This window comes from Cryptomeria japonica, chromosome 10 (assembly GCF_030272615.1).
Source record: "Cryptomeria japonica chromosome 10, Sugi_1.0, whole genome shotgun sequence".
Taxonomy (NCBI): Eukaryota; Viridiplantae; Streptophyta; class Pinopsida; order Cupressales; family Cupressaceae; genus Cryptomeria; species Cryptomeria japonica.
In genome coordinates this window covers 538,932,619-539,004,707 of record NC_081414.1, presented here as the reverse complement: position 1 = coordinate 539,004,707, position 72,089 = coordinate 538,932,619, and the positions used below count along the sequence as shown (strand labels likewise).

The window sequence follows — 72,089 nt, the reverse complement described above, 5'->3', positions numbered from 1 at the left end:
CTTACTCATTACAAAATTTTCATGTAGCCATACAAAGAGCCTCCAGATACATACAGCTAGGCAGGGAGAAAGCTAACAACTGGTTGCCATTGATCTTTCAGCCTCCGATCCTTATGTGGCCACTTTTGGCATGCCAACCAACAGAACAGAATTATGATGGAGTTGTAGAAGAAACATCTAGATGGTCCAGGTTGGAGAAAATGAAAGGATTTTACTGGAATTTGCCTTCCAAGGGAACCGAACAGGACACTATTGGTGATTTCAGAGTTTCAGCAAAAATCAAAATTTTTCCTTTTGTTGCAGGAGCAGCAAACCCTTAAAGTTGGGGGGCATGATAAGTCGATGCTTTGACATGTTTTTTATCATGACTCTTAGGTTTTTTGGCATCTTTTGGGTTGCACTGTAATAGTAAAGTATTGTGAATTGACTATATGTAATCCATGTTTTAAAACTGAACTTAAGAAATCATGTTTGAACTTTGTCGGTTAATTCCTACAGCCATGCCAATTTATTCCCATAGCCAAATGATTTGTCCCTGTGATGTGCGGATTATTTAGGATAATGTCATATGTGAGTTAATGAATGTATTAATTGAGTAAGATACATATGCATGTCCTTGTATGTTGTTTTTGTTTTAGTGCAGATAATAATTGATGCTGCAGTGGATGATTTTCCTTCGCGCCTAAGGACTGGAGAATCACGTTCAGATAACTGGAGGTCAAACTGAAGGGGATTCGAGCAAGCACAATGTATGGCATAATCAGAGCAGTTATACTTCACCATGGGAGTTGAACTCTGGTGCATATTGAATTTGCAAAATATCGCTTTGGTGTACAAAGACTATGGTTCGGTTTCAGGATCCACGGTTCTTGCAGCCAAGCCCTTAGTTATCTCCTTCATCTGACAATAATCCACCTCTTCTTCTGGGCATAACTTGAGTTGTCCATTGTAGTTGATCTTTTCTTTATAATAAGCTCTTCCTTCTTTCTTTGAGTTAGACAAGATGGAAAGGAATTGAGCACAGTTTTGACAAGCATTCTGAATTTTTCTCTTTTAGAATATGTAATCATTTTCAGGAAGAAATGAATAAGAATATGTTGTTTTGATCTGTTAATAGTACTTTGTTGGGAGTTTGATATCACTCATCCAAGGGGGGCCACTTGGTGAGTGATCCTGTGTTTATGATCATTGAAGTTAGTTTTTACTTAGTTGCAGTAGAAGTTCATGACTGGATTGTTCCTGCAGCCACTGGAAATAGATCCGCTGACTATTCCAGCAGCCAAGACAAAACGGTGTGATTTCTGTTATTTTCATTAGATCATTTTAGCAGTTTTTTGTGAGCTTTCATGTAGCCTTTTATGATTTCCATTCATGCCTTTCCTTTCTGCATAATGTTAGTTACTGCAGTAATGCAGAATAATCATTTAAGGAGCTTAGTGCATATATATTGTAGACCCATTTCAAGTTTTACGTTCCTGGATTGATAACTAAATGAACACCAGCCATGAAAATAGTAAACTCTCCCATATGAATGTCCAAACTTCGGATTGAGATTTCAATTAGAGGTATTATTATTATCATTATAGTTGGGGTGGATAGTGGCGACAACTATCAAATAAAAGTCCCTAGAAAAGGTTGTTGCAGAATATGGTGTCGGGGGTACGGGGGGTGGGGACAGGCCCCCCCCAAAAAATAATATATATATTTTTTATTTTTTTCAATTTAATAAAAACTTTTACAAAAATAAAAAACTGTGAAAATTAACAAATAATTGAAAATTAAAAATTTTTGCAGAAAAAATAATTTAAAAAAAAAATTCTTTTAACAAAATCGTATTGTACAACCTTATAGGCTGAATTTTTCCTCCAAAGGCCAAAATCTGATTTTCACCAAATGTAGACAAATTTATACTCAAAATTCATGGAAATGGCCTCCTAAACGCAACAGTGAGGTCAAAATAGTCATAGGATGCTCCCAAAATGTGCAACTCCCCAGATCCGAAAAAGCAAAGCTCCAAAATCTCTTAATGAAGACTAAGCAATGAAACCCCAATGACTCTGATACAATGTAAGAATTTGTTGAAAATGGCCAAGATCAAGAGCACATTGAATAGCACAAAAGAGAGACAAATAGATTTGATAAGAACAAAGTGTATTCTAATCAAGAGCAAAATACCGATCAACTAAAACATCCAAAATTACATACAATGTAGATGAGCCTGCTTATAAAGGCAAGACCATATGGATATGTGAGCACACAATCATGATATGTGGCTCAATGAGAAACACGGGTAGGTAGGGTAGGTAGGAGTAGGTAGGAGAAATAATAAAATATTCCACATGAGGTGGATCACCCACCAAACATGGAATGTAACAAGAAGATAAGACCGCAAAAGGTGGAATTTCTCCTACATACATTATTCCTATGTGCACACTTCCTTAAGTGTCTCATATCCAAACTACTATGGAATGCATTATCCTAAGTCAACTTAAGTAGATGCATTATCATAAGTCAACTTAAGTAAAGAGTAATTATGAGACATAATTTACACCAACAGGTAGAAACATTAGTTTTCGGGAGGACAGTTGGCTGCAGGATAAACCTCTATTTTCCTTCCCTTCCTCAAAAGGATATATGGTACTGCCATTGAGTTTTTTGGTCAGTGGGTCTGTAACTACTTCTCCAACAACACCTGGAAGGATATTTTTGCTTGCTACCACAATAAACCCCATCTGTTGTCTGTTTCCTGAGAGTTATAGGACAAGCTTGGTATGATTAGATTACCACTCTTCCCAAGAGAGGACAAATTTATTTGGAAATGGAATCCTAGTGGGGACTTTTCTATTAGAACTGCTTATCATAGTCTTCTTAGGGATCCCAACTCTCAGGATTGGTGGAAAAAGGTCTGGAACCCCCACCTCATCCCCAAGATCAATTTCTTCTAGTGGATGACTCTTCATAACAAAATTCTCACCCAGGTTAATCTCTCCAAGAGAGGGTTTTTGTTCCCTAACATATGTGTCTTATGCAAGTCAGAAGAGGAAAACTCCCCCATGTCTTTCTTCATTGTGCCTTTTCCAAAGCCCTTCGAGGTATGGTCTATCAAAAAATTAACCTATGTTGGACTATGAATGAAAATATAACACATTTGTTACTACAGTTGGGGGGGCCTACTTCCAACCCTCTGGTACAACAACTCTAGAAGCAGATTCCTCTGCAACTCAGCTAGAGTATTTGGAAGGAGAGGATAACATGATCTTCAAGGATAAGGAAGCCTTTGTAGAAATTGTTTTCAATTATTTCCTCAAACTCATTCTGGAGGAAATATTTGTCTCCTTGGTCAAGAAGCTGCCTAATCCTCCTTCAACAAGAACTGGGAGGTTTCTCGCCTTTGGAACCTCCCTCGCTCCTTTGTTGCCTCTGACAAATCCAAGCATCTTTTCAGGAGGAATACCAGGTGGTCCCCTCTAAACCCTGGTTGTTTGAAACTCATCTTCGATGGCACTGCCAGACATGGGCTGACTACGAAGGGAAGTATTATAAGATCTCACAGTGGAGAACTAGTTGTTGCCTATGCTGGAAACCTTAATGGTTGCTCTAGTAATCAAGCTGAAGCTATGGCCTTGGCTTGGGGTATTCGTATTGCCCTCTCCATTGGGATGAGATCAATTGTCATTGAGGGGGACTCTAAAATTATCATCGATATTGAAGGTACTATTAGAGATATTCTCAGGCTTATCTTTGGGTTTGAGTCTTTTAGTATTAATCATGCCTACAAAGAAGGAAACAAGGTTGTGGATGCTCTTGCGGCCCTTGGGTTCTCAGATCAGTGTTTGAGATGTTGGAGGAATTCTAATTCCTTGCCTCTCAGTGCTACCTCACTCCTACATGGAGAGTGTACTAAAATTATCCCCCATGGATAAGCCCCCTACTAATTCTTCTTACCCTTCTATTTGGGCTCACAGGGATCGCTGGAAGAGAGAATTTTCAAATTTGAAAAACTTTAACCTTGTGTTGACTTGCATTAACAATCAAATGAAGTGGATTGCCAACAAGGCCATGAAGTGTGTTGTTTGCATCATCATCATCATCATTTGTTGGCATAGTTTCCTATTATATCTGCTAATTATGAAGTTGTCTTGTGTAATTACTCATGTGAATCCTATAGGAAGGTGTGTGTTCTCTGGACGTTTTAAGCAAAACGTGACACATGGATCCTGCATTAATGATTATTACTCATGTCCCAACTCCAAGATGACTTTCTTCATGTCCAAGATCATGTCAAAAGGTTTGAGTTACTTTTCACATGTTTTTTCTTGTCCAGAGGACAACTATGGCAATTATTTCGTCGAAGTTTTGTGTAGCGTCATAAAATTGTGACCTTGTAATTTTTGACTGCATTTGGGTCTTTGCATTGGTGGATGAATCCCTAAGCTTGATTGGAGACCCGATACATGCTTAAAATACCTAAAAATTGCACTCTGCACTACTTTTTGTCACTGCATGTCCTGAATTAGGGTAGGACAGGGGAGTGGCGCCTCTGTCACTGCCTTATTTTGGGCTTCCCTTGATCAAATTCTGCATTGGGCTTGTCAATTGTGAGCGAGAAAAAGTTTTCCTATGTTGGCCTAAGACAAAAAATCAGTTAATAACCCCTAATTAGCAAGTATATAAGGAGCATTTCCCCTCCTATTTGCATAGGTTCGAAAGCGAAGACAAGAAAAAATTAAGTTCATGAGCATAGCGATGATAAGCGACAACAAGTTGATCATAAAGCGCAACCAAACATTCAAGCATCCATTGAGCATTTCAAGTCTCCTGTCAAGGTTAGGTGTTGCATTCAAATCAAGGATTCCACCATTGAAGAGGAGATCCCTATCAATATTTAAGACATTCTATTCCACATCCTTTCAAGCAATTCTATTAACATTTCAATTGCATCCTCTCTTAAGGTGGATTCTAATTCAGACATTTCCTTTCATTTACTTGCAAGTATTTTCAATCACTTGGTTAATTCCAAAATGAGGTTTGACCTAAAGGCAAAACCTCAATCCCAACAACATTTCCTCTCTTTTTTGTGTGTAGGTTGCAGGTGTGTAACTGTAATTGCAGGTTTAGACTTCTTTCTGAGAAATGAAAAAACCCTTTTCTGCGCATGGATTTTTCAGAGGACCAAGTACACTTTCAACCCGGTCTCGATAATTTTTTCTTAAATTTGCAGGGGAGCTCTGTCTCGACATCTTACTGCTAATTCTAGGTGCACAACTTCATCCCGCATCTCTATCTAAAGATATAATCATTTCTTTGTCATATTTACACTTAGTCTCAATTCATTTAACTCAACTTGTCTATTTTAAAAGAGGGTTACTTTACTTTCCAAATTCATTGTCAATTTCCTACAATTCACTTAACATTCAATCTCTTTTCATTGGGATTGGATCTAGTGAATTCACCCCCCCCCCCTTTTTAAATTTAATGTGTGTGAGAAGTTGAAGGGAATCCCTTGTGAAACTTCCATTCCTCTTTTGAGGGGAGTAAAGATTTCCACTTGATCTCCCCTCATCACTTTTCACAACATTACATTTTGGTGACCCCGACGTCTTACATGCTTGACATTAAAAATGATTACATATTTTTCATTTACGAGTTTACTTTTCTTGCAAAACTTAGTGGTTAATTCAATCAAACCCTAGTTGTTAAAATTGAAATTGAACTTGTGTTTTGCAAACATTGTTATCTATTGTTTTAGATCTGAAAATTACATTGCTTATCAATTTCAATTCTTTCATTGTCTTGTTCAATTTGCAAAATCAAATTTGCAAAATTTTGTCAAAATCCTAATTTTCAAAAATCAACTTGAACTTGCGCAAAAATTGGATTCACATTCAATTTTCAGATTTAGGATTATTTTGAGACTTGTCTTCTTGCCTAAAATTCAAAATTTCAAAATTCAGTGGTTAGGCCCTAAAAACCTAATTTTCAAATTTACTTGGATTTTGTGCAAATATCAATCAATTTCAATTTTCTAAATATTATTCGAGGTGACCCTATCCATTAGGTTTGACCTTTTTCAAATTTGCAATTCAATTTCTTATCTTTTTCAAAACCCTAATAGGGTCCTATTTTGATGTTCAAACCTCAATTTTGCCTATCTAAAGTTCGTAAAATCAGCCAATTTTTTGGGGTTAGCTCTCACATCATCATAGTTTTCATCCTTGAAATTTTTTGAAAAAGTTGGGCGGACCAGGTACACTTTCAACCTGGTCCTTGGCTTTTTTTCAAAATTTTGGGAGACTATTATGACTGTATTTAATCGCTTGAATCCAAAAAATTGGCTGATTTTGTCGAATTTTGATCCCTCTAAAATAAAATATATTTCCCAATTTCAAGATCACAACTTTCAAGGAAACATTTAAAATTATGTGGTTGCTTATAATTTGCCCTAATTTTAAAATCTTAATTTTGTCAATTTTAATTAAGTGGTATCCCATTGGCCCTAATTTTAAATTTCAATCTCTTTTTATTCATCATAAATTTTCTTGGAGATTGTGTTATTCCTTCTTTCCACAAAGTTCAAAGCGTCTAATTAGAATTTTCTTGGATTTTTGCATTATTCAATTTTGCAAACTTTGTCCCCAAAATTCAAAATTCAAATTTTCCCTCTAATGCATTAGTTTTACAACTATTAGTCCTACCTATACTATCCCCATTAGACGAATCATTAGAATTAAGGCTTCCCAAGGTTTAATTCTCGAAGAGATGGAGTCTAATTTGGGTGACTTCTACAATGAGGATATTGATAATTCTTCCCATCCTAATAACATCCCTATCTACCCAATTGATGATTCCCATGATGAAGAAGAAGCTTTGACTAGAATTTCCATAGATCAGCTATCAAAATTGGACAATCAATTTGAAAACTTCCAACAATGGATGTCCCAAGAATATCCCAATAGTGAAGCTCTTCCATTAATTAAAGGTCTAAAACACATGATTCAAAGTGATAAGAATGAAATTGATATATTGCGTGGTATTTCTCACATTGTTGATTCTAATGTTATGTCTATGAAGAGTTGTGTTGAGAACTTAGGTTATTCACAACCTCATACACAAACCAATCATTCTATTCCTTTGACCACTTCAATGACTAGCATTCCTATTTTCACTTCAAACATCATGGCTACATCAACTCAAAATGTCATACCTACAACCATTAGTCGTGGGGGCAATACCTCTCCTTCATTAAATCCTCCATATTTATCTATGCCTTCAATGAGTATTCCTATTATCTCTCAACCAATCAATGTGACACGAGGGGGCAATTCATCCAATCATTCTCTCTCTCCTTTCAGTGTCCTATTTCCTACCCAATCATCACCTATGCTTAATTATCATAGTTTCCCACCACCTTATTCTCAATCAATGCCTTCTTTCAATAACATCACACCACCTTCTCAATTAAACATGTCTAACATAAATTCCTCAATCGAAGCAACCATTAATAACCTTGCTCAAATAGTGTCATCATTGCAACAACAAATCACTTCTATGAGTCAATCCAAGTTTAGTGTGCCCACATTTGATGTTGTGAGCCCACTTTCTCTTGATATTGTTAGAGTTGTCCCTCCTAAACATGTTGAAGTCCCTCAATTGGAACTCTATAATGGAAAAGGTGATCCTTTAACACATGTCAAAATATTCCAAACTTTGTGTATTGACTTTGCTTATGATCAAAGATTGATTGCCAAATTGTTTACTAGAACATTAAGAGATAAGGCTTTACAATGGTATTGCTCTTTGCCTTCCTATTCCATTACTTCTTTTCAACAATTAGCAAATGATTTTATTTAAGAATTTCAAAATAACAGGTCCTAAAATCACTTTGACTGATTTAATGCATTGTAAACAAGGTGTTAAATAAAAAGTGACTGATTTCATTGGTAGATATAAGCATTTGTGTTCTCAAATCTCTTTTCTAGTGCCTAATAATGATATTCAAAGAATTATCATTTCTAATTTGCAAAAAGACATTAGGGAAAAACTTCTCCTTTCTAAGTTTACTTCCTTTCTGTAGTTGTGTGCAACACTTTACAATTATCAACTGACTGTGAGTCAACTGGAGCAATCTACTCCTATGGATCCAAGTGATAAGGGTAAAAGTTCTCAACAACAGTTTGCGAAGTTCAAATAGAACAAAGGCATCATCAAATTAAATGATACCATCAACAACAACAACGTGAATGCTACAACAAGTGTGCCTCCTATTTCTAAATTTGCCAAAAGAGAAAGACAATTTACTCCTTTGAATGAATCTTTGCATAGCATCATGTCCCAGTTGTTACAAAAAAATGTTATCAAACTTCCTCCAATAAAACCAGTTGACCCTTCTAAGGCAACCTCACCTTACTTTGATAATAATTCTTTTTGTCAATTTCATCGCCAACCTGGTCATGATACTAAGAAATGTTTTGCATTAAAAAGTAAGATTCAAGACCTGATTGATAATAATACTATATCTGTGGTAGGTGTGAATGATAAGGGAAACAAATTAGTGGCTCCTCCTAATCAAAATCTTAAGATTTTCACTGATCCTTTACCCTCTCATACCTCTAATGTGATTGAGACTGAACATATCTCTTTCTCTTCCTTTGATCTCACTACCACGACTCCAAATTTGGTGAATATGGTAGAGAAACCAGAAACATATAAGGATCAATGTATCACATTTGACCCTAGTGAGACCATTAGAGCACCTGATGGCCCTTTATACATAGTTGTGAAGATCCAAGGCAAAACTTGTCGAGGTGTGCTTATTGATCCCTCTTGCATGGTTAATGTCATCACTGAAGAATATCTTTATACTTTACATTTGCATCAACCAATCTATGATGATACTAATGTGGTCGTTAAGTTATTTGATGGATTTTCTTGTCCTACTATTGGTTCTATCACACTCCCTATTGAGGTTCACACTAAATCTATAGATGTCAACTTTGTTATCATTCCTTCATCTGAACAAATTTCATATGAATTTAGGTTACCCTTGGCTATCTTCCATGAAGGCTATTGCCTCTCCAATCCATGTGTGTTTGAAATTTCCCCACAATGTAGAAATCATAACTGTTAACCATAGCTTATTTCGACCAACCAAAAGAAGCCCAGGTGTTCCTATTGATTACTTTTGGCCTCACCAATTTTAATCTCTTCCAACAAGAAGTGATGCTCTCTTTCAATCTTATAAAAACTGGAAGAAAGATATGATCTTATCCTTAAGCCAACCTAGAACTCCAACACTTGATATCCCCACTATTCTTGAAGATGAAGTTCTTCCTCTAATAGATAGAACTAATCTTCCTCCTAAGGAAGATTCTCAACCTATTCCTATGGATGAAACTATGCTTTCTACTAAGAAGAACAATGATATCCCTCTTAAGGTTAGACCTGTACCTCCTCCTCATGATGGACTTGGTCTCCTTCCTACACCAAACATTCCTCCTTTATATGGTGGAGTTCTACCTCCTTTCTCTTATAGAGAGAAGAGACTTGCCTCTCCTCTTGTCCAACCTAAAAGACCTCAACCTAAACCTCCAACTACCAAAGATGAGAACATTCCTCTTTCAACAAGTATTCCTCCTTCAACAAATATTCCTCCATCTTCTAAGCTTTCCACTAAGACTTGACATAATCATTGTGCGAGAGATCATTGACGAAAACATCGTACTCGAGCTTGTGAAGTTGTTCCTCAAACTATTCGATCTCCTAAAACACCAACAATTGACATGATTCCCTTTTCTCCTAAGCAAGATGTTGAACCTAAATCTCCAAATCATAAGTTGCAAAAACATGTGATGGTTTTACTTCTATTCATGTTAGAGCTCCTCTTTCTATAAATGTTGATGAAGAAATAGGTGAAAATGTTATTCATGATGGAAATACAACTCCCAATTCTTTTGATAGTGACTATGAATATGTTGATGTCGACAAACATTTATCTGCATAATTTTCAAAATCCTCGATCCTAGCTCCTCGAATCGAATAAAGTGACTTAGCACATGGGCCTAGTCCTTGTTTGGATCTTGTGATAGCTCCATTTGTTGTGCTCAATGTCACTCCTCTGGCGTGTTTCCCACCTTCCTGAAATAGTGATAAGCAAGATCGAGAGGTGGATGTCGTGCTAGACTAGTTGTATTAGCACCATAGATCCTCTACCTTTCTCCTTTCTTGCTCTTTTGTACCAATTCTTCTGTGTATCCATGTTCCTCTATTTGTTGTCCCTAGTGATGTCTACTTGAGGATGATGCAAAGCATTGAGATCTCTTTTGGTCTCTTTCATGTTTACTCAAAAGACACATGTGTTCCCTTTCTTCCAAGGTGGTTTCCTTTCTTTGGGGAATGAGGACTATTCTATGCATATATACATGATATACATGAGTTATCATACAACATATTGACCCCAACAAAAGTGAAGCCACCTCGTGCTTTGTGTTTTGTGTTCATTATCCTTGGGTTTATTCCTCGATTGGGGGCTAAATCCTTGTGATGACGTGCTCTCTCTCTCTCTCTCTCTCTCTCTCTCTCTCTCTCTCTCTTTGGTGTATCCTACCTTAAAGCAATCTCTCTCGATAAGGTGTGTGCGATAGCTTTAATGTGGGGGCATACACTCCACTCATATTTCCCTTTTGGATACGTTGAGTTACTTAGTGGATTTGGCTTTGCTTTGTAATTTTTGGTATCCTTGCTTTTCATGACTCATAGTGAGGGGAACCTTACTACTTGCAGTCATGGTTCTCTCCCTCTTGATCTTCCCTTTTACTTTGTCAATCAAAGTTGTAAGATCCTTAGTCCACTGGGGGCTTGGTGTATCTTGCCTCCTTGACATGGTAAAAGTCTTTCAATCTTGTTTCCTTGTACTTTACCGACAGTATTAGCATACGCTTATACTCCCGCTAAAGTGGGGGATAAATGTAGCATCATAAAATTGCGACCTTGCAATTTTCGACCACATTTGGGTCTTTTCATTGGTGGATGAATCACTAAGCCTGATTGGAGACCCGAGACATGCTCAAAACACCTGAAACTTGCACCCTGCATTGCTTTCTGTCATCGCATGTTCTGAATTAGGGCAGGATGGGAGCGTGGTGCCCCTATCCCCCCTAGGACAAGGGTGTGGTGTCCCTGTCCTCCTCCTAGGAAAGGAGCATGGCACCCCTATCCCTACCCTATTTTGGGCCTCCCTTGATCAAATCTTGCATTGGGCTTGTCAATTGTGAGCGGGAAAAAGTTTTCCTATGTCGGCCTAAGATGGAAAATCAGTTAAAAACCCCTAATTGGCAAATATATAAAGAGAATTTCCCCTCCTATTTTCATAGATTCGAAAGTGAAGTCAAGTAAAAATTAAGTTCATGAGTAGAGCGACGATAAGCGACAATAAGTTGATCATAAAGTGCAAGCAAACATTCAAGCATCCAAGCATCCATTGAGCATTTCAAGTCTCCTTTCAAGGCTAGGCGTTGCATTCAAATCAAGGATTCAACCATTGAAGAGGAGATCCCTATCAACATTCAAGACATTCTATTCCACATATCCTTTCAAGCAATTCTATCAATATTTCAATTGCATCCTCTCTTGAGGTGGATTCTACTTAAAACATTTCCTTTCATTTACTTGCAAGTATTTTCAATCACTTGGTTAATTCCAAAATGGGGTTTGACCTGAAGGCAAACCTGCAATCCCAACCTCTCTTTTTTGTGTGTAGGTTGTGGGTGCACAACTGTAATTGTAGGTTTAGGCTTCATTCTCATAGACGAAAAAACCCTTTTTGGCACGCGGATTTTTCGGAGGACCAAGTACACTTTCAATCCGGTCTCGATAACTTTTGCTCAAATTTGCAGGGGAGCTCCGTCTCGACATCTTACTGTTAATTCCAGGTGCACAATTTCATCCCACATCTCTATCTCAAGATATAATCATTTCTTTGTCATCTTTACATTTAGTCCCAATTCGTTTTACTCAACTTGTCTATTTTAAAAGTGGGTTACTTTACTTTCCAAATTCATTGTCAATTTCCTACAATTCACTTAGCATTCAATCTCTTTCAATTGGGATTGTATCTAGTGAATTCATCCCCCCTCTTTTAAATGTAATGTGCGTGAGAAGTTGAAGGGAATTCTTTGTGAAACTTTCATTCCTCTTTTGAGGGGAGTAAAGCTTTCCAATTGATCTCCCCTCATCACTTTTCATGACATTACAATTTGCATGATCACCAAATCTCCATCAAAATCTCCAACTTTTATGTTAAGTGTCATCCCATTTTGCTAAAACTCTGTCTTTTGGCTAAATTATCTACTTCTATGCATATATCTCAATCTCGTGAAAAATATTTAGCTGTCAACGTTTGTGATCCGGCCATGAGAGGTGACAAAGTTCGATACGAACCTGATAAATCCGACGATTTCAAGCATGATGTTGTGGTCTGGAACTATTGTGTCGAAGGAGGGGTGACATAATTCATGGAGAATCTGCATGATCATGATGAGTAGTTATCTATAAAGTTTATGGTTTCTTGGAATAACAAAAGGGTTATTATTGGAGGGATCTCTTTCAAAGTGACCGAGGAAACCATTGCTCAGGGGACTGGTCTTTCTCTGGACGGAAGAAGGTGGAAAAGGGCAAGACATGTTGCCAATAGCAAGGGCCTGAATAGATTTTTCAGAGGAAAGGAAGAACTAGTTAAATTGCAAGGCACGTTTGCTAGGGAGGAGCTCAAATACCCGTGGGGCATGATTTGTTTGATGATTATGAAGTATTTCACTCTCGAGGGCCACCACAAGGTATACTACTACTACCACTTGCTCTTGTTGAACTATTTCAGAAACAATGATTTGCTTTGTTTGCTCTTTTATCTTTTGCATTCCATGGAAAATTCTAGCAAGGAGGCCCTTGACCCAAAGAATGTTGATAAGCCTCCCATCGCCCTTCATCAAGGCCTAATTTACAGATACCACCTATCTCTTTACCCTCCCAAGAATATCATACTCATCCAACCGTCATTGCCTATCTCTCATCCTCTAGCGGCCTATGCTAGTGGCTTGACCCTCTCCAAACTATTTCAACTCGATAATAAAGCTTTCGTGTCCTTCTTGATTCCATCGTCCTTTATTTATATTGCTGAGCTGAGCCCTCCCACCTTCCCCTCCCCCTCCACTGGGAAGGATAAGAAAGCCATCTCCTACAAGGGAAAAGGAAAGTCCCCTAGGAAGTGTAAGAGAATTATCATTAATAATTCTTCCTTTGAGGAGGTGAAAGAGGAAAACCTTGATCCTGAAATAGAGGGTAGGAGAAGATATCATAAACTTGTCTCTAAGGGTTCTAGTGAAAAGAAGGGTAAACCCCAACCCGCTACAGATAGTAAAGATGATCTTGAGGAGGGCAAGGGTGATGGCAATTTGAATGAGTTGGTGGGAGAAGAGGTTGCCAATGCTTCTATGGACATGGCGAAAATGGACAAATTTGGGCCCCCTCTTGGTCCTGAGAACTTGAACCCAGACAATGAGGAACTTGTTGATATAATTGACCTTGTGGACTAGGACCAAATTATGAAAATGGTGGACCCTGTTATTTGTAGGGCTTCTAAGTCGGATATTGGGGCTCAGGCTGATATGAGGGTTACTATTGATGATGGGGCTAAAGACAAGATGATCGACAATGACAAAAATACAAAAGAAGGTGGGACAGGATTGCCCAAATAGGAGGAGCATAAGGATATGCCGAAGGAAGAGGAAGCGGTTCCCAAGGACAACCCAAGTATAAAGGAGCTACAAGCCCTTAACAATGAGGTTTGTGAGTTGCTGAACCACATTGACAACTTGGGGTCGGTTGTGGAAACTAAGAAGCTGAAATAGGAAATCAGTGAAATCAAATGTAGGTTGGATACTAGAGACAAATATATGGTCAACATTAACAAATTTTGCCTTGGGGTGCTTCACAGCTTTGCACTGACGCTCTCCCTCTCGTGCGAAAGGATTGCTGAGGACGAAGCTGATAAATAGGCGGCCATGGAACTCTACAGGTTCCTTTTTGATGATTGAAAAAAAGTCATAGACATGACTGGGGTTCGTAAATCGGCCCCTTAGGTCTTAGGCTGTTGGTCTTTGTTTTTTGCTCTGGCCTTGGGGTTTGGCCCTTTTGTTTTTGCTGTAGAACTCTCGTTGCTCTTTATGTTTTTGATATTTTGAAACTTTTTTAGTGCTATGTAAGTGTTGTTGATAGCTTATGGCTATGTTAAGGGTCAGCACCCTGGTTAATGCTTCTTTTTTAATCAAAAACATGTAATACACCAAAAATATTAACAAAGGTAAGACTCATAGATTTAACAATGTTTTGTGTATGATTAAAGACACTCCATCCAATCATTGAGATGCCTAAGTTAAAACATTTTCAGGAGTGTTGTCTTGTTCTACAATATTTTGCAAGTACTCTTTGTAATAATCATACAATTTGTATGTCCTCTTAAAGGACCAAATGACTCAAGGAACTGACTATGTAGTCATATAAATCGTCAACCATAAAAAGACACATTCCCCATAGATGTTTTTACTCTTATATGACTATATGACTGCATAACCACTTCCATAACTTAAAACTCTCTTTTAAATTAAAAAAAAGCTAAATATTTATTTGAGCGAAAATGAAATGTGTAAGGACAAAACATAAAAACTAAAATTCTAAAAATATAAACATAAAATTTTAAAAATGATTGGAATTTGGGCCAAGCATCTTAAACTAAATTTAAGACTGCCAATGCCATCTCGATCCAAAAAAATGAAATGCTATAAAAATGATTTGACCCAGATTCTGTAACTCAAAAAAAGATTTACTCGCGAGAGTACCTACCCACCTCGCACAAACAGGAAGGGCAAAGAGGATATCGAGGAATTTAATAGGATATCTCTTTTAACCTTTCACGTTCTAATCAACACTGATAAAGTTGGATTTTCATGGTCGGCATGGGATAAACATCCAAAATCAAAGCAATATAAAAAACATCGCACTATATTTTAAATAACTACGGGGGCAGACTCGGGAGCAAGTAAAATCTGTCTCCACCACCCTCCCTTGGATGGGAAGTCAAGAGATATTTCCATGTATTCATTTCATTTCCAATAAGTCCATAATTTTTAAAATTGCAGATACCCCAAAAGTCAAGCTAAATCCTGAATGGAAACTATTAAATGCCAATAATATTGTAGCTATCCAGATTCAGACAACAAATTCTAGAAAGAAAAATTCAAAGCAATATCAAATTAGTCGTCACTTACATGGGTTATTGAATTTGGTCGTATAGGATGGCTTCTAGGCACTCCGACTTGACTGTAAAAGGCAGTGGGAAACCGCTTGATGCAGAGGTGGTATTGTATGTTGTGATCAAAATCCTTGAAGAGTTTCTGCTTATTTGTACAGCAGTTGTGAATACGAGTGTCAATTAGTTAAGCGAGGATGGATAGGTCGACATGGACTCTGGTTTTGGTTAACCTGGCGGGAATAATGGAGAAGGCAGACGAGGCCTTGTTGCCTGGGGTGTACCGTGAGGTGGGGCTGGCATTACATACATCTCCAACAGGGCTTGGCTCTCTCACTCTATTGAGATCATTGACCCAGGCCGCTTGTTTTCCTGTGGCGGCATATCTTGCGGTTCATCACAACAGAGCCCATGTGATTGCTTTGGGGGCATTCTTGTGGGCATTTGCTACATTTCTGGTTGGGATATCCACTACTTTTCTTCAGGTACACATTAATAATTGCATCTTTCTGATTGACTGATTGATTTTTTTGAGGATTAGTAGTAAAATTCCAGCTGATCTACTGGTTGCTTGGTATGCGTTATTGATTCTAATAGGTAATTATCCAAATAGGCTAGATTGAATGGTTATTTTTGTCAATAGTTGTGCGTACTAGGAACTGTGTTGAAATATGGGGGAACGCAAGACTGCAGCAGATTTTACATCACAGGGCAAATTTCTTTTTCTTTTTCCTTTTTTTTTAAATTTTAATATGTAGTAAATGGAGAACAGAATATCAGGTGGAAAGCATATATAAATTGTTTTAAATATATAATGATCGTAGATCTATTGGCAAGGTTTGTTTTACAGGACGAAACCCACTAAGGTTAAACTTTGAGCAATATATAAGGTAAAGTCTGATGTTTGTTTGTTCCTAGAAGAGGTTGTCATATGACGGCCAGGTGTGTTGGCTTGGCTGTGATGTGATCTTTCTAATCTTACTCTACCTTATTCAGCACAGAGATGTTGATTATTGCAGTTACAACCTGGTGCACGAATTCCTAATCAAGACCATCAAAAAGAAGCTGGAGCATTTATTTTAAAACTGGACAACCCATACGGACAATCATGAAACCACAGATAAGTCCTACGGATTAATCTGGTCTGATCTGATCTCAGATGTGTTTGCATCAACGTAGCAATACATGGCCATAGATGGGGAAATAATATACTGCACTTTTATGCCCCTGAAAAGCACCCATCTCATCCACTGAGGCATACACAGTTTTCCTGCTAAGCGTTGCTCTTTAGTTATGTTGTCTGGCGGATCTGTTTCTAAATAACTTCGAAAAGAGGAGGGAAAAAAGGTGCTATTTAGTACAGTCATTGAAGTATTTATAACGGAGAACTCCTTTTCCACACTGAGAGGCATACATATCTTTATGCGGGCTACTTTTACCTCATGCACATGTGTGCCAAATATAGAAACTTGACAGCGTATAAATAAAAACTAAAGCACAGCTAATCTGAACACCAGGACTATAAAACTCTTTTATTCAGTCTGATGTTGAGGTGAAATTATCTGCTGCCAGAGTTTTTTCCAAAAACATTTCTACGTAACACAAAGTTGTCTTTTTGAGAACATTTATTGCAGCATCAACTACCATCTGTGCAGTCTCAGTTACCTCAAGGCTAGGGCTGTGGCCTTCAATACATCAAAGAAGCTCGTGCATTTATTCTTACATACAGGGCAACCTCTTAGATATATCTGGATGTTTCTTTCATGGTCTCACACATGAGCACGTGTCTTGCTGAGGAGGTGAGAATATAGAAGGGATATGCCCCACTTAATAGAAACACACTTCATATGCAAAGTTTCCAGCTTTTGTTCCAAAGTTACTGCGAAACTATGTCACATTGACACTTTAATGTCAAAAATAGTATTGTATGACTGTGAAGCTTGGGGTTGGTTCTGGACTTTCAAGCACGAGTTGAGCTTGTTGAGAGAGTTCTCATTTCATTGTTATCCAAAACTATATGTGTCAAATGGACAGTCCTACAAGCAATTACCTTAGGTGGGTTTGGAGTTTTGTTCCATTTTTATTTCCAAAATATTCCATTCGGTGATGCTACTTCATAGACTCAGATGTTTTGCAACTGGTGGATAGGATAGGTATAATGTCAAAGCTCTCCAATCATTCATGAATCAATTAGATCAAAGAAATCAAAGTAATTGGAATGCACTATGTGTGCCCATACTACAAAGTGCAGGCCTAGGCATCGACCAACTTGCTTCTGCCACCTTCTCCATCAATGGCCCACACACGTCAAAGAGGGATATCCATGGAGGGATCCGAGATGAAATATATATGGAATGTATAAATAATTTACTCCAAGTTGGTAAAAAACGTTAACCATTGCCTATGAAAATTCATCACTATCACTTTATAACTCCTAAATGTATCAGCCTTTTATTTGGGTTGAGGTTTCTTTTTGTCCAGTTATGTTTGTTCTTACAAGCTTCATGTGGTTGTTGACTGCTATATACCCTGGCGCAAGTATATCTGTAAAGTATGCAATAGAAAATCATAATCAGAAGAGCTCTTCATCCTCAGATACCCAGTCTACCAAGACATCCTGGGCAGAGATTATCTCTTCTGTAGAGTCACATGACCCATTACTGTCTGCCATCCACCATGAAGATCAGAAATGTTTGGTTTATTTTATCAGGCATACAATTCAACACAGAATAAATCTCTTTGCAACAAGCCTTATGGGTGGCCCTCATATCCAGTTGATGACATCTTTATTGCGGACAGTTCATTAGTGACAGGGTTGAGGTTTCTTTTTGTCCAATTATGTTTGTTCTCACAAGCTTCATGTGGTTGTTGACTGCTGTATACCCTGGCGCAAGTATATCTGTAAAGTATGCAATAGAAAATCATAATCAGAAGAGCTCTTCATCCTCAGATACCCAGTCTACCAAGACATCGTGGGCAGAGATTATCTCTTCTGTAGAGTCACATGACCCATTACTGTCTGCCATCCACCATGAAGATCAGAAATGTTTGGTTTATTTTATCAGGCATACAATTCAACACAGAATAAACCTCTTTGCAACAAGCCTTATGGGTGGTCCTCATATCCAGTTCATGACATCTTTATTGCGGACAGTTCATTAGTGACAGGGTCATAAACGAGTCTGCAATTCTACCTGGCAATCATGCTCTGTCTATTACTGTGCTGGTACTCAACACTGCAGCTGTGGAATCCTAGAGAATGCACAAAAGACCTAAGCTTGGGAATGTATTTTGACGGGGTACAAGGGTCAAAACTCATGATCAGACCACAGGTTGTTATTGACCAACTGACAGGAGTGGTTAACTCCTCTAAACTTTAGGCTTTGTGAGACCTAGGAGGGTGTTCCTAGAGGTCGTCAACAAGACAATTAAAGAGAAGTAATAACAATACAATTATGTCTTCAACAACCATACTTTGTGTATGTTAACTCCAACTATCTGTCACTAAGCATTCAAGCATATTGATTGCCGGCGACAAGACCTACAAGACCTCTATTAAGCAAATGGTACAACAGGTTGCACATGTAACTAATGATGGAAAATAATTGTATCCCTTATGATGTCTCCCCTTATCTTGCTCACGACATATGCAATTTGGAATCCACATAATTAGAATCCTCTGATTGTTTTCTGGTTTGAGTTCTCTGAAGATTTGGACAAAGAGTATAATTCTGAGTCATGCAAATGGGCAGGAGCTAATCTGCTTCTAAACTAAAAAGAGGAACAAGAGAGAGAGATGATTGAAATGAAGGATCAGCCATTTCACCAGTCTAGATCGGTGCCTATTCATTGGAAAACAAAATCAAATTTTGCAAGAGAAAAGGGATGCTTGCTTAAATCAACAATTAGAACTAGAAATGTGTAATGTCCCCTAATGGGATATTCCTATATTTTTGCCCAAGCACCTTGTAAATGCACAGGTCTGCCCTGCTGCCTATACTCAGATATATGTGTCTATCAGAATCTTTCTATTCCATCAGGTCTGATTCTCTGGTTATTGATTTAATGTTTCCTCTTCTTTTCCTTCGATGCCTGCTTGATTATTGATTGCAGATTTGTATTTGTGTTCTGACCTATTTGATAATGTTCATATTATTCTTGCAAATTTTCTTATAATTCTGATTTAGGTCTGCTCCTAAATCTGCTTTTAATGCTTCAGATATTTCATTCTATTCCATGGATCCTTCCTTTCTCAAATGAAAACTTCTCCCTTTTATATCTTCTAATGCGAGGGAGAGTCACACCTCTTCATAATGGTCACAACCTTTCACAATTACCACCATTCGAAAGAGTCACAACCTTTCATCATTGCTGACCCTTTGAAAGAGTCACTTCCTTATCTTTTTCCCATAAATGCTTCTTTAATTCCTTTGCTCCCTTCTTTCTTCCTTATCCCCTTTTTTCCCCAAATGGAGTTCTCTTCTCTCCCTTTTATATCTCATGTTTGAGGGAGTCACAACTTTTCATTTCATGCCTTTTGACCATTCATTAAACTTAACTAAATTTTAATTATATTAAATTTTATTTTTGTTCTTTTATATTTTAATTTATTATTATTATTATTTCTTAATAAATCCTATTTCAACAAGGGGACATTACAAAATGCACGCATGTACAAACAATAGATTCAAGAGACAGTTACACAAAGTGATCTACTTCAAATATTTATTTCTATGTCTAGTAAAAGTTGTCCCGTTTGCATTAAGGTAAAGAACATTACAAAGCCCTTTGCAATGGTTTTACACATGAACTAATCCTTAATAGTTAAGAAGACAAATCAGCAAATCTGATTTGAGAGACTTTGTGTCGCATACTCACAAGATCACCTGAAACAACTCAGCTAGCCATGGAGACATTCAAACTATGGTTAAGCTTTTGCTTTATCATAGCTTCCTGCTGGGTTAGGGAGAGAGAAAGAAATAATAAAGGGAAGGATGGACGAACAAACGAATGGAGGGAAGAAATAAAGAAAGGAAAGGAGGGAGGGAAGGAGGGGAGGTGTTGGATGAGGGGAGAATGTAGGAAGGGAGGGAGGAAGGAAGGAGGGGAGGAGTGAGCAAGGGAAGGGAGAGAGGATGGAGGGAAGGAAAGAAGGGAGGGATGGAAGAAAGGGTGAAGGTAGGGAGGAACAAAGGGAAGGCAGGAAGATGAAGGGAAGGGAAAGAGGGAGGGAGGGAGGGAGAAGGGAGGAGGGGAGGGAGTGAGGGAGGAAGGAAATGTCCACAAGTGACTAAATAGTGTCAATGGGATTCAACAAGTACATCGAATTATAATAGCATGTGGGGGCCTGAAAACGATGCTTCAAAGGCTACACTATAGAATTAACTAGAGTACAAAAATTTAACAACTTGGGTTAATCTTGGAAGGTGTACTGAATTCTTCATTGTTGATGTAACAACCAAGATCAACAATCTGCAAAACCAAGTAACCTTCACAAACAAGAGAGAAGCAACACAAAGAGATGCTATTCCACTCAATATCAAACTACAATATGAATGAAATGATCTAAATGATTGATATGTGAAATATGACTACATGACAAACACCTTGATTAAATAGGCAAGGTGTGATGAGGTATGAGAAACTACCCTAGAACAAATATTAAATACTAAGTGACAAAAAAGTTAATCATGAGACATGGCCCCATTATAAGGAACTTCTAGAATGCCACCTAGGATTAAGTAAACTTAAGTCATGTGAATGGGTTCTCATAATTAACTAGTTACGAACAAAACCACATTCACACTAACATTCATTGGAGACGAGAAATCCTAATCAATTCTTGATCACTAGGATCTTTTCATGACTAACATGGATTCTGGAACTCTTGTTAGGGCTAAACTTTTGTTGACTAGTGATGTTAGTAATTATGTACTATGATCAATGATGGCTTTAAAATATTGAAAACATGAAAAGTAAAGGTGTATGCCTAACAACTTTCCCCTATTTTTTGGGGCCTAAGCCAACAACTGCTACGAGGATTGGGTACTATCATGAAAAGGTAAGTGACATGTTAGATTTATGTGTAGTCTCCTACCACAGTCTATTGACACTTGTGATGTCTTATGCATTTTAATATTTCAACTAGAATAGGGGTATGCCAATGAAAGATTCATGATCCACAACTTTTTTATGTGTGATCTGGTTTTGGAGTTTTGCTTGTTGAGAATTTGTTTTTTTTCTTTCTTATGATTTGATATCGTTTTTCTTTATCCAATTTCATGCTTCTGAATTTTGAAAAGTTTTCTATTGAGTTTGAACAATTGTTTCCTTACCCAATGAATATTGCTCCCATTTCTTAGTGACTTGTATAAATGCATACCTATGCTTGTGCCAATCCCTTAGTCTTGGAAGATACATTAAAATGATATTAGTGTGGGGTGTTGATGTGACCTTTTCCACACATCGCCCCATTGCAAATGGGGACCCTCCCTTTTTCTTGCTTTCTAGGGTTTTTGTCAGAGCCTTGTGACCTTCCGACATCAATATTGCCGAGATTGTTAGTTTTGAATGGCCTGAGTTTTGAACATTATGAGTTAGTGTGTGCAAGCCATAGTTAGAACAGAGTCTAGACATTGTCAAAGTGCCTAGAAAGGCCAAAGGACGAAGAACGCAATTGATTTGAACGAATTCAGACAACTTTCTATTTTTGGAAAGTTCGCTTTTTTGCTTTTTCCTATTTTTTAGGAAGTTTCATTTTTGGCATTTTTAGCTCTATCCCTAGAATGGCTATTTCTAGAAAGTTTTCCCTATTTTTTAGGGATGTCTGCTTTTTGCTTTTTCGGAGTGGGGGCCTAGGGTTTGCACTGGTACCATTGACTTGCATCAATCGCAATCAACAATTTTCAAGTTTTGACCCAAAAAGCTAAAGTTCCTACATATTAGGGGTCATGGTGCTTGGGATGGGTTACTTGAGTATGGATGGCTAAAATTGAAGAAGGTATCAAATTTTGAAGTTTTCCAAGTATTTCTCTAAGTCTGGCTAATCATGTTTGGTGTCGAATGTTATGTCAGGAACTGCCAAAAGTCCGCCCCATGATGGAGAGGGAGATTCACAAAGTCCGCTATGTAGGAGAGATGGAAAAAGTCCGCCCAAGGTGCAAGTGCAATGGTACCTCAAGCTTCACAAAGTCTGCCCTACTTTTGATAGCATTGGAGCATGAGTGATAAAGTCTGCTCTACTCTTGATAGCATTGGAGCATGAGTGATAAAGTCCGCCCAAGGTGATAAGTCAAGTGGCATGAACTCAGCAAAGTCCGCCCAAGGGTATGAAGATGGTGCCTAAGTCAAGTGAAGTCCGCCCTTGATCAACATGAATGGTGCCCAAGTCAGACAAACTCCGCCCTCAAGAAATGAGCCATAAAGATGATGAAGTCTGCCCAAGAGAATAATCAAGGTGCACATCCATCACCAAGTCCGCCTAGAACACATTGAATGGTGCATCAAATCAGTGAAGTCCGCCCATTCTGCAAGGTAATGTGGTGCATGAAATCTGTAAAGTCCGCCCTGCTGCAAGTAAAGTTCACAATAATCAAACAAAGTCCGCCCTATGGTTAAGACCTCAAGCATAAGAAGATGGTGCCTAACTCTCAAAAAGTCCGCCCTACATCAACATTTGATGGTTCCCAACTCTCAAAAAGTCCACCCTCCAAAGGATCATACATCAAACAAAGTCCGCCTTGCTGGTTAGACCTCAAGACCCCTCCACGATGGCAAGATGAGATTGAAAGTTGATAAATTGATCAAACAAGACTAAGATAGGGGTTAGAATGATAAAATTTGAAGGTGAAATAATTAATTTGGAGGTGAGGTGGGTTATGACCTTAAAAAAAAGTCCGCCCTATCATGAAGAAGGAAGTGAGAAAGTCCGCCCTACCTTTGGTTGAAGAGGAACAAGTCAAGGAAAGTCCGCCCTAAGGTGAAGGTGGAGAATGGAGCCTGACGAGGAGCTAATGAGAAAGAGCGAGGAGAATTAGCGAGGGCCGGCAAACGCCCTAAAATTCTATGCGGGACTAATTTCTTATTAGTGATAAAGCTAATGCAATATCAACTACTATGCTCCGGATATCAATTAGTTTGCTCGCTCCTTCATTGTCAGTTGGATTGGCCTTGTCCATCCTTCGCCCCCTCTTTGGCCTTCCCGATCGAGGAGTAATGCCACCGCTGCTTCACCCCCGGTTGGGGGTTCATTTAGCTACACCGATAGGGCTGGATAAACAATCTCCGGAAGTAAGTAAGGAAGGATGGAAGGAAGGGAGTTCAAAAAAGTCAAATTAGTAAGGTAGTTCCGGCCATCCAGTTAGGCCCGATGGAACCCCCTGAGTTATCACTTGATAAAGGTTATGGCTCCCCGGGGGTGTTATCCATCCTTCACCCTCGGTAGACTGCATCACCCCCTGGTGAGTGGTGCATAGAATCACATAAAGTCCGCCCTCCTACAAAAGACCAAATACATAAGATGAATGAAGTCCGCCTTGGGATGTATGTGCTGCACAAAACTCCACAAAGTCCGCCTTCCTACTTGGGAAAGAAACTCACAAAGTCCGCCTTCCTACTTGGGAAAGAAACTCACAAAGTCCGCCCTTGATTGGATATGAAGCAAGAAAATGGTGCACAAACTTAATTAAGTCCGCCCTGCTCATTGGGAACACAATTGCTGAAGTCCGCCCAAGCTCAGAAATAGTGAGGAAAGAATCACATGAAGTCCGCTGGGCAAGAGGAAAGAATCACATGAAGTCCGCCCAGCTATCAAATATTGAAGTTCGAACGAAGAATTAATTTTAGAAAGTTCCAAAATTTGGAAAGACAAAGGGAAAGCATTTTTAGAAAGTTTTCAAATTGGAAGAAATTGAAGATTGAGGAAACTTTCTCAAGGAATTGAACTCAGACTAGAAACAAAATCAGAACTTTCCCCAAGTGACTGAGTTCAATTGAAATGGATGTAGAATCTTTCTCTTGCACTTTGAAGTAGAAACAAAATTCAAGAGGATCTTCTTTGTTTCTAAATGAAGAATTCAAACTCTATACAAATACTTCATTCATTTATTTCTTTCATTTCAACAGTTCGAGTTTGGAGAGCAAGATACTTGAAGAGAAGATTATTTCAGAGCTTCAGGAACAGTTCAAGGATTTTTCTAAGGCATTTACAAGAGGGAGAAGTGAAGATTTTCACACCAAGCATCCTTTCTACTCATTTCTTGTCTAGATTTTGAAGGTGACAGGGGTATTCAAGGCAGATTGGTTAAGTTTTTCAATCTGGTTTTCAAATTTTGATGAAGTTTTCATGGAAAATGGAGCTGGTTTTCACAATTTAGTTTATTTTCAGACATTTCCCTATATCCAAATCTGATTTTGACATTCATTTCATGAATTTTGGGACTGAGTAGTTCATTTTTTAGAGCAATCAAAGACAAATTTCACTCCCAAACCTTCAAGTCAGATTGAGTTTTCAAGGGTTTCTAAAATTTCTGAGTGTTCGCAGCCTTTTGAAAGCTAAAAGTTTTGAAGAAGTGGAGAATCAGAGCACACTTTGCCATCAAACCTTCAAAGTTTATGCTCAAAATGAGGATTCTAATTTATTTTCTTTTGGTTTTGTAGGTTTTGGATGATGGCTGAACGCGATGAGTGTCTGAAAAGATGAACTTTAGATCACATCAATTCATATTTGTAAGGAGCTATCCAGAGCTTTTTACCCTCCTGCGCAACATAAATTGGCAGTTGAAGGCGAGATCATCGTAGAAAACACGAATGGAGTTTCGAGCCAAATTCAGAATTGAAGACAAGTCCACAAGCAAGGTTCGTCCAAGCATAAAGATGGCCAAAATTTGGCTGTATGGGAAGAGCTATTATGATGAAGGCCCAGAGGAATTCTTCTCCGAATTCAAGGCACTTGAAAGAATCTCAAGGCATCAAGAAAGAAAAGTTCTCAGACTTGGTGAAGATATGGAAAAGTTAAATAAATTTCCAACTTCTTGAACGATTTCATCTCCTGAAGAAATTTTAAAGACAAGCTCCCAATCAGAATCAGATGGTGACAAGAAGAATCGAATTTCCATACTTAGACAATTTCTTCACACAAATTGGAGAATTCAGAAAAGACATCCCACACGTTGAGGTGGCGCCTTGTCATCTTCCAACCAATCAGATTGTTCCAAGTTAGCATGTCCAGGTTCAATGAACCTGACTTATCCAGAAGCTTCTAGAAGGGCACACTTCACAATGCAACAACCTTCTATTTTCATTGTTGGTTCATATTTAGCAAGAAGGACAAGTGTCCCCAAATGTAATTTTCTCATTGGTCGAGGGGTAGTTAGTTTTGGGAAACCCTAATTAGGGTTTTATCTTTCAATCTGGGCCCTTGATCATTGTTTGATCTCGGCCGTTCATTGTTTTTCTGGAAAACTATATAAGGCTACCTCCTCTCATTTGGAGGGTGTGTGAGGTTTTTGATATATTGTTGCGTGAAGGTCATTTTTCAAATAATACATTGCATGTGTGCTTTCTCTTAAGGCTTTGTAATCTCTGTTATTTGAGTGATTATCATGGTTTCAATTTCCTCAACACATTAGTTAGAAGTTAATTTAGATTTGCTTTCAAAGTTGTTAGAGTTGAATGAAGGATTTGATAAGTATTAATTAACGGTGTATTTCTGCTCATACTTTTGGTGAATGGATGATTTCCATTTCACTGTGCAAAGTTAGTTTGAGCCTATCCCCTGTGTATGCCAAAACTTCGATCATAAGCACAACCCATTGAAGATTGCACCCGCTTTGTGTAGTTGTCCTTAGTGTGGTGAAGCAAAGTGTGGTTTCCCGAGAACACCCAGTTAATACCGTCTCCAAAATTTGTAGGTTTAGATCAACTTTCTTAACCCTATCCCCTTTTCCCGTTTTTCAAAGTCTAAATCCCAAAAAATCCAAAAAAAGTGAGAGCCTGAAATTGACAAATTTATCTAAGTCCAGAAGCTTGAAAGACATTTGTAAACGTAAGCCCCCCTTGAGATTTTCAGCATACACTACCCAAGTAGCTATCCCACTAAAGTCGCTTGTTCGCACATATAGACCTTGGAATCACCATATGATAAGTGGTGATTTTTCAGGAGAGGATAGAATACCTTTGGGTATCTTATTCTAATGTTTGTTAGATGATAAAACAGACACCAACAGGTACCTCCTTGCAATAAAACTGCCCCAATGGCATACTCGCATTTGTCTCCACTTTGCTACAACTCAAAAAGAGCAATACTGGTGCATGGTTGATTTTATACTTAAATTAGTCAAAAGCACTATTATGTTTCTTACCTTGGTGAAAACTGTTACCTCTTATTATAAATTTGCAACTATTGTGGAGAATGAGGGAATGGATTTCCTCACATACTAAACTGCACCAATGAAGCTCCTCGTTTTTATAGCACTTTTAGGCATGGGAAAGTTAGTAATAGCCTCAGTTTTTGTTGGATCAACTATTAATTCTCTTCCTTCTAGATGCTCAAAATAGACTAGTGATTGCATTGCAAACTTACACTTCTTCATATTGCACAAAATTTGTTTTTTACTTTGACACTTGCAAGAGTTGCTATAAATGACTTAGGCTATCTTACTTTCTTTTTATTCCACCATTTTGTTGAAATCTTTGATTCATAAAGTTGAAGTTGCTTTTTGGAGTTTTTGTAATTACTATACAAACAAATAGAAACGATTAATCACAACATCCAAAGATTAATTTTGCTTAGATACCAATATGATTTGTGTCATGTGTTTGCCATCTTCAGCACAAGCTTGATGACCTTCCCAAGCACATAATTTAACTTGATGCAATCAAGGGTAGGGAGCCGAATGAGGGGCATCCTTTTCCTTGCAGTAAGACCTTACGGCGTTTCACCAAGACACTTATAATGGGTTTGCAAGCCTGATTACAAATTAACTTACAAAACTAGATTAAGCACTTATATATAGACAATGAAAAACCCTAAAACTAGTCATTCAAGCATAACCATATTAAGCCAAAACTTGCTTTAAACGAGAATTCCCAAACTAATATCATTGATACATAATAGGTTTTTAACACTTTATTAGCCCCTATTAGACTGATGTCAAAATAAATAATGTAACTTAAATTAAGTCCTCTCCCTTTGCTTATTTTGGGTCTCACAAGTAAAGCCATTGTAAGCAAATTCGCTAGATTTGCATTTCATAGTTAAAACAACATTAGATCCTATTTCTGGAAAAATATTGGAGACATACAAAGATCTAGTAAACCTAAACTTAAAATGGAGACATACACTAGCTCCAAAGGCAAAAGTAGACACCGTAAACTAGCAATTATCAGTTCAATTTGAATCACACTTCATCCTTGAACTCCCAACCTGCAAACAAACTCTTGGGGCCTTTCCCCACTTTCGACCTGCAGGAAGACCATAGGGAATATAACTAAAATGAGCTCCCTTCATCTTCTTTTATATTTTCTCCAAATATCACACTTAGCTAGAAGGTTCTAGTCCAACCTTTCAACAAGTCAACTCCCAAATGCTTCTCTCTTCGTATGTGGTGCCATTCTTCCAAGGCGGTCAAGGAATCAAGTCAAGGAGTCAACTTGTTATTTCTCTTAAATATGTGACATTGTTCAACTAGGATTAACTGCAAGTCAATAAGTCAAGTGTAACTTCTAGCCATTCAACACAATCAACACATGGCATACAATATCCTCTCCTCTAGGTAACTCCTCTACACATGAATGCTTTAAGTAGTGTCAAAGGCATAAAAATGAAGGCACAAGATGCAAATTGAATAAAGAACATGCAAGTGGCCTACCACCCTAAGAACCCTTTTGAGAAATTGTGAACTTTCAACTTCCATAGAGTTTCATGAGCAAGTGAACAAATGGCAAATAGGCCCTCCTAAGAGTTCAACCAAAGTTGAACATTCAAATGAGAGGAAAAAAAATGAAGAGAGGAGATTACTTATAGAGAACAACTTAGAGCTGATGGGTAACACCACCTATTTTGGACATATAAAAATGAAGGCACAAGATGCAAATTGAATGAAGAACATGCAAGTGGCCTACCACCCTAAGAACCCTTTTGAGAAATTGTGAACTTTCAACTTCCATAGAGTTTCATGAGCAAGTGAACAAATGACAAATAGGCTCTCCTAAGAGTTCAACCAACGTTGAACATTCAAATGAGAGGAAAAAAATTGAAGAGAGGAGATTGCTTATAACACCTATCAACATAGGGTTGGAGCACAACTTAGAGCTGAGGGGTAATACCACCCATTTTGGACATATAAAGATCTAGTAAAACCTAAACTTATAGTTCCAAAGGCAAAAGTAGATACCGTAAACTAGCAATTATCAGGCCAATTTGAATCACATTTCACCCTTGAACTCCCAATCTGCAAACAAACTCTTTGAGGGCCTTTTCCCACCTTCAACCTGCAGGAAGACCATAGGGAATATAACTAAAATGAGCTCCCTTCATCTTCTTTTATATTGTCTCCAAATATCACACTTAGCTAGATGGTTCTAGTCCAACCTCTCAACAAGGTAACTCCCAAATACTTCTCTCTCCATATGTGGTGCTTTTCTTCCAAGGTGGTCAAGGAATCAAATTAAGGAGTCAACTTGTAACTCCTCCTAAATATGTCATTGTTCAACAAGGATTAATTGCAAGTCAATAAGTCAAGTGTAACCTCTACCCATTCAACACAATCAACACATGGCATGCAATATCTTCTCCTCTAGGTAACTTCTCCACACATGAATGCTTTAAGTAGGGTCTGAGACATAAAAATGAAGGCACAAGATGCAAATTGAATAAACAACATGCAAGTGGCCTACCATCCTAAGAACCCTTTTGAGAAATTGTGAATTTTCAACTTCCATAGAGTTTCATGAGCAAGTGAACCAATGGCAAATAGACCCTCCTAAGAGTTCAACCAAAGTTTAACATTCAAATGAGAGGAAGAAAATTGAAGAGAGGAGATTGCTTAAAACACCTATAAACATAGGGTTAGAGCACACTTAGAGCTGAGGGGCAAAACCACCCATTTTGTACATGTGCAAACCTCATAGGCTCCATCATTGAATTTATGTGCCTTAAAGAAACACATCTGCTTTTGTCTCTTCCAGCTTTTGATTGGGCTATATCCCATCCTTCTCTGCCAAGTTCTACTCTTCACTTCTACTCCTCTTGTAGATATATGTTTACCACAATCTATCCTTTCCCACCAAACTCTCTCTCTCTCTCTCTCTCTCTCTCTCTCTCTCTCCATTTTCTTGTGGGTTTTGGTCCACCACTATCCATCGATCAATTTTATTTTCCTTTGCTTGCTCACTACTACTTCCACCTCATGACATCCCTTAGGTTCTCCTATTTTCTACAAATGCATTTCCTCTTCCTCAAGAGCAAAGTTTGGGTTCAAATGAATTTGCATGATGGAATCAAGCAGGTCATCCATATATTCTTTTTCACCTTGTTGTGCTCCCTTGATCAAGATACTATCTCCCTCATCTAGAATTATCTCATGTCCTATATTCGTAAGGTCTACACTTTGTACCATCTCAGGGTACTCTTTATATGCATTTTCATGTTGTACTATTAATTTCTCACAACCACCAATTTGCACTAACTCTACCTCCATGTCTTCCAAACTGACACAACACTATTGCATTTTCTTCACTGGATTGTTTCTCCATATCCTCAATGAATGTTAGCATTTTAATTTGTCTCTAGAGAGTCAACACAAAAGGAAATTGTATTTGAGGAATCCTCTCTTTAAATTCTGAGGGAAAGTTAATTGGAAAGATAAAATAGCCCTAAAATTAAGCTATGAATTATATATGCAGTTGTCAACATCATACAATTTTGAATTTTCTCAAGATGGTTTGCATGAAAAAAATGACAAATGAATTTCTATCCTATCTTTTTTTATCTTGGGGAGTGAGGACAAGGTTTGAAAAGTTCTTATCTGACAATTATTATTATTTTTCAATATTTAAAACACTTCGAATTAGATGAAACAAGTAGCTGAACTAGAACAAAACAGAGACCACCAGATCCACATATATTGGAAAGGGTAATCAAACCACTTCTAATACACATCCACAATGCAAGGTCTTAGAAAACTGAATTACTTTTAAGAACACAGTTATTTCTAAGATGAATTGTAGTGTCGATACAAAGCTTAAGATAGTTCTTCACTTTTATCTTATTTGATAGAATCTAACACATTACACAAACATAGAACTTAAATCGAAAGTGTGAACAATAATTTTTGCAGCATATACTGAACTTCAGTTTTCATTAAAAATAGCTTGTGCCCAAAGCACTTATTTATAGGTTACAAAGAATGAAGATTTTAGGAACTTGAAAATAATAATTATTTATCCCCAAAAATCAATGTTTTGACTCTCATTGTTCCACGGCCGTTGGGGATGGGGAGATAGGGGGACGTTGGGACAGGCTTTGGGGATTGGGGGACAAAGGGAAAAAGTTTCGGGGACGGGTTTTTGAGACGGGGGGACTTGGGCCTAGGGGGGGAAACGCATTTCCATGGAACATTGGAACTTTTGAGGCAACCCTCAAAAGCTATAGAAAATTTGGGAGATAAAGATTCTTTAGACAAAACTAATCTAAGCAAATAATAACTATTTATCTCCAAAAATCAATGTTTTGAGGCAACCCTCAAAAGCTATAGAAAATCTGGGAAATAAACATTCTTTAGACAAAACTAATCTAAGCAAATAATAAAATAAATCTGCTTAAAATAGGCTTCTCATCTGCCGAAAAATTGCATATTGTTAAACAAGGTATTATTGCTTTTCAGGGGGTGTATGTGGGAGGTTGATAGTTTGGATTCTGGATTCCTTCCGGGTTTTCAGAGAGCTTCAAGATGGTTCGACATGCATCTGCATCGGGTGACTTTTTTCGGACTTACTATTTTTAGTAAGTGCGACAATTGCTTAGAATGTGGTTAAAATCACTTTGGAAACACTTACTATTTTTAGCAGTATGCTATTTTTAGTAAGTACTATTTTTAGCAGGATGTCAGCAGGCTTGTTCAGATGGCTATTTTCGGCAGGTCAGTTTGAGCAGTTGGTCTTCCAAGCATTTTTTGGTGCTGTTCTTGGCAAGGGCTCTTCAGCTCAGTTCAGTGACTATTTCTGGCAGGGCAATTCTCTCAGCTTGTTTCTCCATATCCTTGGAGCTTGTTTTGGCAGGTTCAGTTTTTGATGAAAAATGGTGTTTTAAATTAAATTATAACTTAAGGCAAAGGTTGAACAATTTCTTTTAAAGGGATTGCTTAAGTTATATTGATATCTAAGTCATTTCCTTAATTATATATTGGGCGATTTATTGTTGAGGAAAAATACTTTATAAAGTGAAATATTAATAAGGCAAGATGGATGCCTTATGGAGAAATAAGTTAATTTTATCATATATTTCACATATCAACCTTGGATGCCACATTATGATTTTATTGTCATTTTTATAAAGTATATTTGCTCCTATGAGAATGTCGATTTGGAGAAAGGAGAAATGAAATGTAATTTCAAAATAATGTGAAGTGCATGTGCATTTGGGTTTGGTGTTCATTTGGAGGGATTGTGAATTTGAATTTGGAGACACAAAGTCTATAAATAAGAGTGTTGGGCTCTTGTTTTTGGTATCCAAGAATTTTTATAATGAAATGCTGCCGAAATGTAGAGTGAAAGCTTCGGGGAACGCTTACCTCCTAGCCATAGCTTGATTTCTTGCTTGCAATACAACAACTAGTCGAGCCAGAGACTGCTCTTCATTCAAAGGAGTGGATTGAAGATAATATTGCAGATTTATATATTAGATTTCTGATTTTTGAGAGTGCTGTAGTGTGTTCTTGTTGCTATTCCCGGAGTGTGCTAAAGTGGATGGCTTGCAGATCTCAGTGTGTCATTCTCCTCGTTCTGGGTATTTCATCTATCTTTCTTTATGGTTTAGGTGATTCATTTTGCAAGTTTATAGAGCTTAAAATGGTGTTTTGGATTTTATTTTTGCAAAATCGTACCTTAGCTGGCCGTACCATGTGGCTGAGCGCTTTGGAATGCGTGCATAAAATATTGGGGTCGGTTTGCCATGTTTTGTTGTCCTAGGAATGATTGCCTACCTAGTGATCATTCGCTTTCAATTTCGTGTCATTTGGTTAAGAATTGGGTGAGTTGTGAGTGTTTTAGTGGGATTTGGTGTTGCTGGATTGTGTGTTTTCAGCGTGCTGGGAGTATATCGGAATTAGAGTTTTTGGTTTTTGGAGTTGGTTTTGGGGTGTGTGAGTTCATTGGTGTGAAGAGAAAGGACTTGGTTTCATTTGCAGTTGTATATTGTAATACTGTCCTCCCGTTGCATAAGCGGTAGAGTTGATTGTAATTTCATTTCTAGTCCTCCCACTGAACAAGCGGTTGAGTGATTGCATTCTTCAGTTCTTTAGCTTGTCCTTGACTGGTTTACCGCCAAGTGATTGCATTGTTTTCATTATCCCGCTATATAAGTGGAAGGGGTTGGCTTGCCGTCGGAAGATTGTAATCATTTTTCAGTTATTGGCATCTAACGATCCCCTCGACACTGTATGCTCTCAGCCTCCCAGATTGGGCTCTCGGTGATCAGAAAATGGAGGGTTACTTTCAGCAACATTTGGTTTTCATTTCCTAACCATAACAAGTGTTGTGTTGAATGTAATTGTGAAAAATTTTTGGGAAAAATTGAGGGGGATGTTACAACAATGTTGGCTTTCAATGCCCTGTTCTCAGCTTTCAAGGCTACCTTCTCTTCTCTAATTTTTGCTATCATCTCATTAGCACTATTTGTTGCAAATTGCAACATAGCCATATTGCCCTACCTATTTATTGGCCCCAAATTGGTCCTAGTGATTTCAAATTGAATATCCTTGTTAGCTAAAGGAACAACCTCATTTATGATGAGGCAATCCTCAATGTCCTTTTTGAACCTTGCTCGTTTTTTTAATTTCATGATTTTTTTTGTATCATAGTAGAGATGGCACCCACTTTGAGAGGTTTTACAGTTATCACTCCTTTTTCTTGCCAAAGATGTTTGTACCCACTTCAAAACACTTTCCATTGGTCTCTTAGAAAGATTGTCCACGAGAGATATATCTTCTATAGGTTGAATAGGTGGAAGAGATGGAGATTGAGAAGAAGAGATAATATCGTGGTGTAGAGATGTAAAAGGTGAAGAATTTTTCTTTTGGCTGGACAGGTATAGATGGTGCAACAAAAGAACTAAGAGCATCCATATGAGAAGACAAAAGAGTACAATCATGTGATTCTTCATAGCTAGCTTCAACTTGCTGACCTTCAAAGTCTCATTTGCTTCATAAGAAGCTTTTCATTTTCTTCTTCTTTCTTCTTCATCATTGCATTGTCACTTGTAGTATGTCCACCAACAATGTTTAACACTTAAGCACTAGGGGCTATTAAAGTAATATTGTGAGTGCCTAGGGTTTTAATTTCCAAATATTAGGGGTTTTAATTTGTGGGTTGATCACCTCGAAATTTGTGCCAGTTGCTTGCTGAAGGTTTTTGATTGGTTTTTCAAACTTTTTTTGCTGATTTTTTATTAACAAAAATCAAAGTTTTTTTGAGAAGTTGACCTCATTTTTTGTGTCAATGGAAAACGGGGGGATGGTGTCATTGGCCAACATCATGTTGGAAGGTAATTAGTGCTTCAATGGCAAGAACTACAATACAAGGCTAGATTGTTTAGGGTAATACTACTCGTCCCATAGTGGCAAACAAAGACAAAAACAAGATTGATGAGTGTAACTGTGAAGCAGTTATGTTGCTCAAGTTATTAGTCACCAATGAGTTGCTTCAAGAAGTGCTGCCAGACAAGACTACTAAGGAGATCTAGAGTCACCTGAAAGATCTGCATGAGACATCAGGTAAAGGTAGAGCTTTCTTCCTTAAGAATATGTTGTTCTCAATTATGATGGACGACAAAATGTTTTCTCCTAAATTTGTTAATTCTTGAGGTATAGGCTTAGGATTGAAGGATCTTAGTTGCTTCAAGGTCATGTTGCTATGTTTCCTTCTCTAAGCTTCAAAATCAGCAACATAGTTCACCTAGAAGTCCTCTATGGTTGGCATATGTGCATATTTTGATTCAAAGGCTCTCTACATTTTTTACTTTGATCAAAGCCTTTTCTTTTATGGTGAACTTGAGATTTAATTTTTTAAGTTCTGCTCCCATATTTTAGCATCCTAGGCACTAGAAAATGTGAACGGCCAATTTGTATCAGAAACCTTGCCCTTCTCTTGTGCTTGTTCATGCAAATAAAATGAGATATTGCTAGCTTTCTGCAATACTTCATCAACATCCCTTGAATATGGATATGAATCATAACCTCATGCCTTGACATGAGTAAAAGTGGGAAAATCGATAAATCAGTAACTCCATTTTGATAAACCATCCTAGCCTACTTTGAAATGGAGACATGGTTCTAGGTTTCCAAGTCTCTCATCGCCAACATACATAAAACATCATTGACTCTTTTGAAATGCTTCACTCCAATTTTGGAACCTGCATAAAAGTGGCAATCTTCTTGTATCATGTCCAGTGTTTTGAAAGCTTTTGTTTGAACTAAGGTGTAGACTGGATAAGACATCATATGAAAGTACTTTGCTTGGGAGAGATTAACTAACTATATATGGATGTTATTGCTGATGACATGACCCCAGTCAGTGTAACTCTTTCCCTTGCAAATGATATTGAAATATAAAGCATCTGGTTTTTGAAGTTTTTGCCTCAAGTTGCCCTATTACTTTGTTCAAAAGAATAATCATTATACTGCTATCCACTTTGAATTTTCTTCCATACAAGGTTTTGGGTAGCCATTTTAGTCTCCTTGGCTCTACCAATCATTTGTTTGCCAACTCATATTGACATCCCTCCAAGTTCCATTTCATTGTGCAAACTCCAAATCAACTATTTGAATCTCCTTGAATGGTTGCAAGCTTAGGGCTATGTCAATGTGTCTAAAGTTAAATTGCATAGAACTTGATGCTCAAAAGTCTTGACTCCTACATGTTTCATTTGTAATGACATGCACATGCAGTCTCTGGATCCGAAAACTGGATTGTAACTGGGAATGCTGTTGTTTTTTACTAAATTGTTGTTACAGACTTTTGGTGAACTTGCTGCCCTTCTTGACCTTGTTGCCAACTTTTAGATCAAGAATATTTATAATTTTATATAATCCAATGAGGTATCATGAATTAGATGGAATACATTCTCAAGTACTGTCTTTAGTTCAATTGTACACTCATGATTTGCCATTTTCAAAACTTAGTCCTTTCTTTGCATCCTTAGAGGCTTTTGGATGATGAAAACAGTGAAGAAATCCTCGGGGAGATGAAAATGTCAACCCTAAGTGTCAAATGATTATGAAAATTCTGAACAACAAAAAAGAGAGTCTAGTTGCAGTAATTTTGATTTTGGATTTAGCTGGAAAATTCTGTACAACGAATCAATTAATGGGGGACACTAAACCTGCTAAATAACTTGTGAAACCCTGCAAGAATAGCAAGAACAAAGCCAACACCTATTAGTATATGGCAATAGTGAGTTGATATGGAAAGGTGGCAAGTTTGGCAAATAGGAGAGAACTTAAGTTTATGCTAACGGGAACATGCTCTATCACATGATTTGAATGGGCTTGCCATTGTTGTATGTGATTGTTGTGCATAATGAAAGGCTATGCTTGATTATCTTGGTCCTATTGCACAATTAGAAGGGTTTTTTTACTTAATGCTTACTTGGTCTCATCATTGCTTGTTCATGCTAGGTATCCCACCTCCCATTGCACAACTTAATAAACATTGTGTGGCTTTGACCTTGTGATTGCTCAAGATATGCCCTTGGGCCACTCAATCCTCATTCCTGTTGTGATTTCCATGGCTCTGCTTTGTCATTGCCATCTTGTCACACATAATTGGATTCTTTGCCACTTAGTCATTTCTTTTAGTCGTGTGATTCAAATCTTCTTGCCCTCTATCTTGGAATTTGATTTAAATTCAAATGCCCATCACCACCTATCCCTTTAGGACCACCTAATTTTCCTTTTAGAGGACATCTTCATACTCACTTTGGCTGACTACGTTTTTCATGCACAATGTAACACATAATAAAATACTAAGTATTCTATCCTCTCTTGAACAAAATCCTCCCAAGTGCTAAATTGCGTGATCAAATGGGATGACTCCAAGGTTTCGAATGTCACGTCTTGATGTGCTCTTGGATAGACTCAGTTGTTTGATGTGATATTGCTGGAATCACAAAGTGGACTTACGTTGAATCTTGAATGCTTGAATGTCGCTGGAACATGGAAATTATCTTGACTAAAAAAGGAGCAAAAGAGATAGGGTTTAGGAAGCTAATCTAATTTTAAGAATGAAAGAGCATTGTACAATCTTTGATGAAACTCAACTAATCTTTGCTTTGACATGCAACAAACATTTCCACAAGGCTAGTGCAATCTTCTGGGGATAGCTAATGATTTTCAAATCACCACTACAAGCATGGATGCCCTCAAGGCGAAGCATATCAATGAAGGAGTGATAATTGGAGTTAAGCTTGGCTAAGATGGATCCAATTGACTATGCAAGACACTTTACAATTAGCAAAATGCTAGTAGTATGGATGTATGAATTTCACCATTGATCATGCACATAGTTCTTCCATTCATCTAAACAACATGAAAATTAAATGAGAAATAGAGACCGTGCAAATGTTGAATCAATAGATAAAGCTCACCATATCTTCAATGAAATTAATATGTTGCTTTCAATAAAGTCTTGGCAATAATGTTTGCCTTCTCTTCCTACTCTACTCTATCTAATTATTATCTGCTACTGATCTATTGCTAATCTATAAAACTATTAACTTTTACAAATGAAGAAGTGGACCCTTATATAGTGCTCTCATTACAATGAGTGGCCATGATCAAATCCTCATCAATGGCCAAGATTGAAAGACAGAAAACCCTAATTAGGGTTTGTTACACCCATTACAAGACATTTAATGCTTGACCAATGACAAAATTACAATAAAATGGACACATGTCCTTCCTTGAATATTCGACCAATAGATGGTGAGGGTAGGTGCATCAAACTTTGTGCCCCTGTGGTAGTTATTTCTTTGTTGGATGAGTTAGGTGCATTGAATCTGGATTCCTTAGCTTGAAATGTTGGCTAAGTGATGACTGGATGCTACCTCAACTAGCTGATCCTCGTAGCTCATCACAAAGGTAAGTGAATGAGGCATATCTCTTGATACTCAGCATTTCCAAGCTCAATCATGAATGAGACAAAGGTTGGAGATATTCTCAATTTGCATTATCTTCTAACTTTGATTAACTCTTTTGAAACTATCTCTTGTATTGATTACCTCCTTGGAGCTTCCATCTTGTTATACTAGCAATGATTCTTGGTCTTCCGGAGGAAATTCAAGATTGTGAGAAATTTCTTTCTTGAGTGCTTGGTCTTCCTTGTACAATGTTACCTTCTTCCTACGATGGAAATTCTTCATCCCAAGCTTGGAGTTTTCTTGTGGTCTCCTTGATCTCTTCTCCTTGCCTCGTAGCCTGTGATGATGATCCTATCCTTGTGTTGCCCTTGCTACTTGCTCATCATATATGCCTTGATTTGCCCTCTTGCATGTAGTTGTGATCTTCCTCCCAAGCCCTGAAGTCTTGAGCTTCTTCAAATTCCTTTGCATTTTCATCCCACTTGCATCAAACCTGGAACAAACATAATTTGAATCAAAACACCAAAATGAAAATGATATTCCACAAATTTCATACTTCTTAAAAACCTTTCAAATCTAGAGATAAGCTTGAAAGTTCTGGAAATTGTTTGAAAATCAGACATTTCTGGGAATGATGTTCTTTCTCAGATCTGGAAATGTCCAATTTATGGCTTCAAATCTACCCAAGATTGGTATGTTCTGTGTTTTATTCCTCTCCCAGCTGATATCCTCTTGCAGTTCTGTTCTCCAAGGTCTTTTCTTTCATGTTGGATTTTGAACTCCTTGCTGGGAATGATGATTGAATTTAACCTTGTTTGCTGTAGGTCAAAATTCACCTTCTCTTTGATATTGCAGACTTGACAATTGCTGATTGAAGGAGGAAGTTCGTTGCTGATCTGCTTGAAGGAAATTGCTGTGACTTGAAGAAGACACAAGTTTGCTGTGTTTTGATTGATCCAGATCGCTGAATTTTGAAGGGCAAATTTGCTGTTTGTTTATGATGACCACACAAATTCACTGATCTGAAGGTGAGTTCACTATGACTCTGCTGGTCTTGAAGATCAGGTCGCTGTTTAGGACATAAATTCGCTGACTTGGTATCAACTAGCAAACGATTATTGATCAAATGAAATGATCAATATATCCCTTTATAGGCATTGAAAGGATGCGTCTTTTGATATAAGGCCGACTTGTTTTGTTCTTTAAAATTTGACATGAAATGTTTCTCTTCTTATGTGGGCCCCTCATCATATGTTAGCGCTAAAAACTCATGTCTTTCCAATGTGGAATTTGTCCAGTACAAGAATTGAAAGATCCCTAAATGGGTTCTTTGCTGCCCTGGATAAGTTTTAATTAATAAACTATCTTTTAGAGCCTTTTGGTGTTCTTAGAGACTAGACAGAAGATGCAGAAAGTGTTGTTTATTTTTTGGTGATGGGGATTGCAACCATTAACCAATAATAACATATAATTCAACTCAAAATAAGATATCAGCTTCTGATTTTATTTATGACAGCAGAAGATGCAAAAAGTGTTGTTTATTTTTTGGTGACGAGGATTGCAACCATTAACCAATAATAACATATAATTCAACTCAAAATAAGATATCAGCTTCTGATTTTATTTATGACAGCAGATTACATTCAACTAGGAGTGAAGATACATTCACCAAAACAATTAGAAATATACCACGGATCCAGCGCTGGGGTTTGTTGCTGATTTGCTATCTAGAAATGGATACAGGCATGAGTTGAAGGTACAAGGGCAGTCCAGATGTACCAATACACTTATACTACCTCCAAATGAAATACCAATAACAAATTGGGCCAAAAACCCAATTACCAGCTGGAAATCCAAATTCTGCCAGGCAAAATTATACAATTTTAGCCTTAAATCCTCATTGTTTTGCTCACCCTGATCTCAATTCAAGCTCGATGACTGTGATTTCTTCTACACAGTCCTTGCTGATCCTAACAATGAAGTTAAGAACAAGAAATGGAGTTAAAACCCTCCATTTTATTTATTATCACTCCACAACCATCTGTAATGGTACGACCCCCTTGGGAAACAGTACAGCTGCCAAAAGAAATAAGTAATGCATTGAAATTGAATGTATTCTTGCTTAGATCTGATGTAATGACCTTGCTGCTAATGATTACTGAGTTTGCTTGTTGAAATGACCCTCAATATGCCTGAAACAAGCTTCTGATGTGTTCCACGTGCCTCCTGTAGAAGGGATTCCGTCCTCTTGAAGACCAAATCTGAGGTTTCCATCTCAAACCTGCTTGTTGTTGTAAATTGCAGACCTGCAACTTCCAAGTTCTTCACAAAATAATATATCATGAATCAAGAATACCTCTAAGGCTGAATACATGCATTCCTTACATTCCACGTGGGATGTACCTGCTGCAAATGGCGGCTCTAAGGCTGCAAGGATCACGCCCAAGCTGAAGAATCAATCTGCCATGCTGAAACCCTTACTCTGCAACCTGAATCCATAATGAAGAATGGCGTACTCAATCTCTGTTAACTATGCACTCTGCCTGAAGAATCCAATGCCAATAACTGTTGAGGGCTACGTCCCAGCCAGTCCAGATCTTGGGGTTTGCGTCCCAGATGAAGAATCACTCACTCAGAGCAAATTCACAAAATAAGTTTGATTGTGTAAAAAGATAATGAACAATTAGGTCTTCATCTCCTTATATCTCCTTTCCTTTCCAAGCCAAACCCTAAAAGGGAGTAAAGTTGGCGTATTATGAAAAGAGTGTTATTTTCTAATTATGGCATCAACTATAGGAAAATAACACTAAATTGCAAATAAATAGCGTCAAGCATTCAAAAAGACTCCGAAAGGTGAGAATCATGTAGCAAAGTTCAAGACCTTTCCAACGAGCTATAACACATAGGCATATCAACCTAGATGAAGCCAGAAACCCCTTATTACTCCGAAATGACTAAATACATAGCCTTATTTTAATTTGTTAAATCGCTAACTTAGGAAATATTGAAATATATTAAAATATCTCCAGATATCCAATAACAGCCCAAAATAACCAAGCAATCATGAATATAACTTTGTCACCTATCTGTGACCGATGCCGGAAAAGTTGAGCTAACTGCCAGTCCCATCCCTAAAATCTAGGGATGCTCCTAGAAACTAGGAAATACACCCAATCTTCCTGAAACTGAAACCATAGTATGGTCCCTTGGAACCTCAAATATGGAAACTGCCACAACCTCCTAAAAGGTAGGGAATCTCCCTAAAAAGTAGGAACCTCTCTTCAAACACCTGTAACTGCTCAAAAGGATCCTGCTTTGCTCCTTGGTCCTTGTTGACATGTATTTTGTACACTATCAAACACAAAATAAAATACCCAAGGGTACCTTATCCTCTCTTGAGTAAAGCCTCTGAATGCTGAAGATATCGCAAAAAAGGATCAATCAGGGTGACTTCAAGGTTCTTCGTTGTAGGATCTCTACGTGTGGATAAGCACCAGTGGTCGTTGTGAATGCTGTTTCTTCAAGGGGTCTTACGCACTTTGAAAGCTAGTCTGTGTTGCTCTCACTGGACTGCAGGAACAAGATTTTTCCTAATACTAACAAATTCTCAAAAAAGATCAAAAGATAGGGTTTTCAAGAGATGAATTCTAATCTAATCCTAAGAATGACTCAATGTAGGCTAGACTTGGTAAGATTCTACCAATTTCAGTATTGCCAAGGAATTACAACTCTACTGGAATTGATGCGATCTTCTAAGGTGATTAGTGATTTTCAAATCGTCAAGAATTATAGATACTACCATAAAGATACATATCAATAGTTCAATAATGATTGAAGGTTCAAGCAATCTAAATATTTCCAGTTGACCACACAAGGCGTCCTTACAATCAGTAAGAAGCTAGTGGTTTGGAACGTGAATCTCACCAAAGATCAAGCACAACAGTTAGTCCTTCAAACTTGAATACTACTTCGACCAAGCATGATTCAAGAAAGTAAACAACCATGAAGATAGCCACAAGAATTGCAATAAAATACCATAACTTCAATATTTTATTGATCTCCAAGCCAAAATAGACAACAATTGTTCGAAATTCTCTCTTCACTACTCAATCTTGCTACAAAATAACTTTCTCTCTAAGCTCTCTAATCTCTTTCTCTAAAATCTAATCTGATCTCATCTTCTAATGACAAAATGAAAATGAGTGACGGTATATATAGCATCCTCAATTACAATGAACGACCCAGATCGAAAGAAGATCAATGGTTGAGATTCTGACACCTAAACCCTAATTAGGGTTTGTTACAAAAAGTTCCCTTTTTAGATGGACTTTATTAAATGCATAGCCAAATATTTAATTGGCACAAAAGTCGAGGAAACATAGACTAATGATAATTAAGATGCCACATCATTCTATAACAACCTTTCTTCTAGAACCTTGTTCCCTTTCCAATGCTCTTTCTTAGTATATGCAACGAATCTGGACACAATTCCTTCAACCTCAGCAATGGGAATCTCAGGAAGATTCTTCATTCGTTCCTCCAAGTGAATAACTTGATCAAAGGCAGTGAGAAGAGCCGCTTCCCATCCAGGTTCGAGTTCTTTGATCTTCTCAATCAGGAGCATAGTAGTGAACATTAGATCCCGTTGCTCATCTGTGATGACATTCTCATCTTTGCAAAAGATGACCTTGATTCTATCTTCCAACTCTTGGTTGTCCACATCTGTCTCAATCTCGATTCGTCGGCCAAGGATGGTACACAATACTTCAAACACTTTATCCTGAATTGGATGGATGACACCTTCAACTTGACTGCATTTGGTGTTGATGTCTTCGAAAAGAACCTCTTTCATTTGGAGTATAGTTGACCACTGAAGTAGGTTATGAGTTCCTCCATCCATTATCTTTTCCTGTGCTAGGATCTTCCTTGGTGTTTGCCTGATTACTTGCAGAACGGGAATGATAACATTTCTAGTGTGAGCGAAAGCGGCTACAGTTATCATTAGATTGTGGACAATCTCAAGGACCTGGATAGCTCGATGGATTGTCTTCATCATTCTTGTTGCAAATTCAATAGCTACCGTGTGGGATTTATCAATCCAAGAACTCATAAGCTGAACCAAGCTCTTGACTCTTTCTGCTTCGCCAACTGATTCTAGAGGAAGTGCTTGCACAGGAGATACTGCTGGAGATGTCTCAAGGGCTGATTCAGATGACTAAAGTAGCCTCTCCAAGCACCGACCTCTCTCTCAAGCTTCTTATTCTTTTCCATTTCTTCCTTAAGTTTGCCCTTAAGTGCTTCAAATGAATCGGTTGCCTCATCCATTGCCTGTTCAGTAGTGAGTGGACCAAGCTCAAATGTTTCTACATCATACTCATCTGCAAGAATTTCACCTTCATACTTGTCCACTACTAGTGTAGCTATCTGCAATTTCCTGGATCCTGTCTCATCCCTTATCACTTTGGACATCTTCGTGGCCTTCCTCTTCTCCGTTACTTCTTGAGAATTTCCTATAAGGCTCTCTAAGTCAATTACATCCTCTTCTTCTTCAATCACAATCACCCTTGTCAGTCTCTCCTTCAACCAATCTGGGATGGCAGATCTTGTCTCTCTAACTTGTATTTCTTTAAGTAAGGGTTCATCTTCTCGAAGAGGAGATGTCGCTTCATCATCATTTCCCTGATCCTCTTGTAGCTCATCAATTTGTAGAGGTTGACTTGATGAATGTTGAGGTGTTTGTCCCTTCTCTGGCCTATCATTCTGTACCATGGATTCCATGGATTCATCAATCTCAAGTACTATCTTCTCTTGGCCTTCATCTTGACTTGCCTTCTTTCCATGTCGAGAAGATGTGCCTGATGGGCGATCTCGATTGGCCTCTTGCTTCTTCTTAGAAGATTCTCTTTTCTCAGGTCTTTCTTTCCTCTTTGCGCCTCTAGGATGAGAGGTGTCTTCACTTACGCTTGCTCCTCCTTCCTCTGGTCTTTCTTCAAAAGTAAAAGTCATTGGTACGTTCTGCTCTCTTAACTTCTGATGTTGTACATCCACCCATCTGCGAGTACATGACAAAACTGGAGCCATCAAAGCTCTCAAGTCCAAAATCTCAGGCTCGCTCCAATCTATCTTCACTCTCTTATCTTCTTTGTCATAGGATGACTAGAGATGTCTGTCATTGTCCTGAGCTTGATCGGCTACTCTATAAACTTTGCATTTCCTGATGAAATCTAAAGGTAATCTGGAATGCATCTTTCTTTTCACTTCTAAATCACTTGAGAGATTCATCCAAAAGTCTTCTACCTGAAACTCATGTCCGTACTTCCTAGCAACTGTTTCCTCCATATAACCATAAGGATCAAAATTCTCCTGCGGGAAAAAGAAGGTGAATGAATACAAGGCTAATTCCTTCTCTGCATCCTCTAAAGCTTGAGTATTAGGACATACCTCAACTGAATTCCCCAATATGATAGGTACGGGCACTCCATTTCCATGCTTGTGTCTGGATACCTTTGCACAAGCTACCAATTGTCTGGTTACCTCAAGTAGCACTATTCTATCTGTCGGATATCTCGGCAACATGTAAGGAGGTGAAGGACATCCCTGAACTCTGATGTATGTAAACTTTTGAAATTGGATGAACCAAGCACCATACCTCTTCACAAGCTCTTGTGCATCCGGAGATAGTCGATTGTGAATCCCGCCTTGCAATATCCTAGTGATGTTCATCGTGAAGGTATCATTGACTAACTTGTAGTCACTTCCAGTTGGATGATGCAGATGAACATAAGAGTCACAAACTCTCACCTCTCTGGGTCCTCTTCCGATCACTCCTCTGTGAGGTAGCCCTGCATACTTGAAACTCCTGATCAAGGCATATATGACGTATGAGCTCATGTGGAACGACTTGGTAGGCCTTAGTCTTCTCAACTGCACATCCAGGCTATTGCTAATTATTCTGGCCCAATGAATCGTTCCCTTTCCTTGGACAATCACTTGAATGAAGAAGAACATCCACTTCTCGAAGTAGAAGGCTTGAGGAGACCCTGTAACTCGATTGAGCAAAGTTATCAAATCTCTGTACTCCCCCTGGAAATCAATCCTATGCGGTGTATTGGGAATCTTGTTCAGGCGAGGACGACTTTTGAGCAACCAATTTTTGTTGATGAGGTTCAAATAGGTGTCAGGATCATCTTCATACATTGACCTGGCTCCTTCTAAACTTTTGTAAATCATATCTTTATGCTTTGGAAGATGGAGAGCCTCACTTATAGCCTCCTCTGAAAGGTAAGCTAAAGTGTTTCCTTCCTTGGATACGATCGATCTCGATTGTGAGTCATAATGGCGGGCACACTCGATCATCAGCTCATGACACTGGATTGCTGGGGTGAATCCTGCCGCCTTGATGATGCCACTTTCAATTATTCTCTTCATGACAGGTGATGGCTTGCCAATGTAGGGGACCTCTCGAAACTTCTTCACACTGAAGTTTCCTAAGTTGGTATCTTCGATATTGCTCCATTTGGACACGATCCTGGTCTCCAATTCTTCGTTCTTCTGATCTTCTTTGATGAGGGTTGGACGACTAGTGGATGCTCCTGTCTTTGGAGTCGCCATCTTGACACCTACACAACATTTCACAATTAGTAATATACCTTGAAGTGTAGAAATATAGAGTAAAAAGGAAGATTTAAGATTTTAATTAGGAAACTTCATGATAAATTTTGAGTTATCATTTCCTAATTAATTACGCAATACTTGGATTTTCAAAACAAATGTTCAAAATTCAAATCTTCGACGATGGTATTAAGATGATTTCGCCATACCTCCTCGAGTATTAAACTCTAAGAAATGATGCAAAAATAGATGAATTTCGCTAGGCAAAATGTAGATCAAAGTTCTCCCTTGGATAAAATGCGCCTCCTTCCTCAAAAGAATCAACTCCACTCCCTTCTAGTCTCCAACACTTGAAATAAATTCGCTCCAAGCAAACCAGATTTCGTACCTCCAATTAGCTCTCCAAATTCGCTCTTAAGGCAATGATTGAATGATTTGAATTGTGAAAAAACACCTCCAATATATAGAGCGCTCACCCCTTTGCTCCCTCTAGGCCGACTTGGCAAAAAAGAGGTTTAAAATAAATAAAATTCCAAAAAAAGGGGGCCGACTTGGCAAAATAAATGAAAATAAGGCCTTGTGCGCTTTATATTTAATTTTAATTTAATAAAAATTAATTTTAAATACCTCCAAGATTAAAAGTTCGATTTTCTAAGGCCTAAAATCAATTTGTTAAATGCCAAAATTTAATGTCAATTTAATCTTAATTTTCCACATGCCTCAAAATTAGCAATTTTGGCGATCTAATGCAATTTGGAGAATATTAATTTTTAAAACAAGGCTTAATGAGATTTCATGAGGATTTCGCCCTGGACCTTCTCTGAGGGTCAGGAGCGATTTTTGAATTTTAGCCTTGAATATTTCACATTTCAACTTGAAAATCTCCTGGAGGGTAAATTGATATCCCGTTAACGTGTTGCACTTCAAATTTGACATTTTTTATGAGGAAAAATAGGTGAAAATGTAAATTTCGCCCTGTACCTTCACTGAGGGTCAGGAGCGATTTTTCATTTTTTAGCAAAAATCCACCTTGGCCTGTTTGTTAAACCTTCAATACTACTTCCAAAATCCATTTCCTTGCACTATAAAGTCCATTTCCTTGCACTATAAAGTTAATTCATCAATAATTTTGAAGGAAATAATGTCTTTAAAGACAATTCCGCTCTGGACCTTCACTGAGGGTCAGGAGCGATTTTTCATTTTTTGCTCAAGTTTAGCACTTTTCAACCTCCAAAATCTCTTCAAGATATTTCAACTAGGTCCTTTCACTGAACTGCAAACTTAGCTCTATCCAATTTTGGAGAAAAGGTGTGATTTTGAAGTTTTTCGCTCTGGGCCCTCTCTGAGGGTCAGGAGCGATTTTTGCAAATTGGGCTTGATTCTTCATCATTTTTTATTAAAACTTTATTCATCATTTGGCAATGTCCTTCCTTAATCCACTCCAACCAAATTCGCTTTGTTGTTGCAAGGTAAAATGAGGATTTTCAACAATATCGCTATGGGCCCTCTCTGAGGGTCAGGAGCGATTTTTCGCTATGGGCCCTCTTTGAGGGTCAGGAGCGATTTTTCGCTATGGGCCCTCTCTGAGGGTCAGGAGCGATTTTTCATTTTCTGACCAAAATCATCAAGTTTCAAAGGCAAAATAATATTCATCATGTTCTCGGAGGTCTCTTCTCCTTGTCCTAACCTTGCCTTAGCACCATTTTGAAGAAAACATGCCTTTTTTGAAAATCTCGCTGTGGGCCTTCAATGAGGGTCAGGAGCGACTTTTGGGTTTTAGGCAAATTCCTTTATCTTTTAATCTTCAAATCACCTCCAAGGCATAACACATCACGTTCTCCTCCTGTCCACACAAGATTTTATCTCAATTCTTCAAACCAAGGAGAGAAAACTGGAAAATCGCTATGGGCCCTCTCTGAGGGTCTGGAGCGATTTTTGTAATTGCCTTCAAAATTTTGATTCTCAACGATTTCTTTTCACTTCAAGGCTTTTCAAACATCGTTTCAAACCCATGCCTAACCTTAGCCTTCCTCAAACTTGGATGAAAAATTCCCATTTTAGGTTTCTCGCTGTGGGCCCTCTCTGAGGGTTCGGAGCGATTTTTCGCTGTGGGCCTTAGTGAGGGTCAGGAGCAATTTTTTCATTTTGGGTTGATTTCTTCTTGTGTTGATCCTCCAAATTATATTCAACGGATAGAACATGCTTTCCTTCATCCCTTCCAATCATAAAATCACTTTGATCTTGTAAGAATAATGCATATTTGAAAATCTCGCTGTGGACCCTCTCTGAGGGTCAGGAGCGATTTTTGCTACTTGGACCAAAATGTTTCACTTTTCATCTAAAAATCACTTTGCCAAGGGAGATATCGTCTTGTTCTTTGCTATGAATAAAAATTCATGTCCAAGAAAGGTCCAAAAATGTGCACACAAAGAAAATCGCTGTGGGCCCTCTTTGAGGGTTAGGAGCGATTTTTCCTTTCCTGGGCAAAACTCCTTCAATTTATCATCTTTGATCAAGTTTAGATACCTCATTATGTTCATTCTATCCTTCATCATGCTCTTGACCTCTCAAATCGACCAAATAAGGCTAGCAATGACCCTTATAAGATTTCTCGCTGTGGGCCCTCTCTGAGGGTCAGGAGCGATTTTCTGTTAGTCTCCAAAATTCATCAATTTTCATGCCTTCAATCCTTCCAGAGCATTAAGTCATGTACAATCATGTTTCCAGGAGACCCTGCACAAAGCAATTTAGAAAAGTCAGTGACAAATATGATTTAAACAACATTTTCGCCTTGGGCCTTCACTGAGGGTCAGGAGTGATTTTACCCCTTTTGGCCAAATTGCTTCAAATTTAAGTCTCAAACTGCTTCACAAGGCAAAGTCAGGTCACTTTCAAGGTCAGGAACCAGTTAGCAAGTTCATCAAAAACAAGAAATTGTACTCCAGATAAATTTCGCCCTGGGCCCTCTCTGAGGGTTAGGAGCGATTTGTCTGTTTCAGGCATCATCTTGCTTCAAAAATTTGATCAAAACTCACCTAGGCAAGAACACACAATTTCACCTTCAAAAATGCTAACACTTAGTCAAAATTGGGTTTTACCCTAAAAACCTTATTAGACCTAACCTGAGACCCATTTGACTCTCTTGAAGGACATACCTTATTTCAATCATCTCAATTCTTTGGGAGGATGCTTAACAACTTTCCAAAATTCGACTGGACTCAGCTTGAATAACATCCAAAAGAAACTCCTAAGGTTTAGCCCTAGTCCAGATAGACAACTCACTCACTCAAAACCCTAAAAGCAGAGAGAAGAACAAGCAAAACAAAAGCGAAAAAGAGGGGGTCCCCATTCTAATGGGGCGATGTGTGAAATGGTCACAACAGTCCCCCAGGTGGTCATTCAGTCAACTGCTAGTTCTCCCTAAAAAATAGGAGACCTCGTCTGAAAGTCCGAAACGGCTCACAGATCCCCTGCAAAGCTCCATGACCCTCAGAATGAGTCCCCTAACCATGTTGTTGACCTACGGGAACTCGAATGGTAGGTCAACCCCTGCTCATCTCATGTCACCTAAAAAAAGGGGACATTACAAGAATTTTGTGCTTTTACATAGGCAAAGGAAGTGAAAGGTGGAAAGTCGTGCTTTTAGGTGGTCAAAGGAAGTTCGCACTTTTTGGGGGGCAAGCCAAAGGAGGTGCTTAAAGGAGTTTGCGGTTTAGCATGGGCAAAGGAAGTTCACGTTTTGAGGGAGGCGAAGGAAGTGTCAAGGTAAAGTTTGTGCTTTGATGTCCCCAAAGGAAATGCCAAGGTAAAGTTCGCGCTTTGTCAAGGGTATTGGAAGTGATTCATCACTTGTTGATTGGCTTGGTACTCCATTCATTCCCTTTGCTTGCCATAGATCAGGTTTTTTGATAAATTCTTAGCAACGTTCTAGCAAGGTCATGATCATCTTCAAGCAAAGGAAATGTGGGGTGAAAGTTTGCTGATTTGAGACCCCACATGTAGTTAGCTGATTTTGGGGGGCAAAGGAAATGACCTTAAGACGTTCAGTTTTGCTTACGTAATCACCTTGCCCTGAGCCTCTTCATGATCATTCAGACCTTAGCCTATCCTTCTTCCAAGTTTTCACTCTCTTTCAAACAATTTTCCTTAACCATATTTCAGCACTTCATTTCTGATTTTGCAAAGCCAATGATGATGAACAAATGGAATGATTATCATATATCGTTCATTTCCAAGGCGTTGAGAAGCCATTCTGACTCAATTTCACCCAAAGGGAGAGACTTGATTTGATTACCTCTTGGCCACCTAAGACACTACACCTCCTCAAGCAAAGGCTTATAGCTAAAGACTCTACAACTGTCCTAGAAAGCAGAAAAAAGTGGGGGTCCCCATTTGCAGTGGGGCGATGTGTGAAAACGTCACAACAACTTTGATCCATCCACAATCCCAGAGACCCACACACTTTTGACACAATAATAGATTCACATGCACTTTGACCGACGAATTGATCATCCTTATAGAGGAATTGCACATGTCCTTTACCCAAGACTTTCACTACAAGAAGTAGACTCTCAAAACACCCTCTACCCACCATCCACTTAATGTCGGACATTCTTACACGGTACACCATTTACTTAGTACTCTTACATTAGAGGGCATTCAAACACAGTCCCTTATAGGATAAACCAACTCTGATACCATTTGATGTAGTCAAGAGTAGGGAACCAAATGAATGGCGAACTTCCCCTTGTAGCAAGACCTCACAACACTTCACCAAGACACTTATAATGGGTTCCCAAGGTAGGATTAAACACTTAAACAGAGAGAAGGAAAAACCTCAAAACTGGCCATTCTAACATAAGCTAATTATTAAAAAACCTGGACCAGATTTAAATGAGAGTTCCTTAACTAATATTAGCGATTTATAACAGATTTGTAATACTTATTAGAGCCTCATGTAAAAATAAGAAATATAATATAAAATAAGTCCTGTCCTTTTGCTGATTTTGAGTCTCACAAGTCAAAGCATTCATAAGAGTTATCTCTAGATTTGCATTCCCTTTAAGGTGGTCAAGGAATCAAGTCAAGTCAATTTGTAAATCCCCTCAATAGCAACTCCTCTCAAATATGGTGCCATTCAAGAAGGATTAATTGCAAATCAGGAAGTCAAAAGCAACCTTTACCTAGTCAACACAATCACATAGAAAGCAAGATCCTCTCCTCCAAGTGACTCCACAGTCCACACACAAGCTCCTCAATTAATGTCAAAGGCTTGTCAATGAAGGTAAAAGATACAAATTAAATAAATAGAAAATGCAAACGGCCCACCATCATAACCACCCTTATGAGAAACAGTGACCCTTCAACTTCCATTGGGTGTCATGAGTAAGTGAACAAGTGGTAAGTATGCTCTCCAAAGATTCCAACCAAGTTTGAACATTCAAATAAGAGGGAAAACATCTGAATTTGAATATTTAAAGAGTAGAGATTTGCCTTGTGCACCTAGAAACATTGGGTTAAACTAAAAAAATCCAAAATTGCAATAATATTATTTTGGTTGATCCTGATGGCATGACCCTTGAGATGCTCATAAACCCTTTAATCATCTTATTTTATGGCACACAACTCTAGCAATGTCAATTGTATTCATGACAATTGCTCTATAGAGTTTCTAGAAAATGAAATAATAAGGGTTCAAAACATTAGAAGTTGAGCCATTATGTTTCTCGTAAATGCCATAATGTCTCTTTGTATTTTATATTTGTATATTAATGTAACATGGCCATTCTTTCAATGGCTGTGAAATAGATAAGTGAATATAAGCATAGGTAGCATAGATCTGACTTTTTTATTCTTTGTATATAGAACAAAGAATCAAGACTCACATGGACTTGCCTTGACTCGGCGAGCCACGAGTCAAGTCAAGCCTGGCGAATTCTAGGGGCTTGAGCTTGGACTTAGCCGAGTCTAGGTAAAACTTGCTGAGTTTGGGCAAGTCCCGTCACCTGAACGTGTCAACCAAGTGTTTTAAAACTCAACCATTTTTCTGTTTTAAATTAGAAAATTTCAATGCTTTTTTGGTTTATGACATGCCCCCAAAATATACAAAAAATATAACATTTAACTCCTCATCTTTGTCTTCAAGTCAATCTCATTCTCTTCATCAAAATATATACATGAAATATAACAATTAAGTATAAGTCACATTTCAATATGTTTGAGAGTGATTTCAAATCTCTAGGAGCTTTAATGCAAATTAATATGTTTTAGAAGATCTTATAAATTTTCAGACAGTCAAATTTCAATAATCAACATGCTCCTAGCAGCATTCTTTCACTTTCTCTATCTCACTCCCTTTATCTCCCCTGAACTCTAGACCTATCTCTCTCCCTATCACTCTTCCTCTATCTCCTCTCTCTACCTCTCTTTATCTCATCTCCTCTCTCCCCCAAGATCTAGACTTATTATCTCTCTACCTCTTCTCTCCCACGCGTAAACCCTTGCGAGCGGTGCTACCCTCAACCTCATTTTGGTATGCCCTTAAGCCCTCATTAAACTAGAAGTCTAAGAAAGTTATAGGTCAATGATGAATCATGATCATAAAAATCTACATAATACATATCCCCTGTTGCAAATCTTTGCATATTCATAGTTAAAAATATATGATGGCTGTTGCATTATCCAGGACCTACCTTAGATGCTTTTGTAGGAAGGATGCAGGCTCCTATGAGCCATAGACTTCTAGTTATTGTTTTGATATTTGTTTGGAACATTTGATGTCATGGATTTCATATTCCATGAGTTTTGTATACATTTGACAATATTTATATATCTAAGTGTGCTATTTCCTTTAGCTACAACTTGCGTTTATACTTATGTGATTGATGTATACTTGCGTATGTGATCAAATTAGCTTTTATTTGATGGTATTGTGTCTTTATGGTTTATTTAATAAAGGGTGCATGAAACAAGTTTTAAATCCTTAAAAATCTCTAAATTTCTTGGGTTTTTTCTTTCTTGAGTCTTTGTCGAGTCCCGAGTCCAAGTCATGCTTGCCAAGTCCAAGCCAAGTCAAACTCTCGTAACTATGATATAAAATCTACATAACGAAACTTTACATTACAGTTCTGACGTGTTTTTATATTGTTCTTTATGCTTTATATGACTGGGCACTCCAAGTATTGTTATTTGCAACACAATATTCTTTCATTTGTTTCTATTCAAAACACATTTGAATCTGTTTCAGTGTTGTCTATTTGGCAATCTAGGGCCTCAAATTAGTGGTATTAGAGCATTTATTTCATACTACATCTTAGTGGTGTTGGAGTATCTCATTTGATTCCACCTTTACCATTTATATGCCCGATATTGTAAGGGCTAACTACAAGAGATTTGGTCTTGAAACGAATGATCCTAAATGCTGCCATCCTTCACAATTTCAATAGATGGCAGATAGAATGACAGTATGACTTCAAAGGTGCTGACTCTAGAGGTGTTCTACAAAATGATAAGTATACAACAGTAAAGAGAAGATTTGCAGCCAAAGCATGCACAATAAAAAATGGTCACTTTGCTCGACTTCTGCAACAAGTTCAATCCTCTTCACACCCATTGATATCATCAAAACATGACAGTTCGGTTTCCAAGGATCATACAAGCTATGAGTAAATTTGGATATCCTTATTTTTAAGGCTAAATAGATGTTGATTCTTTAGATGGTTGGATAAACGTAATTTTTGTGCAGTCAATCAGTTTTGTGATCAAGAAAATAACACCTTTTCTCCTTTGAGAGTGTTGTTTGTAAAGAAATGGTGGAAAATTTACTGTATTGCCTACAAGGATGACATTGGATGTATTACTGTAAGAATTTTTTGCTCTTATTGGTGAGATTTGAAAGCAAGAAAGACATACTTGTGGCACAAGCTAACATGGCACCTCCTACAGTAGACAAGCAATAGTTGAACAAAGTATTAGAGGAATACAAGGATCTTTTTAGATCCCTATTGGAATGCCTAAGCAATGTGAGTGAAGCATACTATTGATTTCATTTTAGGATTACCTCTTCCTAATGCCTCTCTATACTATTGTTCATTCCTCAAGAATGAGAAATCAAGTGGTAGATTCATGAACTTGTGGAAAAAGTACAGACTGGGCATGCTCTTTTTCCTGCAACAGTTTTGTTGTGCTTGTGCTAAAGAAGGATGGCTGATGGAGGTTTTGCATCAATTTCTCAGCTCTCAATAAGATCAATGTGAAAAGTCTCTATCCTGTTACAAGGACTAAAGACCTACTGGATCAGATTTGCAGTGCAAAATTATTCATTAAGAAAGGTCTCAATTATTGGTTCCATTTGATTCCTATTGAATCCTTAGATGTCTAGAAGACAACCTTCAAGTCCAAGGAAGGCTTATTTGAATGGTTGGTTATGGTCTTTGACTTGACTAATGCATTTGTGCCATTTATTCAGATAATGAATGACATCCTTCCATCATTCACTACTTCATTCTTTATGCCTATCTTGATGAAATAGCTATCTTCAACAACACGTGAAGAATGTTCATGGGAACATAAGTTATAAGTAAACATTTTGAAGTGTTCTTTTATAGCGGAGGTATAACTGAGAGCTTTATGCTATTGTGCCAGCATGTAAACATTGGAAACACTATATATTGGGAAATGAGACCATCATCCATAAGATTGGAACACTTAAATTCCAAATTACTGCTTACATGATGGACACTTGCAACATTTGGGAAACTTGTGTGTATTGCATGAGGCAGAACACTAGAATTTGATATGGGGGCTCACTTTAGCAAGATTCCAGGTCATTTTAGTTTGAAAACATGCACTTTTGAAGTATTTCTCGTGTCTATAAATTAGGTTATATAGTGTAAAACATATCAGATTTTGTTTCATTTGTGTATAGTGAAGCTGGTCTTCAAGAAGCAAGGAATGTATACTCCTTTGCCAGTACCAAACAAGCCTTGTAAATCAGTTTCCATTGATTTTCTTTTAGTTTTGCCTACTACCAAGCATTGGCAATGATTTACTAGTAGTGATCCACAGGGATGCCCCCGTGGGGTTCAGGTGACATCCTCGATGTCCTAGATGTTTTGGAGACTTTGAAGGAACATCCCCCTTTCCCAGTACTTGACAACTTACTCCATTGGTGCAAAAATAGTGTAACTTCTAAAGGAAAAAAATGCTAAAAACCTAAAAGAGGGAGGACTGCCATTGGAAATTCAGCACATTGTATTTACTTTATTAAGTTTGAGCTGCTTGTTTTTGTTTAAGTTATTTTAGTAGCTGTCCTATTCTCCCCAAAATTTGGGAAATTTTTTGCCATACCGGGAACCTTGTCCTAACATCCCCATGTCTTGGAAACTTGGAGAAACATTGCGATTTAATGTGTGAAGTTGTCAATAGATTCCTCAAATATGGCAATTCTCATGTCTTGTAAAAAGCTTAATCAAGTCTGGAAGCAATGCAATTGTATTTTCAGAATCTGAAAGGAAATATAAGAGCAATAAAAATGAAAAATAAATCCAAGTAAGCATGTTGATTGAAGTAATGTTACCAAAGTAGAGAGCAACTTGAGAGCAATCACCCAAAACTTGAAGAGGAGACACAAGAGCTTTTGAAAGGGGAAAAGCAAAGAAAAACCCCTTATGTATTATGAATGAAGGCAAAGCCTAGAGAGAGAGAGAGAGGCGCTCATTACAATGATATCCAAAGTGAAGAATGAGAGAAGAAGCATCTCTTAAATAGAGATGAGGAGAGGAGATACAAAGTAACTCCCATATCTATGAATGCCACCATTCATATTATGTGTGTGCAAAGTGTCACAATCCTCTTAAGGAGGAAATCTAATATTCCCTAATAAAGGAAAATAAAAGAAATGACTTGTCCTCACAAATGTACTAGAGGACAAATTATATGTAGGGATTCCAAAAGAATATCCCAAACTAAATACAAATAAACCTAAGCCAAGTAAAGATTAAATATTCTAACACCCCCCCTTAAGCTTTATTTGGGGAGTTTACATCAAACTCTTCAATGGGTTGCAAACCAAGATTTTTACAATGAAATTGAAACTTTTCTTTACAAAGTGGCTTTGTTAAAATATCAACAACTTGATCTTCGCCCTTGCAATATAGAAGTGAAACTTGCTTGTCTTCAATTTGTTCTCTAATAAAGTGGTGTTGGAGAGCAATATGTTTGGTCCTTGCATGGAAGATAGGATTGTTAGCCAAGACAATGGCACTTTGATTGTCACAATACAAAAGCGTTAAATCTTGTTGAGGTAGCCCCAAATCTTCAAGCAATCTTCTAAGCCATAAGGTTTCTTTAGCGGCATTAGTGCATCCTTTATATTCAGCTTCTATGGAACCAAGTGAAGTGGATTGTTGTTTCTTACTATTCCAAGAAAGGGCACCTAAACCAACAAAGGAACAATATCCACAAGTAGATTTCCCATCATTGGGATCTCCCCCTAGATCTGAATCAGTAAATCCTTTTAAAGTGAAATCACAATTGACATCATAAAATAAACCAACATTAATAGTTCATTTAATATATCTCAAAATTCTTTTTGCAACTTTAAAGTGGGTTTGTTGATGTTTAGAAATAAATCTTGAGACTAAACCCATACTATAAGCAATATTTGGTCTAGTAAGAGTTAAATAATTTAAACTTCCAACTAGTTGTCTATGTAAAGTAGCATCAACTAAAGGAGTATTCATATCAAGCATTAACTTCGTTCCTAATTCACAAGGAGTAGAAACATGATTAGCATCATTCATTTTAAACTAGAATCAAAATGGATTAGACCTGCTTAACAAGTTTGAAAAAATAAAATTAAACTTAAATCAAAACCTGCACAACAAAACGTTAAAGAACAAACTTCTTCTCTTCCTTTTAAAAAAAATATTTTTAAACTAGAATCAAAATGGATTAGACCTGCATGCAAACTTGTTAACAAGTTTGAAAAAAAAAATTGAACTTAAATCAAAACCTGCACAACAAAACGTTAAAGAACAAACTTCTTCTCTTCTCTCAAAAAAGTGCCTCCAAGAAAGGTGAGTTAAAAAAAAAATGACAACCTTCATCTACTTCCACTTAAACAACGATTAGTAATCTGCTCTGATACCATGAAAGGAAATACAAGAGCAAGAAAATAAAAAATAAATCTAAGTAAGTATGTTGATCGAAGTAATGTGACCAAAGTAGAGAGCAACTTGAGAGCAATCACCCAAAACTTGAAGAGGAGACACAAGAGCTTTTGAAAGTGGAAACACAAAGAAAAACCCCTTATGTATTATGAATGAAGGCAAAGCCTAGAGAGAGAGAGAGAGAGAGAGAGAGAAGCTCATTACAATGATATCCAAAATGAAGAATGAGAGGAGAAGCATCTCTTAAATAGAGATGAGGAAAGGAGATACAAAGGAACTCCCATATCTATGAATGCCACCATTCATAATATGTGTGTGCAAAGTGTCACAATCCTCTTAAGGAGGAAATCTAATATTCCTTAATAAAGGAAAATAAAAGAAATGGCTTGTCCTCACACATGTACTAGAGGAAAAATTACATGTAGGGATTCCAAAGGAATATCCCAAACTAAATACAAATAAACCTAAGCCAAGTAAAAATTAAATATTCTAACAGAATCTATGGGTTTAGTTTGGGTTACATCCACCATTATATCTAATAGGAGACAATATATTTGAGAGATTTCTTGTATGTCCTTTGGTTAGTGATAGGCACAACACTAACCTAGTTTACTACATCCCATTGTGCATCTTCTCAGAATGTACAACTCCAAGAAACATTGCATTTGGGATGGAGTTCTATTTTCCATTCAACACAACAATGAGAGAGCTCTTCACAACTCTATGTAAGCACAACCCTTTTCAAATTTGTTTGGGTTTCAAATTGTTGGCATCCATTAATGTTATTGGCATCCGTTGGTGTTGCTTATCCAATGCTGCTATCTACAACAAAGACTGCTTGAGATCAAAATGAAGTTGACAAAGCTGACAAGCTCATTGAGTACATCCAACACATGTTGTAGCAAGTGCAAACAATTATTCATAAATCCCATGCTAAATACAAGCAGCATTATGATTGATATTGTGTGCAATATACCTTCAAGTTATGACAGAATACAACTCCATTTGCTGAAGGAAAGATTCACAAGACCTTTCTGCAAGGTCTATCCTTTTTGATATGGCTTATGTACTAATGCTAAGAAGGTTGGAGATAATATGATCTAAGTAAATCTTCTAGCTTATCTTTTTTTAAATTCAATCTTCAATTGTGAACTCTTGTGTCATTACTTTACAACTTTGTTTGCTACATCAAATATTGTGGAAGAACTTTAGAGATCAATCTGGATTGTAGCACAGTAGTAGAAGCCAATCAAGTCATTGAAGCTAGGGTCAAATGCACAAGCAACCAAGAGATTTTTCTCTATCAGAACATAAAAGCAGTTTAAGTTCCTTCACAGGAGAACTGGTTCACAAGGTTTTAGTTTGTCAACAACTTTTGACATCATCTTTCACAGCTTTTCACCACATTCACTTAAATACATGGTGCTTGTAGTTCTTTATCTTTTTGTCTGATCTAGGTCACAGTATGGTGTTCTTTGATGTTATAATACGATGCTTGTGGAGAGATGATTTTGCAGATTTTTAGATGTATTTTTTGCTATGGTAAATGGTTTGAGTTGAAGGGGAATTCCATCTCCAGCTTGATGCATTAAAAACATTAGATTGTAAATGACTGACCAGCTTGATTTTATTCAAGTAAGCTATCTCTTGTAATCCCTCCTTCATTACCAATATATTATCCTTTATAAAAAATATGACCAAGGTATCTTCTTAGAACTCAAGCTAGTAAAGAAGTATTAAAGACCACCGTTATGCAAACAAGAATATTATAGATGATTTTAATGTCGACAAATAGAAAGAGAACATAAAAACAAAGTGGAATATTTACCCGAGCAATATGTGAAGGAATTTTATTTTGCAAGATTAGAACAATACTAGTATTATCAACCTCAAGCAAGCAATGTTGTACTGATTGGGCTAATTTCTTAACAGGATTTTCTTTGGATTGCAAGTTGACTGTTAATTTAGACACATACACTAACACAATGACTTAGGTTCTTAAATAACAAAATACTGTTAAGCTGAAAAAAAAGACCATTCCAGTTCACTTATTCTCACATCTTTGTGATCCTTCCAGACGCTATCAAAAAGGTCTGTTGCATTTTTGTATTAATCAACAAAGCATGAATCACAATCATTTCTTGTTTGTTTCCTAGATGAATGAAATGGAAACAAGAGGATCTTTTTGCTTGAGAAGTTGTAGTAAATGACAAATTGAGAAGCAGTAAATTACTATTGTATGCTATAAAATGCTGAACTTGAATTGCATATCTACATGGCATTTACAGTGAATTTTGGCAGCCAAAAATTTATGGTTTGAAAGGAATATGGGTAAAAATATTGTCATTTAAAGAAATGCATTTTCAATTGCATGATATTATTATGTCATTGAAAGTGCCATAAGCCATTAGTATATCAGATTTGTTCCTTATATTTAAGGTCTATTTTTTTTCCCCTAGTTGCGTTTCTGTTGATGCCAATGCTAAATTCTCTTGACCAAGATCTCAAATAACATACATCATAAAAATGGCATCTTTCGAAATGGGAATAGCACATATAATATGAATTTCGTGGTACAATTTTTCTTTTTCCTAACACATGCCCTGAAACAATTTGATAGTGCTGAATGCTAACAATTAACGTGTCTTAGATTCAGGTGGATGTAGTTTTAGTTTCAAACATGATCTATCTGACTATGAATTCTTTTTTTTTTTCAGTAAATATTCTAGAAAGTTGAGAATTGGCAAAGTTCAGGTTTCTTCTTTTGTTCGCTGGTGATGTAGTTTTATATCTAATATCTCATTGTTTTATAGGTAGCAGTGTCAAGGGCATTGAATGGGATTGGGCTTGCAATAGTTGTGCCTGCAATTCAGTCACTTGTGGCTGATTCAACAGATGATGGAAATCGTGGAATGGCTTTTGGCTGGCTGCAATTTACTTCCAATATTGGGACTATACTCGGAGGTCTTGTTTCTGTTTTATTGGCTGCAACAACAGTAATGGGAATTCCTGGCTGGAGGGTATCTTTTCACCTAGTTGCAGTACTAAGTGTTTTGATTGGAATTTTTATTCGACTATTTGGGGTGGACCCAAGGTTTTCAAATGGTGCAATGCCAACATTGTAAGTATTTATACTCTCCAATCACAGTAACCAAGAATGTTGAAGCAATGCCCAGAGTAAATTTAGAATTTAATTATGCTATTTGATTTTTTAGCTTTTTTCTATAATCCCCTCCTTTCAGGTTTTATTTTTTTTTCTCTCATCTTCTTGGACATCATTTAGGTATACAAAGATAGGCTTTTACTTTTTCGAAAAACATCTGAAGTAAAGAATTACAGAACAAGGTGGATAGTTGTCAAAATAAAAGGAAAAGGGGAAGAATTTAGGAACTCATGTCATTCTCCTTTATGTTGGCACTAATGAACATGGAAAATACCTGTGCAAAGCTTAGCATTTTTTATGTTTGCTTATTATGAAGAATTACATTTTTGTCACAAATTGAGTTCTTCTAACATGGTCCCAGTTGGGAAAAATTTCAGGGAGAATAATGAAATGAAAGGTGTTTCACCATTACGGTCAAATCTGAAGACGCTAATTCTAGAAGCAAAGAAAGTAATGCATATTAAGACTTTTCAGATAATTGTAGCACAAGGAGCCGTAGGATCATTTCCTTGGTCAGCACTTTCATTTGTACCTATGTGGCTAGAACTCATTGGGTTCTCTAATCAGAAGACAGCTTTTCTTATGGGTATTTTTGTTGTTGCTGGTTCCTTGGGTGGATTGTTTGGAGGGCGAATGGGTGACATTCTTTCTAGATATCTTCCAAATGCTGGCAGGATAATCCTTTCTCAGATAAGTTCAGGTTTGGCTATACCTTTGGGAGCAGTTTTGCTGCTAGTTTTACCTGATGATCCATCTACTGGTGTGGCACATGGATTTATGTTCTTTATCATAGGATTTTGCATATCATGGAATGCCGCTGCCACCAATAAGTAAGTAGTATGGAATGTCAAATTGAAAATACTTTTGGTGATATATTTTTATGTGTTTTATATCTTGCAGGTGGAGGAGGTTAAGTTATGTTTTTGACAAGCTTATATTGCCATTCTTTTATTTGCAGCCCTATATTTGCTGAAATTGTTCCTCAGAAGTCCAGAACAAGCATCTATGCATTGGATCGATCTTTTGAATCAGTATTAGCATCATTTGCGCCACCAATAGTTGGCATTCTTGCTCAACATGTTTATGGCTACAGACCTGTTCCTCAAGGTACTACTAAAGTTGCTGAGGTAGAAACAGATAGGGAGAATGCTGCTTCATTGGCACAGGCACTTTATACTTCTATTGCTCTTCCGATGGCTTTGTGCTGTCTCATATACACATTACTTTATCGCACATATCCAAAGGATCGTGATAGAGCACGTCTTGAATCTCAGTTAGAATTGGAGATGGGGCAGATTGGAATTCACACACTGGATTCACCTGATTACCTTAGTGTTCAAACTCATGAGCAGGATGACGATGATGAGAAGAGATTGCTTGTTCTAGAGACAAGAGAGGCAGAACATATGCTCACAAATGATATTTAAATAACTTAAGTGAAGAACTTCAATCCGATGAAGTCCTGAATGCAGTTCCTATTCAGCTTGTATATTATTTCAAGTTGTTTGTTGGCAATTCATGCAATCCATTGTTTTGACATTCAATCTGATTCTTAAGCCAGATTTATGCTCTTTCAGTGCAATCGGAAGCAACTCTGGCTGATTGCTGTGTATGTGGAATTGTATTCCATGTGCTTGCCTTAAAATATTTGGATCAAATTCTTTGTGGTGCTAATATCCCCATCCTTCTTTTCTTTGATGGAATGGTTCAATGTTCATGTTAGTGTTTCTTTAGCAAGCCACCTTCTTGTGATGTAACCATGCCAGGTATCATAGATTTTATCTATGAACATTGGACCATTCTGGATGTATTATATTATGGTAAGTGCCTTCATATTGGTCCAATTGAGTTTTCCCTTATCTTTAATTTTTCAAACTGCTAAAATGAAAATTGCAGTATTCTCCTACAAAAACTCATATGTTTGCTTCATGATTTCTCACTATACATTTTAAGGAGAGTTTCGTGATAATTATAAACATGCATGGTCTTTTCTTTGAACGTAGCATGAGATAGTCTCCCCAATTCTTGGTTAGTGATCCATGCCAAGCGTAGGAGTTTGCATGGAGGATGAATGACTAACTAATACACTAAACCATTTATTTTATGTGCAATAGAAATTTGAGTTTTAGATGCAAAATCACCATTACACATTCAAAGAGAACATGTGATAGAAAATAAAGCTAATGTATTCATTAGGAAGAGGACATTATACATGTGTGCAATGTTGTGCTTACAAACAAAACTTGTGTATCCCTATTGCCAAATCCAAGGGTGTCTCATATGACATTAGAAATTTCTTATTCATTGGGTCTTTGATTCCAAGATCTCCACATAAATCCCTATTGTTATAGAAATCTTACAACATCCACCATTGTTGCAGATCTAAAACTTCTCTCGAACCAACACCTTGGCTTATTAGAGATTTCTGTGTGCCCTATCCCTAACATTGTTCAAGCACACACCACTTTAGTTAGACATCCCCTCAAGCTTATTTGGTAGCTACAAAACGTTGCACACACCACAAACACCCACACTTAAGGATCACACACATTCCAAACTTTGTGTTGTTGTGGAAGTTGAAACTGTTGGCCATTTGGTGGAATTGATTATGTGTTGCATTGATGTTTTGTCATTGATGCCAACACTAGCTATTTGGATATTTTACCAACACCTTTCTGGTCCCGGTAGGTTGAGTGGTTTTTGGTTAACTTGGATCCAGCATGATCCGGTAGGCTCCAGTATAGTCTGATGATGGAATTGGCTTGTTCATGATACTTATACTCATATTTGGTCAGTTGGTTTTGATCTGGAGATTAGATGCTATTCCGCTTACTTAGAAGATTGGTTTCTGGTTTTGGCAAGGGTTTCACTGACAAAGCTTTTGATAGAGATCTTTGTTATTGCATAAGTGGTGTTGGTGCAGCTTCTGATGGAGTTTCAGGATGTTGTTGGTGATTGTGTTCGAGACTTGGTGGTTGAAGATCATTGCTGAAGCGTATGAACCTATACTTGGTCCCGATTGATCTAGGTTATGGACCGTCTTTAATGTAATGTGTGGATAGGACCTATTGATGTATTTTCGGGATGTCTTATGTGTTGATATTATTTGTTTGGCCTATGGCCGACATGGTTTGTAATTATGTAAATCAGTTTATTGTCTGGTGGTTGACCTAATTGTTTATGGTCGAGGGTTTGTATATATAGATGTAAGATCTCATTGTAGATCATCGTGGTTAATGTAAGAGGTCATGGTCAAGGAATGTAATGTGCGAATAATGTAATATCATTCAGACAGAGGAGTTGGTCGATCATTGGAGATCGAATTGGGTTTATGTAAGAGGATTTAGTCCTCTAGCATTGAGCTTAACCGAAACTGTACTCAGGCATAGGAGATGTTATCTTTTGCAGTTCAACACTTCTCCGGATTGTAGTCTGGATTTGTATGTAGTCAGTGAGGCTCCTTTTGTGACGAGCAGTGCGCTCTAGGTTGTTGGCCTCCTACAAGTGCAGGCCCCTTCATTGTAATTCACATACTTATTGCAAAAGTATTATTTGACTGTGGGTAGGCTTCCCACAGTGGTTTTTCCCTTTACTGGGTTTTCCACATACAAATCTTGGTGTTATGTGGATGACTTTTATTCTGTGATTATTGTTTATGCTTAATTTGTTTTTCTGTTGTTCTGGTATTAAAGTTTAAATTGATAATGGTTCTTGTAATATGTGACAACTGATTCACCCCCCTCCTCCCTCCCCACCCCCCCAGCCCTTCTCAATTGTCTTTCGGTTATCTGAACTGTTTAACAGAAACAATTCAAATAGGGGTTGGCTGAGGTAGTCTCTAAAAACACTAATTCAATTTTTCCTTTTGTTTCAAACATCTCAGTATTGGAAGTTGATGTGAAGAATTTGCATGTACAAGGAGGACCAGAAAAATAAATCTAGCAATTCTTGAAATTTGCAATAATTAAAGGATACAAGTGTTTGAGGAAGACACGAGCACTAGACCCCTAAAAATAGGCGCCCAAAAATTCAAAGTAGTTAGAAACTTATTGAAATCACCAAAGATGATCTTGTACCCTATCATGGTCCATTGACAACAAGAAATTTCACTTTGGACAATATTTTAACCCTATTATTTGCTTTACGTAGCTTTATCGATTTAAGTTTCTATCATTTACTCTTGTATGATTTGCAATAAATCTAGATGAAAAATATTATTCTTATTTATTTATCATTAGAAAAGATAAATATGAACATTCAATGCAATAATAATAAAACCTTTAAAGATTTGTAATACAATAAACACCATTTGGGCAAGCTTAATTTTATCTTTAATTTGGTGAACATATCATTCATACATTTTTGATTAATTTATAAAAAAATTAACCTCCTAACACATTCTCTTATTCATAATATCATCTCAACAAGTGGCAAAATCTTGGCAACACTTAGATCATTTTCTTCTACCTAACACTTTTTTTCTTCTTCTTTTCCAAATCAAAAAGAAAAAAGAGGTCCTAATTAATTTTGAGGCACTGCCCTAAACGTCGTTTCATAATCTAAAGGATAAAAGCAATAGCCTTCCATTGACTTTTGTTTGCTTTTAGGTTGACTTGTTCTATTCTCCCCTTGATCCAATCTTCACACCATTTTATTTACTCTTCCCAACACCTATTCCAACCTTCTTGACACTTTGTTTAAACATGTCAACACCTATTATAATCTTCATCATAGTCTGCTTTCATTTCTTTGTTATTAATGGATCTTTGTTGCTGCACCCTCTACCACGAATTCCTTTAGTGCCCAAATTGTACAAGCTATGACAATCCAATGATAATTTGGCAAAATTAGCTCATGACACATTTGGTGTGAATTACATCTCACAACTTCTCTACCTTGATGGAAGTCCCTTTTGTTTCTAGGACCCTTTGTGTGTTTACCATCCTTGCAAACCACCCACTTAACTCCATTCTTGTTATCCTTTGAAATAAAGTTTTTACACTTATAGCTACAAGGACACCCAAGAGACCTTTAGGGTCAATCAAGTGACCTAGGTTAATTCGTAGGATTGCTTGGGTAACCCACCCTAGTAAAATGGGTGTCCCAACTTGCCAAAAGGGTGATCTTGTAGTCTTTGGTGGCACATGAATTCTCCAATTTTGACATTTTCTCTTCTAGTTTGGCCTTTAATTGAGATTCTTCTTGAGTCCCAATAACATAAATCAACCCCCTAATTGTTGTTCCCTCCCTTGAGTGATTATCATTTGTCTTTGATTGATAGTTCTATTTCCTATTTAAACACCTCATGCCTCATACATCTGGGTGATCTTGTTCAAATTTGGTTGACCTTGATAGATTTAGTAAAGAAGCTTTGCATTTTTCTCTTCTTTAAGTAAGCTTAGAAGTTTCACCTTCATAGATCTATAAGCCTCCCTCTATACCAATTTCAAGATCCACCACAAAAGAAGCTCTAAGATTTCCTTTATAGCATTTGAAGCTTCTAAAGATTCCATGATTTCTAAGTAATCTTCAATTTTTTGCATAATTTGATCTTTCCTTCTATCAAGAGGAGTTCCTTAAAATCCGAGAGGAGAGGACACCAAAAGGCTAGATCTTATAAGGACACAAGTTGTGACAACTTAAAAGAAGCCCCATTGAAACTCCATACAAGGTCCTTGGTTCATTTATTTATGTAAAAGATTACATTCAAAAAGTAGCTAAAAGTTGCCTAAGGATCGAAACATTTTGTTGTTGCTTCTTGGTTAAATTTAGATTTTTTCATTGTTTTTCTTAGGTTGTATAAGATTTAAATAGTTTTTTCTAGATTAGATTAGATTTAGAATCTTCTTTTATTTGCTTCAAAGTAGTCCATCAGTTCAAAACATTTGCAAAATAAAGTTATCACCATTTGAAAATCAAAGATAATTCATCTTCAACAATCAAAACAATATTCTATAATCAAATTAGAAACTCACAAAAACAAATTGTAGAAATTGCATCTAGGTAATTTTTATTCATTTAGTTGCATTCACTTAAAATTAAAAAAGAAATTACTTTTGTTTAATAGCTAATTATTTCACTTGAAATACTTTTTAAGAAAACAAACAAAAAAGAGAGGTGGTTGCTTGCATTCATTTTCACTTTGCATTCACAAAAAACCTGTGAAGATAAAAACATAGCAATAGGCCTATTTATAGGTTTTAGAAACATCTCATAACAAACAAATCAATGTTTAAGACCAGATGAATTGAGTGAATCCAACAAATCAAGCAAAGTGAACATCAACCATCATTTACAACAAACAAACTCATTAAAACCAATTCTCCTACATTTTGGTTCTTCATATTGCTCAACATATTATGCACTATGTGTCTAGGAGTTAGGGAGAATTGAATAGAGACAATGTTAAGTGAGATAAGAGAAAAACACACAATGCAAGAAACACCAAATGAAGAACAAGTGTCCATCTTAGGACAAATCCAAGAGGTAAACAATAGTAGACACACAAGAGAATAATCTTATGCAAGAGAGTTAGCTGTCCTGGAAGTGTTAATTGAATTGGAAGAATATAGGTGTAACACCTTTCATCTCTTTGTCTAAAACAAACCAAACATAATTTGAACTAGTGACTTGATTGGCCAAATTAGAATCACTATAACTACACATTGCAAAGCTTCGCTAGGCAACATCCTAACGATGCAACTCGAAAACCTCACTTATAACTATCGCCTATCATTAGACACTCTTTACTCGTGAAGTCAGTGAGCCAACTATTGGGATTCTCATCCAAAGCAATAATGCTATTGTCATCAACATAACTATAATTCTTCGCTAAGAGGGTCGTTCATTAGACTTACCCTTAGTTAAATCATTTTTTCCATGAATCTAAATTACACTTGTAGCAAGGGTGCAACATATGTTATCCTAAATCCATCTCATACATATTTGTGGTGAGTAGATTTGGATATCACATATTTTGATGAATTTGATATAAAGAACAAATACTTTTGGTCAAGCTCTCTCATTTTCCATCTTTCATTTTGTCTTGCCTCTCTGTTTTTTGTCATCTCATTTATTTTGCCCCCCATGACCTATAATGCCTTAGGTATAGAATCCATCCAAAAAAGTTAGTCCTCCCTCATTAGGTTGGTTATCTCTATTGTTCCTATGACACTTATCTCGAATATATATGACTATGAGGTACCAACTCAAAAGAAAAAGGGCATGATAACAATTCCCTAGTGGGCTTGGTAGTGCCTTACAAATTTTTAGGTCTTCTCAGCCTTATCTAGCCTTCCATTTTACATGTGTCAAAAACCTTAGTAGCCGCCTAATGCCCTATTGGATTTTTTCTTCTATTTGTTCGATAACTTGCTATTGCCCATCATTGATCTTTAAGTTATGAGCTCGTGTCTTGTAATGCCATTTGTTATCAACCCCTTCTTCCTAGTGATTGGCCCATATTTTTGTACTTATATATTTCATTATTTTTCTAAAGTCTTTAGTTTGATTGTGGTGCAGTGTGATGATGACACTTGTTGGCTTATCACACACCCACAAACTTCAAATATTTTTACTTTATCGGAGTTGTGTTGTCACACTATCCTACCACTTGTCTAGTGGGCCCCAAATCTCCTTCAAAGATTGAATAATGAACTTTCTAGTTGATAAATCCTTGATTGGTCACACGCTAGCATGAAGGTCAAATTATTCAATCCTAGTAGGCATTGCATTGTTTTGATCTTGTGCCACGTGTCTTAGGACCCATTGGTATTCATAGAAGCAAGGTGATAGTATGATCCACATGGAAATTGCATGCAAGGTTGCAGTGTCATAAAGGAGGGACCCAACATGAAGTGAGAGTGCACAATATCATGACATTTGTCAAATGGAAGAGTTGGTTATGTGGTTCATATGATGAAAGGGAAAGTGTTATCTTGCATGAAATTTTTTGATTGGTTGATACTTTTCAATGCACATGACATATTTTTCAAATCTAATATGCTCAATCTAAGCTATGAATGAATGAAGGAAGAAATTTTAATGACGTCTAGGAGACCCAACGATCTAAGGGACCAAGATGCCCCAAATTATCCCGGTTTCAAGTTCTTTTCCATACTGGTTCTTCTCTTATGAATCTTGAGTAAGAGACTCATTGTTTTGTGAAGCCTTGACTCTTCAAAAAGCTCATTCAAACTATACACCTTTAATTCGTTATCAAATTGGTTGTGAATATCTTCATACGCTGCACACTCCTTAATGAAATGCCATTTTGTTTCTACTGGCCTCTTGTTGCAAAAAAATGCACATCTTTTCTTCCCAGTCTTCTTTAGGCACCTTCCATCTACCTGTTTCACATCTTAATTGATGAGATCCGATACTTAATTATGCAATTAGAATTTTGGCCTTTCCATTGATCGTAAATCTCAAGTAAACTTTTTCATCATGCTCCCAAGTAGGGTTGAATTCTTTAATATTGTACGTTTTATTCCTGCCTAGCTGTTTTGTCCACACGATATTTCTAAATTTCTCTAACATCCACTTTTTTATCTCCTCTTTACTACTATGATAGTCATGCAGATTTATGTCCCACTTGTTGATCCACTTGTTGTTTTGTTTCTTCCAGGTCTTTTTCCTACAACTTAGGTCCTCCTCAACAATCATTTTAAGCCAATGGTGCTTATCCATACTTTCCACCCTTTTTAAGTCATAACAATCAAATGACTATTGAAGCCTCAATTGGGAACATGCCAACTTCAGCTAAAAGAATTTCATAAGATATCGTCGATTTGACTTTGAGGTTGCTAGTGATTAGATGTTTTTGAATTATTTCCATGTCTCCACTTAGGCTTTGACATGCTATTCCCCCAAACTTCACAACTGTACAGGATAACTAGCACCCCTAACCAACCGAAAAGGGTTTTCTTAGTCTTCCAATCGCACAACTATGCTTTCCTACATTTGTTCTAAAGAAGTATAAAGTTGTCCAATCCCCTTGGATCCTCTTTGATCTACTACCTCCTTGTTGAGCCTATTGTGAAAATCAATTCCTATGTACTTGTATTCCATCACTACCTCGAAGATAAAATTGACCCGTTGCTTCTTCTTTTTCAAGGAAAAGATCATGACTTTGGTCTTGTTGGTATTCAATTGCATCCCAACCTCTTGACAAAATAACTCAAGAGCCTTCAAATGCTCTCTCAAACCTTGTGCAAATTTTGCAATAAGAATAAGATCATCTACATATAAAATCAATTTCACTACATATCATACCAACTAGATACCTTCCCCATTTTTTTTTTAACCACTCTTCAAGTTTACCAATATATAAGCTGAACAATGTGGGAGATAAAGGACACCTTGTTTGACCCCATGTCATTGATGAAGCATTCAAACATCCCTTCTTTAGTTTGACGTCCCCTCTTTAGTTCTAATTTTAGCTTTAACCTGCTCATATAGCTTGTGGATAACATCTCTAAACTTATTTGGAACCCCAAGTTCTTCCATTTCATGCCAAAGCTTAACCTTGGGGACGGTGTCAAAAAGCTTTTTTGAAATCCATGAAGCAACAAAACACTTCTTTGCCTTGTTTGTCCCAAACTTTTTCAGTGAAATGCCTTTATACAACAATCAATGGTGGAGTGTCTAGGATAGAAACCAGTTTGCCCTCTAGCCCCTTTTCCCTCTTTTTTCGCCCATTTACTGATTCTAGGCCCTAGCATAATCCCAAAAAGATTTCCAAAGAGAAGGTTGACCATAATATTGTGGTAATTAGAAGGGTTATTGATGGTTCCACTTTTCTGAAGAAGTATAACAATACTAGTTGTCCATTCAACCAAAAAGATGTTTTGGGTAACTTTATTAAAGATCTTCTTGATATGTGGAGCTAGGAGGTTAACTCCCCACTTTAAAATTCTGCCTGTAGACCATCAATATCTTGTGCTTTACCACTTGCCAAATTATTTATACCTTATTTGATGTTTATCACTAAAAAATCTCAATTGAAGTGTCAATTGTGGGTGGATTCTTTTTCTCATTTGTTCGTTCATAGAGGAGCTTCGCGTATTCTAGCCATTGGGTATCTGTGATATTATTTTCTATTTGGTTTTTCTTTTCTTGTAGCTCCCTCCAAAATCCTTTGGGATTGTGTTTCCCAAAGGCAATTAGTTACATCCTTCTTGAAATTACATATCTATCTTTTTTTATTTTATCAATTACTTGTATATTAACTTGTTTTCCTTGTTTAACTCCCCTTATGAGATTTTTTAGCAGCCTTGTACTCTTCGTCATACCAAGGATTAGCTAGAAAGGTATTTGACACTTTCTTTACAGGTTTAAAATGCTTACACACCTTCAAATATTTCTATATTAAAGGGATTGACATGCTACAAAAAACATACTCTTTGTCCCTCTTGTTTCCCTTGTTGTCTATACTGTTTGTTGCCACTTGCAAGCGGTTTTCTAGAGTTGTATTGAAGAGCTCATGGTTTTCTTGATTTATAAGGATTTTTCCTTGTGTGTTGACCTTCTTATGGGAGTGTTGATTATGTTCTTCTTAAAGGACATTAGTATTTATGCCAAACTTAATACAAAGAGGCATATGATCAAAATTCAGCTCTATGGGACAACCTTCAATAGTGAAGCCCAACAACTTGGAAATAGAGCTCTGAGAACATATTACATAGTCTACCACACTTTGTCCATTATAAGTTTTGCAAGTGATACTATTATATCTCAGCCAATTCTTTATGCTATTACATATGACCATTCCATATAAGCTACAAAGGCCTAGCAACTTAGCCCCAAAGCGTGATATACTCCCATTCCCATCTTACAAAGTACTTTTCCAAAGATGATCCTCATTTTCTCCTATCCATAAGGGAATGCTATCTTCCTCTACATTGTTGCTCATCTGAATAGATTTATTATTCATTGTCCTAGAGTTGAAGTCACCAACCGGGATAATTTCTCCTAAAGTGCTAAAAGATGAGACATCTTTCTTAAGTGCAGCATAAGGGTCTTTGTTATCTAAATTTCTCTTCTTGCATAATTTTGAACTTAGTGGGGCGAAATAGAAAACCACCATCCAAATTGCATCCTCATTATCTATTATTTTCAACCATATAAACTATTTATTTAGGTCCTCTTTTTCTAACTTCACAATACAACTCCATATTTCTTTTATTAGGACTATTTCCCCTCCATGCCCTTTACCTATTTCAATCTCTTCATTCCACATGGAAATTTTAATGTATTTTTCAATGTCTGGGATCCTGCATCCATCATGTTCATGTGTTTTCATAAGAAAAACAATGTAATTCCCCTCTACTATGGGCCCCAACCCCGATCCTCTTCTCTATGGATAAAATCTGTAATTCCAACTTACCATTTTTATATACTCTTATGGGGCCCCGAATCCCTATTTCTTGTGTGTCCATCGCTCAGTGATTTGAGCTTTCCCATTTTTTAGGGCTGCCCATTTTCGTGCATCTCTTTCTAATTTCACTTTCTCCCATTCTTTCCTTCGTTCTTCTTATTGAGCAAAAGTCAAATCATCATCCAAGTAAATATAAGTACCTCTAAGAATCCCCTATTTCTTAGGATCATAGATATGTCCTCCAAGATTCTTAGAGTAACTCTCACGTGCCCATCCCTTGCTTCTCCTATTTTCTTTCCGATCTTATTTTCTTTTTTAATACAACTTGTCCACTTCAACTTGTCCTTGAGAAAATACCTTTCTAGAATATCCATTCTTTCCATCTCTCCAAAGTCCTTCAAATCTTTGATGATGATATTTACCTCCTTGTCTTGTTTGTCGTTTTCTTCTCTTATTTGTCTCTTTATTTGTTTTTCTATTTTCATTGAGTCTGAGTTATATTTCTCTTCTTTTCTTTCTTGTTCTATCCCTTGTTTTACATTGTTTAACTCTTGATATCCCCTCTCTACATTATTTTACATACTTATTACATGTTGTTTTAACATCTTGTTCTCATTTTCAAGGTTCCAACTAGCTTCTGTACGCAATTTCCCTTAATATTTTTTCTTCTTGTTTCCCCTTTTCTTCTAAAACTTCAATCCTCTTCTTCAAGTTCATGAGGTCACTTACATAAAGTTTTGATGACCACACCAAAGGAGAGGTCGTGGGGTTGTATATTTCTTTATTGCCTTGATGACCTTCCTCCCTTGCCTCCTTGTCTAATGTGAAAGTTTTAGTTTTGGCTTATATTGCCTCATATACATCCTTGAAAGAGAAAACCTCTTTCTTTTTGACTTTGTCCCACTCCTAACATATTTGATCGACTGCTAGGTCACACATCTTAATAGCTACAATGGAGTTGTTTTTAGCTAACTTTGACAGAATCATAATAAGCCTCTTTTCTACAATTGCCTCCTTTTATGGATTTGCCTACATCCTAATATCCCCAAATACTACTTTTTATTCAAAAAAATTAGATTATCACTTATATTGTCGCTGTTAGATTGGTGAAAATCTAG

At 37.2% G+C, this 72,089-nt stretch overlaps 1 protein-coding gene across 2 annotated transcripts; it reads left to right on the top strand.

The window, feature by feature from the left end:
- Positions 1–14,904: 14,904 nt before the first annotated feature.
- Positions 14,905–61,438, top strand: LOC131060781 (uncharacterized). Of its 2 annotated transcripts, XM_059213179.1 has the most exons (5): positions 15,655–15,783; positions 38,505–38,677; positions 59,245–59,552; positions 59,972–60,424; positions 60,553–61,438. In XM_059213179.1, exons 3-5 carry the CDS (start codon positions 59,344–59,346, stop codon positions 61,019–61,021), a joined length of 1,131 nt encoding a protein of 376 aa, XP_059069162.1. In that variant the 5' UTR covers positions 15,655–15,783; positions 38,505–38,677; positions 59,245–59,343; the 3' UTR covers positions 61,022–61,438. The 2 variants fall into 2 exon arrangements, with proteins under 2 accessions (XP_057850158.1, XP_059069162.1); XM_057994175.2 differs by lacking the exon at positions 38,505–38,677 and having other exon boundaries at positions 14,905–15,783.
- The last annotated feature ends 10,651 nt before the right edge of the window (positions 61,439–72,089 follow it).

Excerpts from the sequence above, each read along its gene's own strand:
- LOC131060781 (XM_057994175.2), top strand. The coding sequence starts at position 15,496 with ATGGATAGGTCGACATGGACTCTGGTTTTGGTTAACCTGGCGGGAATA. Across the intron at positions 15,784-59,244 it reads TATCCACTACTTTTCTTCAG|GTAGCAGTGTCAAGGGCATT; the intron begins GTACACATTAAT and ends ATTGTTTTATAG. Across the intron at positions 60,425-60,552 it reads AATGCCGCTGCCACCAATAA|CCCTATATTTGCTGAAATTG; the intron begins GTAAGTAGTATG and ends TTTTATTTGCAG.